The sequence below is a fragment of the Dermochelys coriacea genome, chromosome 14 (genome assembly GCF_009764565.3).
Source record: "Dermochelys coriacea isolate rDerCor1 chromosome 14, rDerCor1.pri.v4, whole genome shotgun sequence".
NCBI classification, from domain to species: Eukaryota; Metazoa; Chordata; order Testudines; family Dermochelyidae; genus Dermochelys; species Dermochelys coriacea.
The window spans coordinates 37,539,417-37,601,899 of record NC_050081.1 but is presented as its reverse complement, the minus strand read 5'-3'; the positions used below and the strand labels follow the sequence as shown (position 1 = coordinate 37,601,899).

The following is a 62,483-nucleotide window of genomic DNA, read 5'->3' as shown; positions in this document are numbered from 1 at the left end:
GCAGATGACAGAACGAGGAGTAATGGTCTCAAGTTGCAATGGGGGAGGTTTAGATTGGATATTAGGAAAAACTTTTTCACTAAGAGGGTGGTGAAACACTGGAATGCGTTACCTAGGGAGGTGGTAGAATCTCCTTCCTTAGAGGTTTTTTAAGGTCAGGCTTGACAAAGCCCTAGCTGGGATGATTTAACTGGGACTTGGTCCTGCTTTGAGCAGGGGGTTGGACTAGATGACCTTCTGGGGTCCCTTCCAACCCTGATATTCTATGATTCTATGATTCTATGATTCATTGACCCCTGCTGGGGATCCGGGCCCATTGATGCCAGTAGAGTTACGGGCGATTTGTACCAGGTGGGGATCGGGTTGAGAGCAGTTTGTGGGGAGGAGACGTTGATAAGAGCTAGCTGATAAGAACATATGAACGGCCATACTGGCTCAGCCCAATGGTCCAGTTACCCCAGTATCCCATCTCTGACAGCGGCCAGTGTCAGATGCTTCAGAGGGAATGATCAGAGCAGGGCAATTTATCGAGTGATCCATCTCCCATCATCCTGTCCCTGCTTCTGGCAGTCAGAGGCTCGGACACCCAGACCATGGGGTTGCATCCTCGACTGTCTTGGCTAATAGCCATTGATGGACCCAGAAGTGAGAGTGGGCCAGTGCGGCACTCCGGTATGAGCCGGCCGCTGGCCCAGCCCCCACATGACCGACTTTTTGCTCCCCCATCAGCAGTACTGTCAGACCCTACCGGCAGAGTGCCGACGGGGGGGAGGGGAGAAAAAGGGGCAGCTGCCCCAAACCCCAGCTTTGGGGGTCCCCCCCGCGGAGCCCAGGAGGCTAGTGAGGGACCTGCTTCCAGCTGGGAGCAGGGGTCGAGCCCCCGCTGCACTGTCTAGCGGCGGTGGGAAGAGGAGCAACCCAGCCCCAGCCTGCTCCACTCCCACAGCTCACAGCCGCTTCCCGGCCCCGGCACTCACCGGCAGTGGCAGGAAGTGGAACGTCGCAGCTGGGAGCCGGCAGAGAGGAGTGGGCTGGAGCTGGGGCTCGCCACTTCCCATCAGCGGTAAGGATGCTGGGCCCGGTGCAGGGTGCACCGGTAAGTCTTGGTGGCTACTTTCACTCCTGGATGGACCTATCCTCCAGACACTGATCTAATTCATTTTGAACCCTGTTACACTTCCGGCCTCCTCCATCTCCCCTGGCAATGAGTTGCACAGGTTGGCTGTGCGTGGTGGGAAGAAATACTCCCTTTTGTTTGAAACCTGCTGCCTATTCACGTCACCAGGTGACCCCTGGTTCTTGTGTTACGTGAAGGGGTAATAATACTTCCTCAGTCACTTCTCCGCACCAGTCATGATCCTATAGACCTCTATTAGCTCCCCCCTCGGTCATCCTTTTTCCCCCCCATCCTGAACAGCCCCAGGGTTTTCACCTTCTGCTCACACGTCAGGTGTTTCACACTCTTCATCAGTTTGATCACATCTGCATTAGCACCCACGGCTGCCAACCACACTGAGAATGCCACAGAGCACCTGCGATGAAGCCAGCTCCCTGAGGGTCAGCCTTTGCTCATGCATGGGAAGCCATTTTCCATCTGCTCACCTTGGAGCCAGCGCTGACTGGCCGGCGTTCTCCAGCTGGTTAACTTTGGGTGCAGCCCACCCTTCCTGTGTAAACAACCACCGGTGGGAGAGAACACCACAGAGGCTTCCTGCCTGGAGTGGGACCCAGTTCATCCATCTGCAGTGGGCTTTGCTCCCTGGCTTGGGGGGCTCGAACACTTGGATCCCCAGAGAGATGTGCCAATGTCGGCAGACCATCCGGCAGCCATGCCCAGAAGCCGGATACCCTGTTCCACCAGTCCCAGGGCTGTCTGTCTCTCCTCTCCCCACCAGCTTCCTGGCAGCCCAGCTCCCCCGGGTGAGACCCCACTGAGGACAACAGCGTGGTGCAAAGGAGTAATGCATCCACTGAGCTAATTAATTAGTTGATAGACGTATGCCAGGGGTTATCTGAATCGCTGCAGTGTGACAAGTTTGATGTGGATTTCCTAGCCTCTGGGGACTGCACTGGGGCAGACGAGGTAGAAAAAGGCTAATGAAGACCCACTCAGTCCAAACTGAGACAGCTGAAGAGAGATGATTTAAAGGAAGAGCCTTGCTCACCTTCAGGCAGAGAGAGCAGATCTGAGGCTGAACTCACTCTCCCAGAGAATTCAGAGTAGCAGCCGTGTTAGTCTGTATTCGCGGTGTGTGTATATAAATCTCTCCTCTGTTTTTTCCACCAAATGCATCCGATGAAGTGAGCTGTAGCTCACGAAAGCTTATGCTCTAATAAATTTGTTAGTCTCTAAGGTGCCACAAGTACTCCTTTTCTTTTTTCACCCAGAGAAGAGATTAAGATTAAGTTTCTGTTGCTTTGTGCTGGCTTTAGGCATGGAGTGCCCCACAACTGCATGGGAGGGTGAATGGAGAAGCCCAGGGACTCACAAGGGGGCACTCTGGTAAGGACATGCTATAACACAAACTGAATTTGGGCCTGGCGTGAGCGAGTGAGACTCTCTATGGCGGGAATGCCAGGGAAGCATGCTCATGATAGGACAGCCTTAAGCTTTTAGCGCTGGGGATGTGGGCGTGAATTAAATTTAAGTCATTTTACATCCCTGTTGGTAGGACTTGCTTTACAGTAGCAGCCAGAGAAGACAGCTTCACCCTCACGTAACTGCATCTGATGAAGTGAGATACAGCTCACGAAAGCTTATGCTCTAATAAATTTGTTAGTCTCTAAGGTGCCACAAGTACTCCTTTTCTTTTTGCGAATACAGACTAACACGGCTGCTACTCTGAAACCTGACTAAAAGTGTGTAATACTGACACTGAGTGGCCAGGAGACATTTGATCGCACTCTGCTAAATAGCCATGAAAGCTCTTTGGCTATAAAGATACTGGCCCAGCAAGGCTAGTCCAATATTCTCTGGAATATTGGACTAGCCTGGCTGGGCCAGTGTCCTATTGCCAAATAAAATAAAGGGGTCAGGGGGCAGACCGAACATAGGAGAGAGGTTTGCTTTGGAGACCCCAGAGAGCTAGAGCCAATACACGCTCCACAGAGTGTTGGAACTTCCTAAGAAGCCAGGAAGGTTCACGGTAGGTTAAAAAATATTCAGACAGCTATGACTTTATTATTGCGTGCATTGCAGTCGCATCGAGTATTCAGCAGAGATCAGTGCTCCCCTGTGCAAAGATAAATGAGACACTCCCTCTATGAAGACAGGTTTCAGAGTAGCAGCCGTGTTAGTCTGTATTCGCAAAAAGAAAAGGAGTACTTGTGGCACCTTAGAGACTAACAAATTTATTAGAGCATAAGCTTTCGTGAGCTCACGGCTGCTACTCTGAAACCTGTCACCCTTAGACAGGGAGTTGGTGGAAGACCCAGGTCTCCCAAGTCCCAGCCCAGAGCTTTAAGTGCAAGGGCATCCCTGGCCTCACATGGGAAGAGGTCACATCCAGGATAGTGCAATGATCGTAGCTGTGCAACACAGACAGGAGGTGCCCGCACCTCGGCCATTCAACGCTATTAAAGTGCTGCCTCTCGGCTGTGTGGGGGCAGCCAGCTCAATTCCCGGGGCTCAGTCGCCACCTCTCCATTCAATGGGATCTCCTCACCAGCCTCTATGTCTTGGGTTCCAGCCTTGTGCAGATGTGAGACACGGGCCAGCACGCAAACGGGTGAGTCTGCTGAGTCCATGATCCCTTCCTCTTCGCAACCACGATGGGTTTCTGGTCCTTCTCTCCCACGTTTCCAGCGGACATAAAGTGCAGCAGCAATAAAAGCAGCAACGAACCCCGGTGATACCCACATGCCACAGCGGCCCCTTGGCTCTGGAAAGAAAACCAAAGATAAGAGTCAGTTTAGACACAGCTGGACTAAGAGAAGACAGGTGTCCCAGTGGTTAGAGCCCTCGCCTAGGACTTGGGAGACCAGGGTTCAATTTCCTGCTCTACCTTTGAGTCCCTCTCTGGGCCTCAATTCCCCCTCTCCAGTGTGGATGATAGCATTGCCCTCTCACAGGGGATGTTGTGAGGCTGAATCCAAGGTGCTGAGATACTAACATGATGGGGTCCAGATAAGTATTTTAGAACACGCCTTACTGGTAACAAGCTGGCCTCTGCCACAAAGATCTGTTTGCACAGCACCTAACACTCTGGGGTCCTGGCTATTAACCCAAGGCAAATAATACATTAGAGTCACTCAGACTAGAGCAAGGGTAAGCCCATGTTGCTACCTCTCATGATGTTTGGTGCTTTCCTTAAAGCCCCAGCTCCTGGAGTCCTGTGATTAGAGGAGACTCCCCACTTTCATTTGGGTCTTCTCAGTGAAGGTTTCTAGCCCTTGTGGCTGTGGGGAGAGTTTGAAAACAAAGCCCCTAGAGGTAGGTGCAAAAGGGGGACAGAGACCGAGCATTGCAATCCCCTGCCACCCCAGAGCATGGCACCCTGGCTCCCTATACAATTCAGGGGGCCCCTAAAATTGGGATTCACAGAAGCCAGCGTGCGAGGCAGGGGGCTGCCTAAGGTAAGCAGTAGGAAATGCCGAGGAGAAGGCTGTTAATAGCTGCCTTCCTCCACTTGCAATTCACAGCCAGGTACCCTCTCCTGGAGTTAGATGCCTAAGCAGGGTCAGTCCATTTTTGAGAAGAAACAAGATGGCAGTGGTTAGAGCATTCGCCCAGGACGTGGGAGACCAAGGTTCAAATCCACGGAGAGAAGCAAAGACTTGAACCCAAGTCTCCCACCTCTCTGGAATGTGTTGTACCCACCGAATGGGGGGTCCCTCAGTCACTCCTGGCGAAGTTGTTCCACTGGGGATAAATAATTAGCTGGAGAGCCCCAAGAAATTCGCAAATACAAGACACCATGGTAAAAAAACAAAAACAACAACAACAAAAACCCCGCAATGGCAGCGCCTGTCTCACGGAGCTGGGTTTGGCTCTCCACTCCTATGTCATGACCTGGCGCATGGGGTTACATCACCACTCAGGTATGGGGGCAGCCGGGCCAAACCAGGCTGGGGGGGTGGGATTGGCCCTATAGAACAGGAGCTGCCGCTGCAGGGTGAGTGCAAGGCAGATTCACTCTCCAAACCTTCCCTTGCCAGCCTGGCCTGGCCAGGCCCAGGGCTTCCCCATCTCCCCCAGGGGACCTGACCCCCCCATACCACCATGTGGATAACACAAAACCTCACACAATTCCCTCCAAATAAAACAATATTATTAAAAAAAATTCACAGGGCTCTAATTATCTGACAGCCCCCGGCTGCGGGTGATCACTGGGATCACACACAAACACCCTGAGTTCTGGGTAAAACTGATCAGGCACTGACCCAGTTCTGCACAATCCCGCTGGGAAGTGCTCCTGTAAAGAGATTCAGGTCATTAATACTTACCCCCCTCCAGAGAGCCATTGGAAAGCAACCCTCGTCTACTTCCCTCTCTAGTCTGATTGGCAGTCCCCTCTCTGACAGTGGGAGTCTCCGATATAGGTGGTGGGAACAAGACAGGACCTGAAGGCAAACAGTAGGGCACAGATTTCAAGGCAAGGAGGCACCATTAGGTCAGCTGATCTGATCTCCTATATAACCCGAGCCAGAGAACCTCACCCGAGATTCCTGCATCCAGCCATATCTGGTGGCTGAGCTAGAGCTTTTTTTTTCTCAAAAAGAAAAGGAGTACTTGTGGCACCTTAGAGACTAACAAATTTATTAGAGCATAAGCTTTCGTGAGCTACAGCTCACTTCATCGGATGCATTTTTTTTTCTGAAAGTCATCCAGTCTTGATTAAAGACGTCACAGTGATGGGAGGCTTGTGATACACAGCATCTTGCAGGAAGCAGTAATGCAATATCTAGACTCTGATCTAGCCCTTCTGCCCATCACCGTAGTATTGTGCACTCATAGTCCCTTTGAAGTATTATCCTCCAACATCCCCCCATGGTGGGGAGCACCGTTATCCCCTGTACAGGGCGGTTTGCTCCTGGGCTGGAAGAGCTTAGGGCTAAGCAGCCCGATCCAGGAGCCATCACATCCAAAGGAAATCCGGAGATTCCAATATAAGGCCAGTGCGAGTGGATGTGGTTGAAGAAAGCTGATGCCTGACAGCACGCTAGGGCAAGGCCAGGAATCAGGAGATGTATAGAGCGGAAATGGATCACATATGTGGTTTGTTTTGGGACAGCTGAATTCTGCGTTTGGGACAAACTCTGTTGCCAGCCTGGGAGAAAAGCGGTTCAACAATTTGGGCTGGACAAAGTGATTGGAACCTGTGTGAGTTCTTAAAGGGACCCTGATGAAGTAGAAACAGAGGCAGACTGGTGGCCACAATACTATATCCCCTGACAGAGGCGCACACACACAGACTTCGTGCCAGATTTGTAAAGGTATTTAGGCGTTGCTGCGCACAGGTCACAACGTCTAATGAGTTAGGAGCCTCACATCTCTTTTCACAAGGGATTAGGCACTTAGGAGAAAAGATCCCATTGATAGACAGAATTTCATCTCCCATGTGCCCAAATGCCTTTTGAAAGAGTTAGGCTCCTATATCAGTTAGGGGCTGCGACACTGTACGTAGCAATGCCTAAGACTTTTACAAATCTGGGGCTAAGTGACTTGGCCAAGGTCACACGGACAGTCTGTGGCCGAGCTAGAATTGACCCAGTGTCTCCCGAGGCCTGAGCTGGAAGACAAGCACAAGGCCCTCCTTCCTCCCTAAACATGGAGAGAAGAAACAGATGCCCAAAGGTTTCAGAGTAGCAGCCGTGTTAGTCTGTATTCGCAAAAGAAAAGGAGTACTTGTGGCACCTTAGAGACTAACAAATTTATTAGAGCATAAGCTTTCGTGAGCTACAGCTCACCAAGCGCTACGATTAACCGCATTTGCTCCAACCCCTCAGACAGAGACAAACACCTACAAGATCTCTATCATGCATTCCTACAACTACAGTACCCACCTGCTGAAGTGAAGAAACAGATTGACAGAGCCAGAAGAGTACCCAGAAGTCACCTACTACAGGACAGGCCCAACAAAGAAAACAACAGAACGCCACTAGCCATCACCTTCAGCCCCCACTAAAACCCCTCCAACGCATCATCAAGGATCTACAACCTATCCTGAAGGACGAGCCATCGCTCTCTCAGATCTGGGAGACAGACCAGTCCTTGCTTACAGACAGCCCCCAATCTGAAGCAAATACTTCCCAGCAACCACATCACCACACAACAGAACCACTAACCCAGGAACCTATCCTTGCAACAAAGCCCGTTGCCTAACTCTGTCCACATATCTATTCAGGGGATACCATCATAGGGCCTAATCACATCAGCCACACCATCAGAGGCTCGTTCACCTGTGCATCTACCAATGTGATATATGCCATCATGTGCCAGCAATGCCCCTCTGCCATGTACATTGGCCAAACTGGACAGTCTCTACGTAAAAGAATGAATGGACACAAATCAGACGTCAAGAATTATAACATTCAAAAACCAGTTGGAGAACACTTCACTCTCTCTGGTCACTCGATCACAGACCTAAGAGTGGCTATACTTCAACAAAAAAGCTTCAAAAACAGACTCCAACGAGAGACTGCTGAATTGGAATTAATTTGCAAACTGGATACAATTAACTTAGGCTGTATAGAGACTGGGAATGGATGAGTCATTACACAAAGTAAAACTATTTCCCCATGGTATTTCTCCCCTCCACCCCACCCCCAACTGTTCCTCTGATATTCTTGTAACTGCTGGAATTAGCCTACCTGCTTGTCACCATGAAAGGTTTTCTCCTTCCCCCCCCTGCTGTTGGTGAGGCTTATCTTAAGTGATCACTCTCCTTACAGTGTGATGATAAACCCATGGTTTCATGTTCTCTGTGTGTGTGTATATAAATCTCTCCTCTGTTTTTCCACCAAATGCATCCGATGAAGTGAGCTGTAGCTCACGAAAGCTTATGCTCTAATAAATTTGTTAGTCTCTAAGGTGCCACAAGATGCCCAAAGGGAGTCAAACAACACTGAGCATGTATTCAGCATTTCTCATCCATAGACGTCCAAGTGCTGTACAGAGGTGGTCAGTATCATCCCCACCATTTTACAGATGGGGAAACATTCCCAAGGCCACCCAGCAAATCAGGGACAGAGTTCTGAATGAAAGCCAGATCTTTGAAGTCCCAATCCAGCCTTACCCACTTGACCCATCTGCCTCCAAGAAAGCAAACCCAACTGTCTACAAGGATCTTAGGGACAGCGAGGCCAGAAGAAGTATGCAGCTCTGAACGACATCCCTGGGAATTATACACCACTTCTGCACGAGACTAAACTGGAGTCCCATTGGCCACAAACCTCAAGGCAAGTCACCTGGGAAACTTACCAGGCACCGTCAGATTGATACGAGCCATGCAGGTTTCATGAAGGTCACTAACGACTTGGTATTCTCCGGCCATCCATTCACTTGCGTTCTTCACAGAAACGAGGAGCCAGTCTGATAGAGTGATCCGTCCCTGGTACGTGCTGTTGTAGTAGTTCCGCTTTCCTTTACTCCTGAACACCAGGATGGGGTCACAAGCAGTGTTGGAGGGGGCAGCCATGATGGTGGTTGGCATCTTACACAAAAGAGATGTATTCTTGGGCAGGTTAATTTCAACACGCCCAGAGGAGCCTTCGGGCACAGACAGGTTATAGCAGGGACAAGCTCCAGATCCTAGAAGGAAAAGGTGTATGAGCGACAAGTGGATTCTACACTGCTCTTATGGAAGACAATGATTTCATCTGGAGAGGAAGCAGGCATGCTGCAGGTCCGGGGGCCAGGAGCAGAGCTAAAGCTGGCTGCGGATGGGGTAGCTCAGGGCGTGGATGGCAGGTCAGGACTATGGGACACTGGCAGAGCTGTGGGAAAGGGCAGCGGAACCTTCCCAAAAGTGGGGGGGGGCCCACGGGGCCCCACCCCCTTTTATCCATGAGGCCCCCACCCCTCGCCAAGCTGGAAGCTGGAGAGCCCAGACCCCTCCACCTGCCTGCAGTGGGCCGCCCCCAAGAGCAGCCTCTGGCCCGTGTATCCACCCCCCAGACCCTCTGCCCAAGGTGGTGGAGGGTCCACGGCTCCCCACAGTTGCCTGCGTGATTGGTACCCCCACCTGTCTCCAGCTGGGGTGTAGGGCCTTGGAGCCACACCCAGCCCTGGTAAGAGCCATGCAGGCACCTGCAGGGAGCCAGATGCTTCACCTGCCCTGGGCGGGGGGTCCAGCGGGCGGGGACTGTTCTCAGGGCCCCCCCACCCCAGGAAGATGGAGGGTCCATGGCTCTTCACAGCTGCCTAGGCTCCGGGGTCAGGCTCCAGCTGCCAGGAGGGCTGGGGGAGGCAGGGCCTCAGGGGGAAGAGGAAGGGCAGGGGTCAGGCCTCCCTGGCTGGGGGGCAGGGGAAAGGCAGCTCTGGGCTGGAATAGGTGTGGACATCAACAGAGCTCCGGTCGGGGTGGGGAAGACCAGGGCTTGAAGGAAGAAGTGGGGACTGAAGGTCAGGACAGAGGAGCATCCACAGAGCAGGAGGGTGGGAAGCCAGGGGCTGGAATAGCAGAGGGAACATGGGTCAGGATTAAGGGGAATTGGCAGAGTTAGGTGGGGTGATCCCAGTGGGGCCTGGGATCGAGGGGCACTGGTGGATGTAGGAGGGAAGTCCAGGGCTAGAAGAAGTATAGGGCACCAGCAGAGCAGTGTATACTGAACCCAGGACTGCAAATTGCAATATTGGGGTACGGGATGGGTGCAATACGCTCCATGGAAAGTGAGACCAACCTTCCCCCACCCCCAGTCAACACTTCAAAGATCCCCAATGCAACTCAACTGGGGGGGGGGGGGGATCTAGATTTAAATGTCCAGATTGGGGGGGGAGAGCAAGAGGTGAGGGTAAATATGGTTAAGAGCCACCTGCACATCTTGCCCCGGCAAACACACACACCCGTCTCCTGCCCTTGGCCAATAAATATCAATCAGTGCCTCAGATCCCTCACACACACACACACACACACACACACACACACTTTAGCTCACGAAAGCTTATGCTCAAATAAATTTGTTAGTCTCCAAGGTGCCACAAGTCCTCCTTTTCTTCCTCCCAAACAGAGGTTGGTGTAAAGTGGCCGTCGCTCTATTGCAGTCAATGAGTCAGATCCCCCGGGGTGAAACCACTACTCTAACCCTTAGATGACGCTCCCCTCTCAAAGCCAAGATTGGAGCCGCCGGTTATTGCTCCCCTGCATGCTGCTGTCTAGGAAATAGCATGTGTAAAACCCGCTGCCAATGTGCCTGTGTCACTCAAGGCAGGACTCCTTAATAACTAGAGACCATCGTGGCCATCTAGTCTGCCCACCTGAATAGCACAGGCCAGAGAACTGCCCCCAAATAATTCCCAGAGCAGATCTGCCCTGCTCACATTTCCCGGCCACTGGGCACAAGGGAGGGACACGAAATTCAGCCTCTTCACCAGCTGTAATAAATAAAAAAACAAGCAGCCGCATGGGGCCCAGCTTTGCCCATTAGAGGGATCAGTCCTGGGTCCTGATCTCTTCTGCTTCTCTCCTTACAGTGGAGGGAGGTGCTTTGGGGTTATTTTAATTTGCAAGCTAGTTTCACATGAGTCAGGGCAGGTAAGGGGGCAAGTAGGAACACAGAACAGTACCTGCAAACCATATCTATTCAAAGCATAACATGAGATAGCAGGAGACCCTGAGCCAAAATGCCCAAGTCAGTTTAGTAGGGCTAATGCAGTTGGGACTGAATGCAGAATTTGGAGCATTGTAGTTAAGGAATAAATTGGGCAGTTAGAAGGCAAGCGGGGTGTCAGATGGCAGGAGAACATAGAGCTGGGAGGAAAAGGATAAAGGACATAGGTGCATTCAGAAAGAGAAGCAAGGTTGTTACAATGCTGTGTGACTGCACTGCTGTGTGTCTGTGCTGCCCTGGACCCCAGTAATCCCTCCCTCCCTCCCTCCCTCTAGTCTAGTCTAGGCTATGTAAATTTTTATACCACAGCCCATGGGATTACTGGTGCTTGCCTAGAGCAGTGATTCTCAACCAGGGGTACATGTATGTACCCTAGAGGTACGCAGAGGTCTTCCAGGGAGCACATCAACTCATCTAGATCTTTGCCTAGTTTTATAACAGGCTACAGAAAAAGCACCAGTGAAGTCAGCACAAACTAGAATTTCAGACAGAGGAACTTTACACTGCTCTATAGACTACACACAGACTGGTAAGTACAATATTTATATTCCAATTGATTTATAATTATATGATAAAAATGAGAAAGGAAGCAAATTTTCAGTAACAGGGGCTGTGACACTTTTGTATTGTTATGTCTGATTTCATAAGCGAGTAATTTTTAAGTGAGGTGAAACTTGGGGGGGATGCCAGACACATTAGCCTCCTGAAAGAGGTAGAGTAGTCTGGGAAGGCTGAGAGCCGCTGGTCCAGAGGCCAGTAAGTATACGTCTACACAGCAAAGGAAAACCCATGGCTGGTCCATGCCAGCTGACTCGGGCTTTCGTGGCTGTTTCATTTTTGTGTAGACTTCTGGGCTCTAGCTCTGGGACCCTCCCACTCAATAGGGTCCCAGAGTCTGAACTCCAGGCTTAGCCCAGATGTCTACATAGCAATGAAACGGCCCTGCAAGCCCAAGTCAGGTGGCACGGGCCAGCCGCAGGTGTCTAGTTGCTGTATAGACATGCCCTGAGTTTCATGCGGGCACTAGGCTGGTTCTGGCACCACATGGCCTGTTTGTCTGAATGTTTATCCCTGTGCTGATCCTATGACCTTCCTGAGTCATCTCCACTGACCATCAGCCCTGTGACTTATCAGGGGAGGGAACAGCCAGTCACAGAAAAATATGAGTCACCCATATGTGACTGTGCAGAATTTGAGCAGTGTTGTTGTGGCCATGTCAGTCCAAGGATATTCACGGTGGGTGAGATATCTTTTACTGGACCAACTTCTGCTGGGGAGAGAAACAAGCTTTCGAGCCTGTCTATTCCAAGCCCTGCTGCTGGGTGAGTTGGGGGGGGGGGGGGGTAAATTGCTTTCCCCTCCCCTGTGCCTCAGTTTCCCCATCTGTGAAATGGCACTAATGATTTTTGTAAAGTGCTAGGTGATCTACTTTATGAAAAGCGCCAGATACAAGCTAGGTATTATTAATTATTATTATTATTATTATTAAAGATTGTGAGGTGTTCAGATAATCTGATAAGGGGAACCCTATGGCTAGAGCCTATTAATCTGGGGGGAAGACCAGAAAAATCTGATGTCCACTGGTGTAAGTAAGGGGAAACTGAGGCCCACACAGGGCCATTTTCCATGCGACAGGCTGCTGCCTACATATATCGTAGGCAGCCCCTTTAACATGCCATGCTGTCTTGGAGCACAGCTCCAAGATTTTTCTGTGGGCCTCCTGTTGGCATGCTGGATCCCTCCCCACACAGAGCCCCCTGCTAGAATTGTGTTCCCCACCTTCTTCACTGGACCCAGCCCACTCAAAAATAGGGTGCAGTGGGCAGGGAGACACTGATCAGAGTGAAGACCAAAGGCAGTGGGAACCCTGCCTACCGCCACCGCTCCTACAGTTGGTCTTCCATATGCACCATGCCATCAAGGGGGACAATGGGTGTTTTTTAAAACCCCGCAGAGGTCTCTGTGTGAGGACGGAAGGGCCAGCTGCTAGCAGCCCAGCAGAGCTCTGTGCTAGATTGTTTTAGGGGTTCCCCCTGGACTCCCTGCTCTTCACAGCAGGGTTCAGGCACCTGCTGTTACAATCCGTCTGTGGCCTTCTGGAGCAGGCTCTCTGCAAACTCAGGCAGACCTCACTGTGTCAGTTAGGGGCATTTTTGGACACCAATCTTTGCAACCCTGAGGAGGAAGCTGGGGGGAGGGGGGAGGAATGCACAAAGAACCTGCCATGATGGTGAGAAGGGGAGAGAGTGATATGAGGGAGGGGGACATGTCGGGGACAGAGAGCTCCTGGCATGGAGGGACACACAGATGGGGGTAGGAATAGGGATGAACAGAGGCCCTGGCAATGGGAGGGGGTGACACAGAGCTGATATCATTGGAGAGAGGATTGTGAGGGTGGCACACAGAGCCTTTGGGCTGGAGGGAGAAAGGGGAACCCTGGTCTAGGGTCATGAGGATCTGGGGGGCACACAGAGCCTTTGGGCTGGGGGGAGAAAGGGGAACCCCCGGTCTAGGGACATGAGGATCTGGGGGGCACACAGAGCCTTTGGGCTGGGGGGAGAAAGGGGAACCCCCGGTCTAGGGGCATGGGGATCTGGGGGGCACATAGAGCCTTTGGGCTGGGGGGACAAAGGGGAACCCCCGGTCTAGGGGCATGAGGATCTGGGGGGCACACAGAGCCTTTGGGCTGGGGGGAGAAAGGGGAACCCCCGGGCTAGGGGCATGGGGATCTGGGGGGCACACAGAGCCTTTGGGCTGGGGGGAGAAAGGGGAACCCCCGGTCTAGGGGCATGGGGATCTGGGGGGCACACAGAGTCTTTGGGCTGGGGGGAGAAAGGGGAACACTGGTCTAGGGACATGAGGATCTGGGGGGCACACAGAGCCTTTGGGCTGGGGGGAGAAAGGGGAACCCTGGTCTAGGGACATAGAGCCTTTGGGCTGGGGGGAGAAAGGGGAACACCTGGTCTAGGGGCATGAGGATCTGGGGGGCACACAGAGCCTTTGGGCTGGGGGGAGAAAGGGGAACCCTGGTCTAGGGACATGAGGATCTGGGGGGCACACAGAGCCTTTGGGCTGGGGGGAGAAAGGGGAACACCCGGTCTAGGGGCATGAGGATCTGGGGGGCACACAGAGCCGTTGGGCTGGGGGGAGAAAGGGGAACCCTGGTCTAGGGACATAGAGCCTTTGGGGGGGGGGGAGAAAGGGAAACCCCTGGTCTAGGGGCATGAGGATCTGGGGGGCACACAGAGCCTTTGGGCTGGAGGGAGAAAGGGGAACCCCTGGTCTAGGGGCATGGGGATCTGGGGGGCACACAGAGCCTTTGGGCTGGGGGGAGGAAGGGGAACCCACGGTCTAGGGGCATGGGGATCTGGGGGGCACACAGAGCCTTCGGGCTGGGGGGAGAAAGGGGAACCCCCGGTCTAGGGGCATGGGGATCTGGGGGGCACACAGAGCCTTTGGGCTGGGGGGAGAAAGGGGAACCCCTGGTCTAGGGGCATGGGGATCTGGGGGGCACACAGAGCCTTTGGGCTGGGGGGAGAAAGGGGAACCCTGGTCTAGGGACATGAGGATCTGGGGGGCACACAGAGCCTTTGGGCTGGGGGGAGAAAGGGGAACCCTGGTCTAGGGACATAGAGCCTTTGGGCTGGGGGGAGAAAGGGGAACCCCTGGTCTAGGGGCATGAGGATCTGGGGGGCACACAGAGCCTTTGGGCTGGGGGGAGAAAGGGGAACCCCTGGTCTAGGGGCATGGGGATCTGGGGGCACACAGAGCCTTTGGGCTGGGGGGAGAAAGGGGAACCCTGGTCTAGGGACATGAGGATCTGGGGGGCACACAGAGCCTTTGGGCTGGGGGGAGAAAGGGGAACACCCGGTCTAGGGGCATGAGGATCTGGGGGGCACACAGAGCCTTTGGGCTGGGGGGAGGAAGGGGAACCCACGGTCTAGGGACATAGAGCCTTTGGGCTGGGGGGAGAAAGGGGAACCCCTGGTCTAGGGGCATGGGGATCTGGGGGGCACACAGAGCCTTTGGGCTGGGGGGAGGAAGGGGAACACCCGGTCTAGGGACATAGAGCCTTTGGGCTGGGGGGAGAAAGGGAAACCCCTGGTCTAGGGGCATGAGGATCTGGGGGGCACACAGAGCCTTTGGGCTGGGGGGAGAAAGGGGAACCCCTGGTCTAGGGGCATGGGGATCTGGGGGGCACACAGAGCCTTTGGGCTGGGGGGAGGAAGGGGAACCCACGGTCTAGGGGCATGGGGATCTGGGGGGCACACAGAGCCTTTGGGCTGGGGGGAGAAAGGGGAACCCCTGGTCTAGGGGCATGGGGATCTGGGGGGCACACAGAGCCTTTGGGCTGGGGGGAGGAAGGGGAACCCCAGTCTAGGGGCATGGGGATCTGGGGGGCACACAGAGCCTTTGGGCTGGGGGAGAAGGGGAACCCCTGGTCTAGGGGCATGGGGATCTGGGGGCACACAGAGCCTTTGGGCTGGGGGAGAAAGGGGACCCTGGTCTAGGGACATAGAGCCTTTGGGCTGGGGGGAGAAAGGGGAACCCCTGGTCTAGGGGCATGAGGATCTGGGGGGCACAAAGAGCCTTTGGGCTGGGGGGAGAAAGGGGAACCCCCGGTCTAGGGGCATGGGGATCTGGGGGGCACGCAGAGCCCCTGGCATGAGGCAGGGAGGGGCAGTTGCAGGTGGGGTCTGTGCAACAGAGGGGGATGCTGGAGGAATGGAGGATTCAAGGGCCTTTGTGGTGGGCAAGGAGCTGGACACAAGCTAAGCGGCTGATCCCCCCGAGGAGCAAATCAAGCCGACGCTGGGGGTGGGTGGGTGCGCGGGGGGGGCTCGGCTAGAAAAGATTCTAGTTTGAGACCAGGGGAGACGCTTCCGGCCTTGGGCGGCAGGGAGTGAACCGGGCTCTGTGCAAAGGAGGGGAAGGGAAGTGGGCGCAGCGGGGGTGTTTACATCGCAGCCGGATCAAGTCTCTGGCTGCTGCCGTTTCGTTTTCGGTTCTATCAACCCCCTGGGCCGCTCCTGCCTCATCCTGTCCTGGGGGTGAGTTTCTTGCATTAGTTTTCTGATGCAACCCCACGGTTTGCTGTCTTGGTGCGCAGCTGCACTGGAGTGAGGGTGTATGGGGGGCGGTGGGGGGGCGAGAAGCTTCCCCTCTGCTGCCTTGGGGGGGACGTCTGCAGCCGTGACTGTCGTGTTTACTTTTGCACGGAGTTGGGACAGTGGATTTGGGGGCCCTTTGCGTGGCGCGGGGCTGGCACGAGTGGGGGGGCGCTGTTACAGGCTGGACCCCACGCTTGTGAGGGTGGAAAACTGCACGTCGCCGCCCAGATGATCGTTTCCCCCTCGGGATGGTCTCCCCGTGGAATAACTTTACTCTGGCACCGGATTAGCTCCGGATTAGCTGCTCCCTGTGTGAACGCTTGGCATTCGCATTGGAGCAGTAGCATCGGAATCAACTTTCAAGGCAAGGCAAGGCCTTCCCCCTTCCTCCTCCCCCAAATGAGCAACTCCTGGGTTCACTTGACTGCTTTCTTCCTTGCCTCTCCTCTGTACTGGCTGCTGGGGACCAGGAGGGGTCGCTCTCCCCTTGCAGTGAGTGTCAGCACCATGCTAGGGGGCGCTGTGCTTCAGGGAGCGGGGCTGGGGGCTCAGTAGGGGGCGCTGTCCCCTGGCAGTCAGCGCTGACCCCAGTGCCCCAGTGCGGCACTAGGGGGCGCTGTGCTACAAGGAGCAGGATGGGGGCTCAGTAGGGGGCGCTGTCCCCTGGCAGTCAGCGCTGACCCCAATGCCCCAGTGCGGCACTAGGGGGCGCTGTGCTACAAGGAGCAGGATGGGGGCTCAGTAGGGGGCGCTGTCCCCTGGCAGTCAGCGCTGACCCCAGTGCCCCAGTGCGGCACTAGGGGGCGCTGTGCTACAAGGAGCAGGATGGGGGCTCAGTAGGGGGCGCTGTCCCCTGGCAGTCAGCGCTGACCCCAATGCCCCAGTGCGGCGCTAGGGGGCGCTGTGCTACAAGGAGCAGGATGGGGGCTCAGTAGGGGGCGCTGTCCCCTGGCAGTCAGCGCTGACCCCAATGCCCCAGTGCGGCACTAGGGGCGCTGTGCTACAAGGAGCAGGATGGGGGCTCAGTAGGGGGCGCTGTCCCCTGGCAGTCAGCGCTGACCCCAGTGCCCCAGTGCGGCACTAGGGGGCGCTGTGCTACAAGGAACAGGATGAGGGCTCAGTAGGGGGCGCTGTCCCCTGGCAGTCAGCACTGACCCCAGTGCACCAGTGCGGCGCTAGGGGGCGCTGTGCTACAAGGAGCAGGATGGGGGCTCAGTAGGGGGCGCTGTCCCCTGGCAGTCAGCGCTGACCCCAGTGCCCCAGTGCGGCGCTAGGGGGCGCTGTGCTACAAGGAGCAGGATGGGGGCTCAGTAGGGGGCGCTGTCCCCTGGCAGTCAGCACTGACCCCAGTGCACCAGTGCAGCGCAAGGGGGGCCCTGTGCTACAAGGAGTGGAGCTGGGGGGCTCAGTAGGGGGCGTTCTCCCGTGGCAGTCAGCGCTGGCCCCAGTGCAGGACTAGGAGGGGCGCTGTGCTACGAGGAGTGGGATGGGGGCTCAGTAGGGGGCGCTCTCCTCCGGCAGTCCGTGCTGACCCCAGTGAAGCGCTAGGGGAGCTCGAGTGAAGGTGCTGCTGAAGGTGCCATCTTTAAGCTGCACCCCTGTAACTCATGTAACCCCATTGAGGTTCAGAGAGCCTGGCCCCTTTTACAACCTTGTCCTGAGGCCGCCGAAGGGCTGGTTGTTCTGGGATGGGGAAAGGGGGAGCGACAGGGTGCGCGTGTGTGGAGCTCCAGACAAGAGAGCTACAAGCGAGCAGGCCCTCACGTAGCAAAGCAGCCGAGAACCTGCCCAAAGCCCGGAAGGGACAGAGCGGCTGACCGGGGACACCCCAGGACAGGAGCCACAAGGAGCGCCGTGCCAGGGAGAAATCGCCCTTGAAGGACAAACCGGAGCTGGACCCAGAATCCCTGCTGCCCAGAGCTGTGTGGGACCATGAGTGCTGAAGCATGTGACCTTGCATTGGGAATAAGGAGGGAGGCTGTTAGCTAGTTAAGTGGGGAGGTGGTTGCTCTGTGCGGCTTTGCAGAGAGCTGCAGAAGAGGGCACCGGAGGCGTTTGTTGGGGTCTGGGGAAAGGTCACTGCCACCGAAGGTGACTGGGAGCACCCAAGACTCACCACTGGACTGGAACCTCGCCCGGATCTCCTGAACTCTCAGTAGACACATTGCTCGGTGCCTGCCCTTTCAGACCGCTGGTACCATGGGCCTGTGGGGCCTTGTGTTGGCTATAACCCTGTTTTTTCTCTATTCATCCCTCTGTAAATAAATATTTCCCTTTCCTGTAGTCATTGGACTGCTCTGGATGTGTGGTGTGTTTGTTCCAGGGGGTGTGAAACAGCTGCCCACGGGGTGGAAAGGAGTTTCCCTGCTGCATTCCTGGAAGCGCCTGTTCTTGGCCGGAGCTGCCTGCACAGTGGACTCCATCTTGGCCACGAGGATGCCATAGTTACACTAAATGGACTTTAAAAATCGATATAGTTATGCTGAGGCAAATACCTAATGTAGATGCCAGGGTCACTGGAAGGGGAGGCCCAGGGGCCATGCCCCCCTCCCCCTTTTTACTGGCTGTAAGCATAGGTGCAGACTCCGTGGGTGCTCTGGGGCTGGGGCACCCATGTGGAAAAATTAGTGGGTGCTCTGCACCCACCAGCAGCCAAGCTCCTCTAACCCCCCACCCCACCTCACTCCTCCCCCCACCCCGAGCGCGCCGCATCCTTGCTCCTCCGCCTACCTCCCAGCACTTCCCGCCGCCAAACAGCTGTTTGGTGGCACTTAGGACGTTCCAGGAGAGAGGAGTGGGGACGTGGCGTGCTCAGGGGAGGGGGAGGAGGCGGGGCAGGCGCGGGGAATTTGGGGAAGGGGTGGAATAGGGGCGGGGCGAGGGTGGTGCGGGGGTGGGGTCGAGCACCCACTGGGGATAGTGGAAGTCGCTGCCTATGGCTGTAAAAGCAAGCAACGGGGGAGGGGCAGAAGAGCGGGCATGTTCTTGGGGAGACGAGATGATGCAGGAGCAAGGCCTCAGGGGAAGGGGTGGGGTGGGGGCGGGGTCTCGGGGGAAGGGGAGGGGTCTCAGTGGGAATGTGCAGCGTGGGGGCAGAATCTTGGGAAAGGGCGGGGCTTCCATGAGAATAGGCGTGTCAGGGCGGGGGCTCAGGGAGAAGGGGTGGTGTGGGGGCGGGGCCACAGTTCCGGAGCCTGTGGCCCCCTCACTTTTAGCACGTTTCTGCTGCTCCTGGCCCTTCAATGGTTTGTCTTCCTTCAATTGGTTTAAATCTACATCTGCATTAGGAATTTACACTAGTATAATTAGAAGATGAGTGTTAAAACTGAGTTAGTTACACGGCCACAACTTTTGTGATACAGACAGGCCCACAGATTAGCAATCAGCACATTCCGCTTGTTAGCAAGCTGCTGGTTGATGCCTGAAAGTTGCCATTATCCGGTGCTCTCGGAAAAGCAAGAAGTCAGGGTTGTGGGGCTGTCGCCAGGAAAGGAATGGCTATGATGTGATTTCTCTGGCTCCAGCCCTGCAAACCTGCTTGCAAGCAGGGGTTTTCCCTGGAGAGTGGACATGCTAGGGATTTTTTTTTTCTAAGCTGTCAAGCCGATTGTCAATAGCCAGACCTGTTACCTTTATAGTCAACTGGACAGTATTGGTTCTAGGCAAAATGTAGTGAGGGTTGCTATTAAGCAGCATCTACTGTATATACATCTCTGGTTGCGTGTGGTTGCTTTTTCTGTGTCACTTTCCTGAAGAGGAGGGGACATTTCAGCTAAATTTCCACATGGGAACTGGGTTCCTGGAAAATCCCCCTTTAGTTGCACTTTGGACAGGGGCAGTTCTCTTCTTTTCTAGTTGTGGTGGGTGAATAAATCCTTGTGTGTAATCTCTGTCTGTCCATTTTACTTTCTAAATCCTTTGGAGTCCGGTGGCGGGGAGGTGGTCCAGGTTTCTAAGAAAATGTGAGGTCGTTCGTTACACTGTTAACGCCTCTGGATGTGCGGGCCGGGCTGGGGAAGGAACTAAGGGTACAGACAAACAGCCAACCCTTGAAAATTGGGGCTGTTTCTGTCTCTTGATTTCAGTTTGGTCCAGTAGCTGCCAAGGGGAGAGAATCCGGCGCTGGGATCTCTGCGGTTGATTGCTGCCTCCAGACTGGACCCAATTGCAGCTAGAGAGGAACTGGTCAGAGCCCAGCGCCCACACCCCAGCGTTCATCGGTCTCGGTGAGAGAGGAGAGGTGACAAAAAGCGTGGATGCCATGGATTCGGAGCAGCCGCTCAATGGAAAACAAGGTAATTAACGCTTGACTGAGTAGGAACAGCCTGGAGGCTACATCTATACTGAGGGTGTCCAGATGCCTGGTTTTCGACTGGAAAATCCAGTTGAGAAGGGGACCTGACAACGTCTGGTCAGATCTACTGACCGGCCAAGCAAAGTCCGGTTACTGCTGGTGGAGGAGGCAGGGAGGTGCCGGGTCATCACCCGTGCCAGGCCCTACTCAGCTGGGGTCGCCTCCTACCTGCATTGGGTGGCTGCAGCTCCCAGACCAGGCTCTGCAGGCGAGTTCCTCCCGAACCAGGAAGGGGGAATATGCAGCAAGCAAGGGGGGAGGAGGGAAAGAGGAGCACATGGGGGCGGGGCCTCAGGGGAAGAGGCGGGACTTTGAGCGAAGAGTTGGGGCGGGGTGCGGCCTCAGGGGGAAGAGGCGGGCTGGGGGGAAGGTCCTGGCACACCTGTTAGAGTGTCTGTTTCTTAAATATTACAAAATTGGCAACCCTACCTATATTGCCTTCTGGCAGTTGGCATCAAGAGTCCCGGGTCACAAGCTCCTACACGCAGGCCCCCTGGTTCATATGCGCAGCTGGTGTTTTCCAAGCACAGACATGAGACGATGGTTGTATGGCGGGAGCGCTCACGTTTTGTTGCCTGGTGTAACCCAGATCTGTTTGGTGTGGTGCAGTGTCCCCCGTCTAGTGGCACCTAGATCAACTAGAGATCAATGAGTCTGCTACAGTCTTAGCTAAGAACCATATGACTTTTAATTCACGCAGTAGAGGCTCATGCACTAAGCTTCAGTGGTCCCAGGTTCGATCCCGCCCGCCGACAGACCGTGTTACACTTGGATAGTGTTCATATGACTGCATGGGTTTGTTCTTTCTCTCTCTGCTTTATGCTAAGGACAACTGAGTCAAGTTTTCCATCGCTGCGCCTGTTTCACTCAGAACCCCACAGTGGGCATTGCCGAGACTATGTGTGCCGGGGGGGGAGGGGAACTGGATTGCTTGTTTATGCAAAAACAGGTTTCTGTAGACATACAGTAAATGCACACCTGCTCCTGTGGCTTCTTCCACCAGGGCCTCTGAAATGCTTCCATCAAGAACATTTTGACATTGGTTAAGCCTTCCGTTCCATGACTGAAGGGATTGCAAAGAAACCGTTAATTTCTGCCCAGAACAGTTTTCATTGAACGGACACAGTCGTTTATTCAAACAGTACAACAGCACCCTCCATCCAGGGGTCTTTGCACCCCCTACAAACAGTCAGAAATAATGCTGACCACCCACATGGTGAGGTAGGGATCGTCCCCACCTTACCAAAAATGGGGAAACTGAGGACCTGGAGAGGTGAGGAGGAAAACTTTTAAAGCTTTCTCACTTTCAAAACAAAGTTTGAAGACTTAGGAGCCTAAATGTCATTGATTCCCCCCCTCCCCCGATGAAATTTAGGCTCCTCCGTATCAAAATGAAGTTGCTTTTTTCAAAGGGGTTTAAATTCCTAGAGCACTTGGAGTCAGTGTTTCAAAGGCAAGTAAGTGATTTGCCAAAGGTGATATGTAGTCTGTGGCGGAGTCGGGCTCAGATTGCTTGACTCTCAGTCCTATTTTTGACTAGTCTAGACTGATAAAGAGTGACCAGTGCAGTCCCAAAACGGTGAGCTGGCTCATCTGCTTTCTGAGGATCCTGTGGCTGTGGGAGAAGGGAAGGAAAATGCTTTTTTTTGCTGAAGTTTTGGTGGCTTAATTATTTTGGCTGGATGGAACTAACTTGAGAAATAGTCAGATGAGGCACCTTAGGAAAGCTAAAAGGAAACAGTGCAGAAGGAAAGTCTTGTGGCTAATGCACAAGACTCGGAGTCATGCATCTGCTGCTGGCTCATTGTGATCCAGGGCAAGCCGCCCCTCTCTCTGCCTCGGTTTCCCCATCGGTGAAGTGGTGGCAATGACACCAGTATGCAAATAAGCTCCGTGATGGCAGAGGGCTGCGAGCATTGGAGGGAAGGAGCTGTGGAAGTGCAAAGTCACTTGGGATTTCTCCAGAGTTTTCCGCTGCCTTCCATGAACCTAGGGTTGCCAACTCTTGACTGAAGCTATTCCCCCCCAACATGATGTAATGTTATTTTTTTTTCAACTATCCTATTAAAATCTCCCTGATTGCTTCAGTAGTCAGCGGGAGATTGATGCTCATTCTAGGAGACTCCAGGCCAATCCTCGAGGGTTGGCAACCCTACGTGAACCTGGTTCTTTGTATTAAACGTGGAAGCACAGACCTTTGTGTGTCAGACTGCGAGGGGCGCCATACCGGGGCACTTTCTCAGCAGCATTAATACTTTACCATCTGTTCTCCACCTGGGAAGCCAGTTGTCCTGGCGATGGGCCAGCTAATGGGATGCTACCCGGCTTCTGGCAACATAAATGCCATCTGGTGCCATGAACGGGTTTTGTTCTCTTTCAGGTGACCTGCCTCACCTCAAACACAGGAAACTAGTTGGGTGGAAAGTCCTGCTGATTGTCGGTGTTGCACTCGCAATCATTGTTATGATTGTTGCTGTTCCCATGATATTTTTGCCCGGTGAGTTGTCGGCCTTCACTGCTGTCATAAATAGAAAGGAAAGAATAACAACCTTTATGTATGCAGTAACATCGAGTCCCTCCTGGCCAGAGGTACAGAATCACTTACCTGTAAGGGGTTAATCATTTCCATTAACCTAATTGGCACCTGACCAGAAGGACCAATGGGGAAAGAAGATACTTTCAAATCTGGGCGGTGTGGGGGGGGTTATGGAGGTTTTTGTTTGTGCTCTTTTGTTGTGTGCCCTCTCGGACAGAGAGAGGGACCAGGGCAGGAAAAAAACATCTCCTAAAAAGATCCTGAAATGATATATCTAAAATCACAGAAATTTTAAGTAATAGCAAGGAAATGCGTTAGAGTATCTTTTGTTTTAGCTTGTGAATTTTCCCTATGATGAGAGGGAGGTTTATTCCTGTTTTGTAACTTTGAAGTTGAGCCTAGAGGGGAATTCTCTGTGTTTTAAATCTTTTTATTACCCTGTAAAATCACCTTCCATCCTGATTTTTACAGAGGTGCTTCTTTATTTATTTATTTTTTTAAAAAATAAATTCTTCTTCTTTTAAGAACCTGATCGGTTTTAGTGTCCTAAAAACCCAAGGGTCTGGTCTGTGCTCACCTTGTTAACCTATTGGTTGGTATATTATTCTCAAGCCTCCGCAGGAAAGGGGGTGAAGGGTCTTGGGGGGGATATTTTGGGGGGGATAGGGCTCCAAGTGGCCCCTCCCTGAAAGTTTGTTTAAATTACTTGGTGATGGCAGCAATACCATCCAAGGACAGGGAAAGGAATTTGTGCCTTGGGGAAGTTTTTTTCCTAAGCTGGTGGAATATAAGCTTAGGGGGTCTTTCATGTTGATCCCCACATCTGTACCCCAGAGTTCAGAGTGGGGAGGGAACCCTGACAACTGCCCATTCCCCAGCCACAGTTTCTCTCCTTGGTGACATGAGGTGGGGAGGCATGTGAGGTCATATGCCCCCCCCTCAAATTTCTGTCGGGGTGTACGGATGAGAGGGACATGCCTGCGAAAGGCACCAGCAGCAAGCGCTCCCACTGAGCCCCACTCAGTGGCACCCAGAGCAGGGAAGTGAGACGGGACTGGCAGCCCAGGGTACGGGGAAGCCGGGTAACTCGCATCCTTCCTCACCAGCCGGCAGCTGCAGTTACCAAGTCTGTTTTGGCTTGAAATTACATGTACGCGATGCTTCCGGCAACCGTCTCTGCTGGTCCCTTTGATTACCCCCCGCAATACTTTCACAGAGAAGCTAGCTTAAAACAGCCCTTCTGGCTGAAAGTGTTTCCCTAGCTCGTGGGGACAGTCCCTCCACGGGAAGGCTTAGGAGACTCCTGGGATCGGATTTTAAAATGCTCCAGGCCAGATGTTCAGGATCCAATGTGCCGAGCCCTTTTGAAAATCCAGCGGCTTCTTTTGGTGTGTCAGTGGGAGCTGAGTGCTTGTGCAGATCTGGCCCTGAAAGCTTCTGAAACATCCAGCAGCTGCGCAGAAGGGCTGCCGGAAGAGGACGCTGGCAACTGTGCTAGACCAGAGGAGTCAGCCCTGAGCAAACAACCAAAGCACCTTTAAACCGACAAATCTGGGCTTGCACCTGGTACATGACCCATTTCAATGTTAATTGATTTGTCGGCATGGAAAGGTGCTACCCACGATACACAAGGTGGCATGTTTGTCAGCTTCCTCCAGCTTCCTCCCTTGAATTTAGAAAAAGCAAAATCTCTTATCACTGTTACTTTCTTAACTTCAGTGAAATCTCCACCCGAATCCAAGCTGCTTCATGTCTCCACCCCAGCCCAGCTAAATGCAAAACGCCCTACTGCCTGCTGCCCGGATGGCTGGGTCGGGTTTCGAGGGAAATGCTATTATTTCTCTGATACCGAGGGGATCTGGGACTCCAGCCAGAGCCTCTGCTCTTCACTCAATGCCTCCCTGGCTGAGATCAACACCCAGAAAGACCTGGTAAGGAAAAACAAAAAGTAAAACTGATATAGGCACCAAGGAGCGTGTTTGGTATGATCTTGTCCCAGGGTTCCTTCTAGTGCTCTTGTGAGGGGAAAAATCAGCTGGAACAAAAGCTCTGGCAGCTGAACCCTCAACTGAGATAGATACAAATATTCATATATTTTAAAAAAATCCAGCCGTCTTAATTAGAACATTAGAATGGCCATACTGGGTCAGACCAATGGTGCATCTAGCCTAGTATCGTGTTTCAGATGGTGGCCCTTACCAGAGCTTCAGGGGTAGGGTTCAGAACAGAGAATTTCTGGAGTGACCCACCTCTGTCTTCCACTTCCAGCTTCTGGCAATTAGAGGTTTAGAGCCTGGGGTTGCGTCCCTGACCAACTTGGCTAATAGCCATTGATGGGACTTCTCTAGTTCTTAATGGTGATTTGCAAAGGGTTTTCAGATAAATCTGGACTTGGGTCCCAATAAATCTTACTCCATCTCTGAGGACACTAGACGGGGAATGCTGTGAGTTACTACTGAGAATTCTTTCTCAGGTGTCTGGCGGGTGGGTCTTGCCCACTTGTTCAGGGTCTAAATAATCATCATCTATTGGGTCAGGCAGGAATTTTCCTTGTGGGTCAGATTGGCAGAGACCCTGCAGGTCTTCTTGCCTTCCTCTGCAGCATGGGACATTTGCATGTTTAAACTAGAGTAAATGATTCTCTGTAACGTGAAGTCTTTAAATTATGATTTGAGGACTTCATTAACTCAGCCAGAGATTATGGGTCTATTACAGGAGTGCCTGGGCGAGGTTCAATGGACTGTGATGTGCCAGAGTTCAGACTAGATAACCATGAGGGTTTCTTCTGGCCTTAAAGTCCGAGTCTTGCAGACAAGTGATACCCGCCCCAGTCCTCCCACCAGATACCCGCACCAGTCCTCCCACCAGATACCTGCCACCGTGCCCAACAGTGTAAACATGTTAGCTGGATGTCGCTATAAAAACATTTAGCAGCAAATTGTTAACTTGAGTTCGACATCACTAGGTTTCAGAGTTAACATGGGTGGAGCTGAAGTGTGTGGTTCATAGCTAATGTTTGAGACTCTCTGTAGATTCAGGGACCATCTACACTAGGAAATGGATTTGTTTCAGGCAACAGGTCCCCTTGAAGCGGTGACTGAAAATAGCTTAACGGTTTCAACAGCATTAGACTATAATGAATAAGGTGCTTTTTTTTTAAAAGAACTTTATTATGCGATATAAAGGCGTCTCTGAGTCTGGATTGGCCTGAAGCGAGTATCGGCGCAGACCTGGCAATGGGTGAATGGCGAACAGTTCAACAATCGTGAGTCCTTTTCTAGCTAGTCACTTTGTTGGGTTCCAATGGGAAAAGGGCTGAATTCAGGCAGATAAAAACATTAGTATTCCCAAAACACTGATTACTTTTCTCCTTTGTGACATTTCCCCAGGTTTGGGGCTCATCCCCCATTGCTGACCTAGCAGATCAGTGGGCTGCATGCCTTTTCCCAGGCTCCAACTCTCTAAGCGCGAGTAGGTGGAAATAAAAGACCCAGGTATTTTCTGAAAAGTTCAGTGGGGATTTAAGCCCAGATTTTAAAGGTAGTTCAGCATTGCCCAGCATTGCGAAGCCGAAATAACTTAGGAACATGAGTCACTTTCAGAAGTGATTTAGGCTCAGAGGCGGATTAAGGTTTTATGGGGCCCTGGGCCAGATCAAGTGGAGGCCCCTCCCCATCCCTTCCACCTGCAGTCCCGCCCGGCCCTGCCAGCGCTCTTGCTGGGGAAATGAGGTCAGGGTGGGGGGGCTTGCTTCGCTCCACCCGCCTGGCGCTCCAGCTAGGGAGTGGGGGGAAGCCCCCACACCCTGACCCTGCTCCCCAGCAGGAACGTTGGGCAGGGCACAGGGGTACCCCAATTTGCAGGGACCCCTAGGCAAGGGCCTCATTGGCCCAGTGGCTAATCTGCCACTGTATAGGCTCCTAAGTCACTTGGGCCTCGCAGTGCTGAGCAGAGGAGCAGAGCCTAAATAACTTTCTGGAGCTTAGCCCTTCCTCCTCCTCCCTAGCAAAAAACAGTAGGAAGAGAGTCTCCAGTGCCCATGCTGAGTTAATGCCAGTGGCTGCTGATAAGGAATCTGGCAGGACAATCCCTGAGGTCGTAGCTATGCTGCAGAAATAACCACGCTTGTGACCCAGCTACGTTAAAAGGTGTCTTGCATTGCCAGTGTGGACAAAAGATAGTTTCTTAACCCTACTGGAGATGAACGTTTTAGTCTCTTCCTCCCCACCCCTCTTGCCAGGAAGAGTTCGAGTGGAATGAGTGATGCAGGAAGGGGGCGATCCTGAGGGGTTTCACTGGATGGGCCCGTCCGACGGGGCACGTGCCTGGCCCCTGCCCAACTCTAATCACCAGGGCGTCTCTGTCGCAGGTTTATGGTAAGAGGAGAAGGCGACTGCGCGTACCTGAGTGATGACTTTGCCACTTCGTCGTGGTGCTCCACGAAGCGCTACTGGATCTGCAGCAAACCGAACAGGATGCGAAAAGAGGACTCGATGCCAGGGGACTGAAGGGCGAAGCCTGGGGAAACGCCTCCGGCCCAGCTGCCTGACACTCCAAAAATCACTCAGAAGATCCTTGATAGAGCTTGACAGTTTATTTTTTTTAATATGCCTCTCTTCTAATTTTCTCTGTGTTGTGGCCCCTGTATAACCTTCCTGGTTGTGTATTAAGACCTGGTCTACACTTAAAGCTTAAAACTCACTCCTGAATGCTGTAGTTAGGCCAACGTAAACCCCAGTGTAGACGCAGCTAAGTTGCCCTCGCTACAGTCACTTGGGAAGGCAGAGTTCTTACAGTGATGGAAAACCCTCTTCTCCCGTGGTAAGAGGTGTCTATGCTCAGGGGCTATGCCAGCGTAGTCTGCCGTCATGTCCCCATATTGTAGATACGGATAAAACCCCTTTCCAGCTTCCACTGCTGCTGTCTGTCGGGTATGTCTACACTGCAATGAGAGTACATGGGGGTTACACTAGCCACCCAAGTCTTTACCCAGGGCTCCAGCCTGCACGGCTGCGGCATCATTGCTCCAGTGCTACCTAGATTAAAATTAGCTTGTTTACATCTACATTAATTGCAGCCAAACCCTGTGCTTGCAATGTAGACGTACCCGCAGCTCTGCTGTGCCAGCTGGGCGGGGAGGCAGCACAATTGAAACAATCTTAAATAGCAACAGGGTAAGAAAATCCACAGCAAGCAGAGATGTGAAACGCAACGTCCTCCCAAGGGAAGAAAGCTGCAGCAAGACACAAGCAGCCAGGCTGTGAGTTTTGTTCGGCGGTTGCAGAACCAGGCTCCATTCGCTCATGCTGTCTCCCGACACTGAGCAACAAAGTTGTAAGTTAAGGCTAATTGGGACCAGGATCTGAACTCACCAAAGGGCCCTTTGTTGATACTCATTCAGAGCTGCCTCCTGCATAGGGTCGACTGGGGTGTGTTGTCTCCCAGATCAAAATGTAGTTGCTACATCTTTGATGGAGAGTCTTTGTTGTGGAACCAAGAAGATAATTAAGGAGGGCCAGAAATGAGAGGCAGGTTCAAATGGAGATTGAAATGTCTGTATGTTTGAGAGTGTTAGGGCCTTGCTGGGCTTATTGAGACTGTAAAGGGAAGGCCAGGCATGCGTGCCAGAAGTCGATAACTAGCTAGGTGAGCTAGCAGAACAGGTATAGAGGCACCTGTGAAGAGGCTGTGGAGATGCCTATGAGCGGCGTTTGCCCTTGTGAGAAGGCAGCCAGTTGTGTACTCTGTAGTAGCAATGCATCACCATTGCATTCCAGCGACAAGAATTTGCATACAAACTCATAGGCAGAGCAGACACCTTTTATTTTAATTGAGGCCTCTTTACGAGTTCCAGGCCGAGAAGCTGAGGTATGTAGAACCCTTGCGCTTGCGCTTGACTCTCACCAGGATCAAGTTTTTAGTCAGTGAGCAAAACAAACCTCAAAATCCGATTCAGGGTAAGCAGCTGGGTTTCCTGACTTTGCTAAAGAAACTTTGAACTTTCTAGTGTAGACTTAGCCTAAGCGCTGCCGCGGGAGCACTCCCGCAGCAGTGCTTTGATGTGCGAGTGTGGTCGCGCGCCGGTAGAGAGCTCTCCCAGCGCTCCTGGTAATCCACCTCCACGAGGGAAATAGCTTTGAGCGCTGGAAGCACGGCTCCCGGCACTCTGAGCCTGTCCACACTGGCGCTTTAAAGCCCTCAAACTTGCTGCATTCGGGGGGGAGGGGGGGGTTCACACCCCTGAGCCAGCAAGTTAGAGCGCTTTATTTTGCTAGCGTAGACATGGCCTTAGATAAGTACAAAGGTCAACGTGGTCAAACCCTAAGATGTAGAGTCTTTAGATGCTGCAAGGTTCATTTTTAAATGTTGCTTAAGAGTTTAATTCCCCTTGGACTCCTTTGCAAGCCAAGTTACAAGTACTTTTGTGGAGGACAAGATGTATATTTTCCCCTAGTTTGGGTATTTTCTAGCTGCATCATCTGTTCAAACTATGGGAGGCTGAATTTAAATAATTGAAATGTGGAAAGTCTCACAACTAATGAAAATTAATCGGGTGATGCCATGGAGTGTTCACCTATTTAGCGATTTGCTGTTCACTCCTTTTGTTTTATAAAGTTTGATACGACTTTGTCAGTCCTATAAGCTAACTGTAGAAAAAAAAGCACCTTATTTTTCCTTCTGTTGTAATTTGCTCATAGTCATTGCTCATAAAGTTTAAGGCTAGAAGGTACGTCTTGTTTTGTTTAATCTGTCTCCCCTCCTTCTCACTTAGAGACAACTGAATATTTTCTAATGAAAAGTTTGTCAGAAAATAGGTTTTAGTTGAACATTAATGGATGAAACTTCATTTTCAGTGAGTTCATATTTTAGGTTTTCTGAAGTTTTTTTTCCTTTTAATTTATTATCAAAACCATTTCAGGGGGAAGCCCAACTTTTCCAGAACTTTGTAAATGTCTTGAACTGTGGAGTTTTTTTTCATTCTTCTCTCCACTTTCTGGCTACCTTCCAACCTTTGCCAGGCGGAAACCAGTAAGAGAATTTCTGAAAGTAATACTTTGTGTTCAATTGACATTTCAAAGTGAAAGAGTTCCTTAAAAAAACTAAGGAGTACTTGTGGCACCTTAGAGACTAACAAATTTATTTGAGCATAAGATTTCGTGAGCTACAGTGCATCCGATGAAGTGAGCTGTAGCTCACGAAAGCTTATGCTCAAATAAATTTGTTAGTCTCTAAGGTGCCACAAGTCCTCCTTTTCTTTTTGCGAATACAGACTGACACGGCTGCTACTCTGAAACGTTAAAAACTACCCCCTTCACAGACCCATACAAACCCTTTCTCACTCACTGTCTCCAAAGTGGAAGAAATTGGGAATGAATAAAAACATGTAAGTGGGGAAAGAAGTTTTGCACTTAAATTGTTCCATTAGGATGTTTTAAAATGTTTGAAAGGGGATTTTTTTTTTCCAGTGAAAACTTTTGTAAGGCAAAATGCTGCTTTTCCAACTAGCTCTACTCTTTATTGTTGTTGGTCTCCTTTTATGTATTGGTTTATTATTATTTGTGGATTTGAGCCTAGCTGGGTGGCTCTTCCAGGTGATCCCAGTATGGAAATCCCACTGCAAGCATTAAAATAAGGGGGAAGCTAATATACTAATCAGCGATACAAACTCAGTACAGGGTTTATTGTACAGATTTAATGTGCCTAGCTCTATGACTACTTGCACTTGTAATTAAAATAATTATTCAACACTCAGATGCCTGTGTGCAAGAAGATCTATCCTCTGTCATACTTTCACATCTGCGCCTGCGAAGTGCAGCTCTGCAAGGATTCCATTCGTACTTGTGTTTGCATGCACAGAAGTTCATTCTGTGCGTGCACATGCCCCATGGGGGGCATTGTTTCTCTTGTGTATTTCTAAAGCGTCCCAGCACTGACAGAGTGGAGGGTGGCATTTTTGCAGGCCTTCCACCTTTGAGAACTTTACCCAAAGCCCGAACCTTAGTCCTGTGTTTCCCTTAATCAAATAGGGGATCCGTTAATGCCATTTATATCAGGACAGCTTTCCTCTGGCAAATACACTTAACATCATCAATGCACATTTCACTATGAATTTGATTCTCCTTCCACATCCGACATCCAGAGCATGGGGTTGCATCCCTGACCATCCTGGCTAATAGCCATGGATGGACCTATCTTCCATGAACTTATCTAGTTCTTTTGAACTCAGTTATACTTTTGGCCTTCACAACATCCTTTGGCAAGGAGTTCCACTGGTTGACTGTTTGCTGTGTGAAAAAATACTTCATTTTGTTGGTTTAAAATCTGCTGCCTATTAATTTCATTGGGAGAGCTCTGGTTCTTATGTGAAAGGGTAAATAACGCTTCTTCATTGACTTTCTCCACACTGCTTATGATCTTCCAGACTTCCATCATCTCCCATCTTAGTTGTCTCTTTTCCAGCCCCAAGTTTTTTACCCTCTGCTCATATGGCAGCTGTTTCACACCCTTCATCAGATTGATCATATCTGCATTAACACCCACTGCTGCCCGCCACACTGAGAATGTCACAGGGCAACTGAGATAAAGCCAGCTTCCTGTGGGTCAGCCTTTGCTGATGTGTGTGAAGCCTGTTTTCCATCTGCTCACCTTCGAGCCAGAGCTGATTGGCCAGTGTTCTCTGGCTGCTTAACTCTGGGTGCAGCCCACCCTTCCTGTGTAAAGAACAGCTGGTGGGGGAAAGACAGTGCTGCAGTTTTCTGCCTGGATGTAGGCCCCAGCTCAGTCTGTCTGCAATGGGGTTTGCTCCCTTGCTTGGGAGACTCCAACAATGGGATCCACAGAGAGATGTGCTGATGTCGGCTGATCATCTGGCAGCCATGCACAGAAGCTAGATACCCTGATCCACCAGTCCCAGGGCTTTCTGTCTCCTCTCTCCACCAGCTTCCTGGCAGCCCAGCTTCCCCAGATGTGGGTATAATAGAAACACACGACTGATCTGGGACCATCCCCATCCCCAGTGTGACCCTACTGAGGTTGGCAGCGTGGTGCAAAGGATTAAAGCATCAACGGAGCTAATTAATTGATCGATAGATTTACGCCAGAGGTTATTTGAATCCCAGCAATGTGACAAGTGTGATCCTGATTTCCTAGCCTCTGGGGATTGCACTGGGTCACAAGAGGTAGGAAAAGGGCTAATGAAGGCCCAGTCAGCCCAAAGGGAAACAGCTGGAGGGAGACACTTAAAAGGAAGAGCCCTGCTCACCTGCAGGCAGAGAGAGCAGATCTGAAGATGAACTCGATCTCCCAGAGAAGAGGTTAAATTTCTGTTGCTTCATGCTGGCTTTGGGCGTGGAGTGCCCCAGAAAGGGGAGAAGTTCAGTAAGTGGCCCAGCTAGAGAGCGAGGTCTCTGCAACCCAGATAGTGGTGGAGGATGCGGGGGGGGAGAAGCCCAGCTGGGCTGCTGAGGCTGAGGGGCTCACAAGGGGGTACTCTAGTAAGGACATGCTCCAACACAAACTGCATTTGGTCCTGGCATGAGCGCGTGAGACTCCCCATAGCGGGAATGGCAGCGGGGCATGCTCGTGCTCGGGCAGCCCTGGGCTTCTAATGCTGGGGATGGAGGGTGTGAACTGAGTTTAAGTCACTGTACACCCCGCTGTTAGGACTTGCTTTCCAATAGCAGCCAGAGAAGACTCACAGACTAAAAGCGTGTAATATTGACACTTAGTGGCCAGGAGACATTTGCTCTCCCTCTGCTAAATGGTGATGAAAGATATTGGGCGTTAGGGCACTAGCCCAGCAAGGCTAGTCCAATATTCTGCCCTCGGGGAGAGGGGTGGGTGGGAAGGGAGGCGGGGGTTGCTGAGCGAACCTAGGGGAGAGGTTTGCATTTGAGACCGCAGAGAGTTAAAGCCAATGCTCACTCCACAGCGAGTTGGAGCTTCTGAAGAAACCAGGAAGGTTCACCATGGGTTAAAAAAAATTCAGACAGCTGTGATTTATTATTACATGTGTTGCAGTCGCACCAAGTCTTCAGCAGAGATCAGTGCACCCCCGGTGCAAAGAAAAATGAGACACACTCTCTTGGCTTCATAGCTTACAACCTACAGAGATCAGAGGGTAGCCGTGTTAGTCTGGATCTGTAAAAGCAGCAAAGAGTCCTGTGGCACCTTATAGACTAACAGACATATTGGAGCATAAGCATGCATGCATCCGAGGAAGTGGGTATTCACCCACGAAAGTTTTGCTCCAATACGTCTGTTAGTCCATAAGGTGCCACAGGACTCTTTGCCAATCTACATAGAAACTTTCACAGACAAGAGGGACAGGGGAAAGAGGCATAGAGATAAATACAATAATAACCACTTTAAAACAAAATCACATTTACGTATGATTAAGGCTACAATTCTGGCATGGGTATTTTTAATAAAAGTCACAGACAGGATGCAGGCAATAAATGATGGATGTCCAAACCCTACTACCTGGGGTTGAATTACTGGAATGTTCAAGAAGTCGTGGAGGGCTCATAAAAAAAATAAATATCACAGCATCTGTGACCTCCATCGCAGACTCGTAGCCTTACTTATGATGGCAAATATTACAAGGGAACATACAGGTCCAGTCAGGGCCCCATAGTGATGGGGGACATGCATACACAGTCTCTGCCCCAAGGTGCTTATAATCTACACAGAGGAGTATCTCGTTTTAAAGATGGGGAATCCAACCCGAATGGCTGGATCTAGGTGCCTGGTTATAGGACCGGCTACCACAGATTTGGGAGAAGGAAGAGAAGAGGGACAATTGCAATAGGCTGGATTGTAAACCAAACCCAGACGGATCCCCCCACACGCAGGATGGAAGAGTAAGAGATGTTAAGAGTAACAAGAAGGGTTTCTTCAGGTATGTTAGCAACAAGAAGAAAGTCAAGGAAAGTGTGGGCCCCTTACTGAATGGGGGAGGCAACCTAGTGACAGAGGATGTGGAAAAAGCTAATGTACTCAATGCTTTTTTTGCCTCTGTCTTCACGAACAAGGTCAGCTCCCAGACTGCTACACTGGGCGGCACAGCATGGGGAGCAGGTGACCAGCCCTCTGTGGAGAAAGAAGTGCTTCGGGACTGTTTAGAAAAGCTGGATGAGCACAAGTCCATGGGGCCGGATGCGCTGCATCCGAGAGTGCTAAAGGAGTTGGCGGATGTGATTGCAGAACCATTGACCATTATCTTTGAAAACTCCTGGCGATCAGGGGAAGTCCCAGACCACTGGAAAAAGGCTAATGTAGTGCCCAGTTTTAAAAAAGGGAAGAAGGACGATCCTGGGAACTAAGGCCAGTCAGCCTCACCTCAGTCCCTGGAAAAAACATGGAGCTGGTCCTCAAGGAATCAATTCTGAAGCACTTAGAGGAGAGGAAAGTGATCAGGAACAGTCAGTATGGATTCACCAAAGGGCAAGTCATGCCTGACTAATCTAATTGCCTTCTATGACGAGATAACTGGCTCTGTGGATGAGGGGAAAGCAGCAGATGTGTTGTTCCTTGATTTTAGCAAAGCTTTTGATACCATCTCCCACAGTATTCTTGCCAGCAAGTTAAAGAAGTATGGGCTGGATGAATGGACTATAGGGTGGATAGAAAGTTGGCTAGGTTGTCGGGCTCAAAGGGTAGTGATCAATGGCTCCATGTCTAGTTGGCAGCCAGTATCAAGTGGAGTGCCCGAAGGGTCAGTCCTCGGGCTGGTTTTGTTCAATATCTTCATAAATGATCTGGAGGATGGTGGGGATTGCACCCTCAGCAAGTTTGCAGATGACACTAAACTGGGAAGAGAGGTAGATACGCTGGAGGATAGGGATAGGATACAGAGGGACCTAGACAAATTAGAGGATTGGGCCAAAAAAAATCTGATGAGGTTAAACAAGGACAAGTGCAGAGTCCTGCACTTAGGACAGAAGAATCCCATGCACCGCTACAGACTAGGGACCGAATGGCTAGGCAGCAGTTCTGCAGAAAAGGACCTAGGGGTTACAGTGGATGAGAAGCTGGATATGAGTCAACAATGTGCCATTATTGCCAAGAAGGCCAATGGCATTTTGGGATGTATAAGTAGGGGCATTGCCAGCAGCTCAAGGGACGTGATCGTTCCCTTCTATTCCACATTGGTGAGGCCTCATCTGGAGTACTGTGTCCAATTTTGGGCCCCATACTACAAGAAGGATGTGGAAAAATTGGAATACGTCCAGCGGAGGGCAATAAAAATGATTAGGGGACTGGAACACATGACTTATGGGAAGAGGCTGAGGAAACTGGGATTATTTAGTCTGCAGAAGAGAAGAATGAGGGGGGATTTGATAGCTGCTTTCAACTACCTGAAAGGGGGCTCCAAAGAGGCTGGATCTAGACTGTTCTCAGTGGTAGCAGATGACAGAACAAGGAGTAATGGTCTCAAGATGTAGTGGGGGAGATTTAGGTTGGATTTTAGGAAAAACTTTTTCACTAGGAGGGTGGTGAAGCACTGGAATGCGTTACCTAGGGAGGTGTTGGAATCTCCTTCCTTAGAAGTTTTTAAGGTCAGGCTTGACAAAGTCCTGGCTGGGATGATTTAGCTGAGGATTGGTCCTGCTTTGAGCAGGGGGTTGGACTAGATACCTCCTGAGGTCCATTCCGACACTGATATTCTATGAAGAGAACCAGGCTTTGGAGACCAGGAGGCTGTTCAGAGGGACACTGGACTAGCTTGAAATAGAGACAAATCATTAGAGCCCTGAGCGGATACAAACATTTGGATCCGCATCATAATTAACTTATCTGACCCACAATACGCCTTGTATAGGTATCCGCACCAGCGCCCAATCTCCCTGTCAAAGACTTGCACGGATAGAAAAATCCAGATCCACAGCTGATCCTCAAAGATAGTAAACAACCCTGCCACATCTGGGATATCCAGCGGATTGTCCCTGGATTTGCAGGGCTGGACAGATCATCACACACTAGCTTCTCTAAAACCCCCCTCTCCAAAAGTGGCCAAGGACAGGTGAAACTGACACACGTGCTCAAAGGAAAAGGCAAAATGAGTCAGAGAAACCATGTTGGCGGGGGCGGGAGGGATAGAGAGCAGCTACCTTTCAGTTTTCTCATTTTCAGGGTGATTTGCAGCTGTATGAGCTCGCAGCCGTGTAAACACCAGGCCACATAAGTAACTTTGCTCACTTGGGTCCCGATCTTCTGATCAGCTGTGCAGAGCTGGGCTCCCAGCAGACACCAATGTCCCTAAAAGCGATCTGGCTGCCCTCTGGGGGTAGTTCCACACCACAGGGGCTTCCTGAATCCAACCCACGCTGGGGCAGCGTTTTTCAGACCAAGATGGTTTTCCAGGTCATCTGTGTCTCCCCCTCCTGCCCTAGCCCACCTCACGCACAGAGCCAGGGACAGAACCCAGGAGTCCTGATTCCCAGTACCCCCTGCAGCTCCAAAAGCAGAAGTTTTCTTCTAGTTCCAGTCCTCACTAAGAAGCTGCTTTGCTGGCCAGCAAGGAAGCACCCGTGCAAGCTGGTGGAACTGAATAAGAAATCCTGTGTTTAGAGATCGCCTTTCACTGAGGCTTAGAGGCCAAGGAAACGCCTGGGGGATGTATTATCAAAGACAGCAGCACCTGCACCCCCTAGGAGCTCTGAGACTCATTCCCCCACCTCGCCCCCCAACCCTGCACTGTTTTTGCGTCTCCTCCTGAACACAGACCAGCCATTCTGTAGGGCAAGGCCCTCTCAAGGCACTGCTACAAAGGAAGTTCACAACTTATCTGCTTGAAGACCCCCCCCCCCTTTCTGTGCAGCATCCCCTGCAGATCAGCCATCTCCCCCTCTCTGAGCACGAGGAGTGCTCTGAACTCCCCATATTCCAAGCCAGGCAACACAAGCCCCTAGAGAGGGCTTTAGATGACCAAAAGCCCGTGATTTAGTCTAGAAAACGAGTGGTGATTGGCTGTCATTAGTATACCATCCCCTGACTGGACACAGGGTAGGGCCATTGTATTGAGTAGCAGAGAACAGCGTGTAGCAAACTAACAGGTTTCAGAGTAGCAGCCGTGTTAGTCTGTATCTGCAAAAAGAAAAGGAGGACTTGTGGCACCTTAGAGACTAACAAATTTATTTGAGCATAAGCTTTCGTGAGCTACAGCTCACTTCATCGGATGCATTCGGTGGAAACTAACAGTGCTCAGCATAACGCGCAGGAAACCACAGGTCTGGGAGAGGCCCAGCTGGTCTCTTATGTATTTAGACAGCTGCTGTGTATTCCCTCCCAAACCTTGGGATTAAAAAAGCAGTAGCTCTGTTGGAGTCAATGGGCCAGATCCCCGGATGAAACCACTACTCTAACCATTAGACCACACTCCCTGCTCAAAGCCAAGGATGGACCCGCCAGCCAGTAACTGCTCCTCTGCGTGCTGCTGTCTAGGAAATAGTTTGTGTAACCCACTGCCAATGGGTGTGTGTCAATCAAGGCAGGTCTCCATAATAACTAGACTGTTTGTGGCCATCTAAGTTTGCCTGCCTGAATGACGCAGGTCAGAGAACCGCACCCTCCAATAATTCCTAGAGCAGATCTGCCCTGGGCACATTTCCAGGCCACTGGGCATGAGAGAGGGGCCTGGAATTTCCCTTTTCCCCAGCTGTAATAAATAAAAAACAAGCATCCCCACGGTGCCCAATTCCACCCACTTGAGGGAGGAGCATAGCCCTGGTTTTGCTTGATCTCTTCTGCTTCTTGAGGAGCGGAGCATGGGCTGCTGCATCTGGTTTCTCTCCTGACAGCGGAGGTGCTTTCAGGTTATTGCTGTGTCTATCCATACTGCCCTGGGACCCCAATAATCCCTCCCTCTAGTCTAGTCTGTAAATTCTTGTACCACAGCCCATGGGATTACCGGTGCTTGCCTAGAGCAGTGGTTTTCAATCAGGGGTACATGTATGTACCCCCGGGGGTACGCAGAGGTCTTCTGGGGGGTACGTCAGCTCACCTAGGTATTTGCCTAGCTTTACAACAGGCTACATAAAAAGCACAAGTGAAGTCACCACAAACTAAAATTTCAGACAGGCAATGTCTTTTTTTTACTGCACTATGTACTACATACTGAAATATAAGTACAATGTTTCTATTCCAATCAATTTATTTTATAATTCTATGGTAAAAATGAGAAAGTCAGCAATTTTTCAGTAATACTGGGCTGTGACACTTTAGTATTTTTGTGTCTGATTTTATAAGCAAGTAATTTTTAACTGAAGTGAAACTTGGGGGTATGGAAGACAGATCAGACTCCTGAAAGGGGTTCAGTCGTCTGGGAAAATTGAGAGCCACTGCCCTAGAGGACAGTGAGGGTACGTCTACACAGCAAAGAAAACCCTGTGGCTGGCTCCTGCCAGCTGACTTGGGCTCGCATGGCTTGGGCTGTGCAGCTGTTTCATTGCTGTGTAGACTTCTGGGCTCTGGCTCTGGGACCCTCCCACCTGTTTTCAGGGGCTTCCCCAGATGTCTACACAGCAATGATGCAGCCCTGAAAGCCTGAATCAGGTGGCACAGGCCAGCCACAGGTGTCTAGTTGCTGTGTAGACATGCCCTGAGTTTCATGCAGGCACAAGGCTGGGTCTGGCACCACATGGCCTGGCCGACTATCTCAGTATTTATCCTGTGCTCATCCTACGGCCTTCCTCAGTCATTCCCCACTGAGTCAGAATCACCCAGGGAACAGCCAGTCACAGGGAAACATGAATCACCCATATGTGACTGTGCAGAATTTGAGCAGTGTTGTTGTAGCTGTGTCAGTCGCAGGCTATACAAGGTGGGTGAGGTGATATCTTTTACTGGATCAACTTCTGCTGGGGAGAGAGATGAGCTTTTGAGCTACACAGAGCTCTTCTTCAGGGCTGGAAAAGATTCTCCCAGCCTCACAGCAAAATGCAGTACTCCAAGATCGCTGTGACACCGGGAGCATCTTACCCAGGCCTGACAGAGATCTCCGTGTGCCTCGAAAGCTTGTAAAACAGGAAGATGTAACACACAAACCATTGTGCTTGTGCCTGCATCCCAGTGCCTCAACCAGACAGCTTAAGGGACTAGCCCAGTTCTCCATCTGTAAAACAAGGATAAATGGTCCTGCCTTACCGCCCAGAGGGGTATAGTGAGGCAAAGCAGTGTGGGCGAGGCACGAGATTAGGACGTCGAAGAGCTGAGTTCTATTCCAAGCTCTGCTGCAGGGTGAGCGTGGGTAAATTGCTTTCCCCCGTGCCTCGGTTTCCCCCTCTGTGAAATGGCACTAATGATTCTGCCCTCCTTTGTAATGTGCTAGGAGAGCTATTTTATGAAAAGCGCCAGGTACAAGCTAGTTATTATTATTATTAATAGTATTAAAGATTGTGAGGTGTTCAGATACTCCAATAAGGGGAACCCTATAGATAGTGCCCTACTGATCTGAGGGGGAAACCAGAAAAACCTGATTTCTACTGGTGTTAAGTCGGAGGAAACTGAGGCCCACAGAGGGCCCTTTTCGGTGCGAGAGGCTGCACCTATATATATCACAGGCAGACACTTATCATGCCGCGCTCTCTCACTTGGAGTACAGCTCGACCTACATCAGTGATGAACTGTGCCTCCTCTAATGGTTTTTCTATGGGCCCCTGTTGGCATGGTGGGTCATTCCCCATCAGAGCCCCCTGCTGGAGTTGTGTTCCCCACCTTCTGCACTGGACCCAGCCTGCTCAAAAACAGGGTGCAGTGGGCAGGGAGACCCTGATCAGAGTGAAGACCAGGGGCAGTGGGAACCCTGCCCATCCCCACCCCTCCTACAATTGGTCTTCCACGTGCATCACGCCATCAAGGGGGAGGAGGGGTGTTTTTTTAAACCCCTGTAGAGGGCTCTGTATGAGGACAGGGGGACCAGCTGCTAGCATCCCAGAAGAGCCCTGTGCTGGATTGTTTTCAGGGGCTTCCCCAAAACATCCTGCTCCTAACAGCGGTGCTCAGTCACTTGCTGTTATGAGCCGTCAGTGGTCTTCTGGAGCAGGCTCTCTGCAAACTCAGGCAGACCTCACTGAGTCAGCTGGGGGCCTTTTTGGAAGCTGGTTTTTGAAACCATGAGGGGCAAGCTGGGGGGGATGCACAAAGAACCTGCCCTGTAAGGGAAGGAGGAATGGAGTCCACCCAGGGCACCTGCCGTGACAGTGAGAATGGGAGAGAGTGGTATGGAGGAGGGGGACATGGGAGATACACAGAGCCCCTGGCATGGAGGGGCACACAGATGGGGGTAGGAATGGGGGTGAACAGAGACCCTGGCAATGGGAGGGGGGGTGACACAGATCTGCTATCATTGGAGTGGGGGTCAAGGGATCCCTGCAATACAGCAAAACAAGGAGGAGTCTTTGTGGCACCTTAGAGACTAACACATTTATTTGGACAAAAGCTTTTGTGGGCTAGAACCCACTTCTAGCCCACGAAAGCTTATGTCCAAATACACTTGTTAGTCTCTAAGGTGCCACAAGGACTCCTCGTTGTTTTTGCTGATACAGACTAACACGGTTACCCCTCCGAAACCTGCAATACAGGGGGATAGTGAGGGTGGCACACTACGCCCCTGGGCTGGGGGGAGAATGGGAGACCATGGTCTATGGGGCACGGAGGATCTGGGGGGCACACAGAGCCCCTGGCATGAGGGAGGGGGCAGTTGCGGGTGGCGGGGGGTCCTGGGCAATAGAGAGGGATGCTGGGAGCCCTCTGCGGCGGGGAGTTGTTGACATCGCAGGATAAAGGGGTTGCGGTTTTTTTACAGTTCCTGGCTCCGCTGCAGCTGGTGATTTGTTTGCATCGCTGCTCCTTTCCCACCAGAGCCGCTGAGTTTGTTGCAGTAGGTTCCTGGGGTGGGGGGGACACCCAGTTTTGCTGCATTGTGATTAGTGGGACTGCTTTTGACAGGGGTTAGAAAGGGGCAAATGGTTAGAGGAGGGGGATGGCCAGGGTTTGAGCAGGGGGCAGAAATTGACTGGTCAGGGGGGGTCAAGCCGCTGGAGGCAGGGTTAGGATAGGGGCTGACAGGCAAAATCAGGTATGGGGAGGAGCTGGAGTTAAGCCCAGGGTTGAGGTGCTGGCAGAGGGTAAGAAAGGGCACAGGCAGGGGCAGAGAGGGTAGCAGTTACCCCAGTGGGCTGAGACACCCATGTTTGCAAAAAAAAATATAGGGGGGAGGAGCAGAGGGGCTTTTTTATTTCCCCTCCTACTTGCTGAGTTTCCCAGGGCTGGGCTTTTAAAGACACAGGCATAAGAATGACGAGTCGCTGCAGCTACTCTTTGATGATTCAGTGAAATGGGGCCTTCCCTATACTCCCCCCCCCCAGAGGCTGTACTCCCCCCCCCGGGGCTGTACACACACACACACCCCGAATTTCCCCGATACGCCCTCAGTGGTCAACGAGTTACAACCCTGTTGCCAATTTTGTCATTGGTTGGAAATTTGAGTTGAAATTGAAACATGAATCCACGCTTTCAAAAGCATATCCAAGGTGTGATCAAATGTTTGTACCTGGAAACGTATAACAGGCTGGAAAAGTCTGAACAAAGACCAGCTTCTTCACATTGTGCTTTTGCCAATGCTGGCACATTCGTTTCGGCAATGTTGGCCAACCATATCATTTAACATTCTGGTCTGTAAGCAAGGTCTGAAGGAGCTCTCCCCTGACAGCTAGTGATGAGCCGGGGTGGGGGAAAGGCTTCAGGACCAGACTGTATTTCATAGAATATCAGGGTTGGAAGGGACCTCAGGAGATCATCTAGTCCAACCCCCTGCATTGTATTTAAAAAGCTATACATTGAATGTCTTCATTATACTCTTTTTCAGCAAGAGTCCAAAAGGACTGAACGTCTTGGAAAACATAGAAGATACATTGGGACAGAAGTTCAAAGTAGTCCAACGTGGGAAAATCCACTGGCTTTCTCAAGAGCGATCCTTGGCTGTTGTTTTAAAATGACTGCAATCATTATTATTGGCTTTGGAAAGTATCTACAGAGGTGAGACGGATCTAAGTAGCGAGGCTGGTGGACTACTTTTGCTACTAAGTTCAGAGAAGACAATCTCCATTCTCTCTTGTAAATCTACTGTTGAAACCACTTGGGTCATTAAACAATGCCATCCAGGTATCTGCTACAACAGTAGTAGATCTCTGTCCAGGAAACTACACTTGGATCAATCAGAGAGCTATCCATTGAAAACATACTGGAAGAAGCAAAGACTTCCATTCAGAAATTGACCAATTAGGGTACTTATATTAACTCCTTAAATGAAGAAGACAAGAAGTGTTTGTTAAGACAGCTGAAAAAGCAAAGTACGCTGACTTGATTCTTACATCTCTACAACAACAACTTTTGGATTCCATCAACCTCTACGTAGCTTTTACAGATGCCTGTCTTATAAAACACTGATAATTGAGTGGAGTGAGGTGCTACCAGCAATGGGGCTGCCATGTGATCAGGACAGAAGAGAGAATTTGAACACAGAGTGGAATATCATACGATGAACAAATGTAGATTTGATTTCAACTTCTTCTATATTATCACTAATGGTTTGACCCAATTTTTGTGCTCTGTTTCCTGGGATGAAAAAAGTAGGAATTCATCTCTTTCTACTCAAAGTGACAACAGCTACAGTTCTTTTTCCTCATTGACTAGAATTTTGTGTTCTGAAGGAAGTGGCCTTCTGCCTGATCATGAGCATATCATGAAGGACTGGAAGTAACTGACACCAAAAATGAATGCACTGCATTTGAGAAGTTCATTAGCAGAGTTGTGCAAAATTACAACAAGAAACCAAGAAGGATGTAGATATAGTGCTTCATAGTAGGCTTGTATAGCCAACTTTAATTTGTGTGATGATTTAAAAACATGAGTTAAATCTAATAAAATGATCCTTTACTATGGTGCCATACAGCCCACCTTTGCCCTAACAGTCTCACCCCTCATGGGTCTTCTGCCCTCCCCTTGTATTTTTGAGCAATCCCCCCAGTCTCAATTTCTGTGGGAAAACACTGCAGTGAAATATTTTTTCTGTGCGGTACTGGCTTATATCCCATTCTGTCAGCTGCAGGATTCAGCATCAATTATCCTCCTAATGTAAATAGCAGGGTAGGGTTGTTTGTTTTGGCAGGCTGCTTCGCTGACTCATTTGTTTGTGGGAGAAGCCTGCACCTCGAAAGAACTATTCACCTCACCGAAAACACCACATCAGCTTTTCAATAGAAAAGCCTCCCCACTAAGGTTTGTCTGAGTTTGAGATCCTCAGTAGCAACAGTTATAATCAGCCTATGTCATGTTTTGTAGAGATCATGAGCATTTCATCAGCTGCAGGCTCAGTTATGGCTCTAAAGCTTGAGCAATGGTGTGGAGAAGGAGAAGGTAGTACATCTCCAAGCAATGGTGGTAGGAGCAGTGTTTGTGCTGGTGGAAGCCAGGGGAAGCCCTGGGCTACCAGGAGCACTGGGGAGTGAGGGTTGCCCTCACCAGTTCAGAATAGGTGTTGTAGCATACACTCCACACAGGGCCTGGCTCCTCTGGGGTGCTTAGTATAGCTGGCAGTGCCTTCTGCCCCTACCCATTTGCCATCAGGGTATTTAGGCAGCAAGAACATTATGGCTTCCACATGCATGGGAGTGTTTGGGGGAGGGAAAGGACTTTTTGGCCCTCTTCTCACCTCCACCTCCACTAATGCCTCTGTGTGAGGGCAGCCATATTTTGACTCTCTAATAAATAGAGAGAAACTGCTTCTGCCAGGAAAAATGTCAGATGAGCATAGATGGCCCTCAGTAAGGGAAATCGGGAATCCAAAATACTTCTCTCTCCTTTCTATCCAACCCCAGAGAATAACATATAGCTGCATGGAGACAAACCCTGACTCATCTTTACCCTACAGACTTCAAAATGTATCTCTGAACAAGCCCTTTCGCCTCCAATGAGACATTACCCCAGGAGCTGGCTGGAATCTATGCTCCCTTTGATGAGAAACCTTTCTCAGTCAAGGCAACAGGACAAGTGCATTGCTGCCTGGCCCTGCCTGCTGAGTCGATGAACACTAATGGTCAGCGATTGCACCAGCCTAGAAGTATATTGAAGGTGAACCCTCACGAAATTTCAGAGTAGCAGCCGTGTTAGTCTGTATTCGCAAAAAGAAAAGGAGTACTTGTGGCACCTTAGAGACTAACAAATTTATGAAATTAAGCATTTAAATTCTCCTCCACATGTCCTGCATCCCACTACAATAAATCCAGGCAGTGTCGTTTGGAAGCTGAACACTTTATGCTTCCATCCCACACAACTGTCGAGTTTGAGCAAATGAGGACAAGTCAGCACATAAGAACAACCCCATGTATCAGTAACTGCTAACGGTAACACTTCACTATCTCTCCCTGCTGCAGGTAGCACATTCCTACAGAGAGCAGTTTCACAGAGCTTATGGTGTAAGAAACCGCTATCTGTAGGAACTAGCTACATCCGCTAGCAGCTTCTAGCAACGTAGGACCTGCCACTGCTACAGGTAGCACATTCCTACAGGGAGCAGTTTCCTACACTACAGCCGTATGGGGCGGGGGAGTGGGCCAATGTTCCAGCCATTATATGATCCTACTACACTTGTTAGGGTGGAAAACTGCTTGACCCCGCCCAGATGATTGTTTCCCTCGAGGAATTGTCTCCATGTGGAATAATTTACTCTGGAATGACTGCTCTGGATTAGCTGCTCCGTGTGTGAACGCTTGGCCTTCACATTTGAGAATCAACTTTCTAGGGGAAGGCAAGCCCTTCCTCCCCAACCCCACCAAGCGTGTGCAACTCCTGGGCTCACTTAACTGCTTTCTTCCTGCCTCCCCGCTGTACAGGCAGCTGTGGAGGGGGCACTCTCCCGTGCAGTCAGGGCCAGCATGGTGCTAGGGGGTGCTCTCCTCTGGCAGTCCGTGCTGGCCCCAAATGCACTAATGCGGCACTAGGGGGTGCTGTGCTGCAGGGAGCGGTGGTAGGGGGCTCAGCAGGGGGCGCTCTGCCATGGCACTAGCTGGGTGCTCTACCAGTCAGTCAGTGCTGGCTCGGTGCTCCAGTGCGGCATTAGGGGGTCTGTGGTGTGTTTACTCCCAGGGGCTGGTGGAACAGTACCCCTGGGGTGGAAGGGACTTTCCCGGCTGTGTTCCGGTGCATGCCTTTTCTTGGCCAGAGCTGCCTGCAGAGCAGACTTCATCGTGGCCGCAAAGACACCACAGCTACATTAAATTGACTTTAAAATTGAGCTAGTTACACCTGAGACAACTACCCTCACGTTGATGACGTGGGGGCCAGGGAGCCACCCCCTCCCGCCACTTTTAAGAGCTAAACCAACCCACTTTTTACTGGCCATAAGGGGCACAGAGGAGTGAACGGGGGGTGGGATCTTGGGGGGAAGGGTCAGGGCCTCGTGGGAAGGGGCGGTGCAAGGGTGGGGCTGTGGGAGAAGGGGTGGGGCCTTGTGGGAATGGGCAGTATGAGGGTGGGGGCTCAGGGAGAAGGGGCAGTGTGGGTGCGGAGCCTTTCACAGGGGGCAGGGCCACTATTCAGATACCTGTGGAGGGGGCATTTTAAGGTGCTTCCACTGCTCCTGGTAGAGGCCCTAAAATGGTTGTCTCCCTTCAATGGGTTTAGGTTGAATTTCAGATTAAACTAGTGGAAGAGCATTCTACATTAGGGATTTCCGCTAGTATGATTAGGAGATCAATGTAAAATGGATTTAGTTAGGCTGCTACAACTTTTCTAATATAGACAGGCCCACAGATTAGCAATACAGCACATTCAGTCTTATTAGGAAGCCCCCGTTGACTGCTGAGAGTTTGCCATTATCGACGCTGGCTGAGGAGCGGAAGTCAGGGTTTCAGTGTTGCAGACAGGAAAGGAATCGGTTAGGACGTGATTTTCCCTGCCGCCAGCCCCGCAAACCTGCCTGCCCCAGGGGCTTCCTGGGGAATGGAAGTTCTGGGAGTCTGTGGGGTGCAGGTTATTTTATTTTATTTTTTTAAAAGCTGCCAATAAGGCAAGCCTGTTGCCAATAGCCAGGACCGGTTAACTTTATAGTCAACTGGGCGGTATCAGTTCCAGACAAAATGTTTCTATTAACTGCAAGTTGCTGTGAGGGTAGTTATTAAGCAGCATCTACTGTAAATGGAGTCTCTGGCTGCATGTGATTTCTTTTTCTGTCACTTTCCTGAAGAGGAGAGGGGTATTCCAGCTAACTTCCCACATGGGAACTGGCTTCCTTGAAATCTCCCCCCTCCCTCTTTAGCTGCACTTGGACGGGGGCAGTTCTTTTCTGTAGTGGGTGAATAAATCCCTGTGTATAATTTCTGTCTATCCATCTTTAGTTTCTAAATCCTTTTGGAGTCCACTGGCAGGGAGGTGGTCCAGGTTTCTGAGGAAACGTGAGGTCGTTCGTTACACTGTTAACGCCTCTGGATGTGCGGGCAGGGCTGGGAAGGAAATAGGGGTACAGACAACCAGCCAACCCTTTGAAAATCGGGACTGTTTCTGTCTCTTGATTTCAGTTCGGTCCAGTCGCTGCCAAGGGAGAGGATCCAGTGCTGGGATCTCTGCGGTTGATGGTGCCTCCAAATTGGACCCAATTGCAGCTAGAGAGGAACTGATCAGAGGCCCGCGCCCACACCCCAGAATTCATCTGTCTCGGTGAGAGAGAAGAGGTGACAAAAAGCGTGGATCCCATGGATTCAGAGCAACCGCTCAATGGAAGACAAGATAACTGATGCTTGACTGAGTAGGAACAGCCTGGAGGCTACATCTATACTGAGGGTGTCCAGGTGCCGGTTTTCGACCGGAAAGTCCATTCGAAAAGGGGACCTAACAGTGTCTGGTTAGACCTAAAGAAAAGCAAATGGGGGTGGGGCCTCAGGGGGAAAGAGGCGGGCAGGGTGGGGCTTTGGAGGAAGAGGAGGGGCGGGGGAGGTTCCAGCACTCCTTACAAAACGGACACTTCAGCAGTATTACAAGTTGGCCACCCTACCTATACTGCCGTCTGCCGGTTGGCATCAAGAGTCCCGGGTCACAAGCTCCTACACGCAGGCCCTCTGGTTGTATGCGCAGCTGGTGTTTCCAAGCACAGACATGAGATGATGGTTGTTATGGCGGGAGCGCTCGCACTTAGACCACTTGGAGATTAACGAGTTCTGCTTCGGCCTTAGCTAAGAGGCAGGTGGCTTTAGCTCATGCAGTAGAGGCTCATGGTCAGTGGTCCCAGGTTCGATCCCACTGGCCGACTGACCGTGTTACACTTGGATCGTGGTCATATAACTGACTGGGTTCGTTCTTTTCTCTCTGCTTTATGCTAAGGACAAGTGAGTCAAGTTTGCCATCACTGCACCTGTTTCACCCAGAATCCCGCAGTGGGCATTGCCGAGACCAGCTGTGTGCCCGGGGGCGGGGAGGGGAAATGGATTGCTTGTTTATGCAAACACAGGTTTCTATAGACAAACAGTAAATGCACACCTGCTCCTGTGGCTTCATCCGCTGGGCCATCTGGAATATTTTGACGTTGGTCGAGCATTACGTTCCATGATTGAAGGGATTTCAAAGAAACCATTAACTTCTGCCCAAACCAGTTTTTGTTGAACAGACACTGTCATTTATTCAAACAGTGCAACGGCCCTCTCCATCCAGGGGTCTGCACATCCCTTACAAACAGCCAGAAATAATCCTGACCACCCACGCTGACCACCCACGCTGAGGGTCCTACGGGGTCCTATGGGTGTAGGAAAAGGGAAGGAAAATTATCTTTATTTTGCTGATCTTTTGGTGCCTTAGTTCCATCCAGCCAAAATAACAAACTTTAGAAATAGTCAGATGAGGAGCCTAGGGAAGCTAAAAGGAAACGGGGCAGAAGGAAAGGCTTGTGGCTAACGCATGGACTCAGTCATGAGCTCATGGTATGTATTCATGCCTCCGCCTCTGACTCACTGTGATTCAGGGCAAGCCACCTCTCTCGCTGCCTCAGTTTCCCCATCTGTGAAATGGTGACGACGATACTGCCTAGTGGGTGTGCAAATAATGTCTGTGATGGCAGAGGGCTGCAAGCTTTGGAGGGGAAGGGGCTGTGGAAGCGCAAAGTCAGTGACCCCTTGGGATTCGCCAGAGTTTTCCTGCTGCCGTATGTAAACCTGGTTCCTTGGATTAAATGTGGAAGTAGAGACTGCGAGGGGCTCCATACCGGGAGCACGTCCTCCGCTCTCCAGCAGCATCGATCCGTTACCGTCTGTTCTCCACCTGGGAAGCCAGTTGTCCTGGCGATGGGCTGGCGAATGGCAACATAATGCTGATGGTGCTGAATCCATCTGGTGCCACCGCCTGAGGGCGACCTACGGGACGTGAACGGGGTTGGTTCTCTTTCAGGTGATCTGCCTAGCAGCAAATTCCAGACACCTGTTGGGCGGAAAGCCCTGCTAACCGTCGGCGTGGTGGTCCTACTCCTGATTGTTGCTGTTGCCGTGATACTTTTGCACGGTGAGTTGTCGGCCTTCGCTGCCCCATGTTGGAGGGAGGCAGTGGGGGCGGGATGGGGTGATGGGAGAGGTGGGGAACCAGGGGAGACAATGGGGGGCCAGGGGCAATGTGGAGGGGGGCAGGGGTGATGGGGAGGGGTGTGGGGGAGGCAGTGGGGACCAGGGACGATTAGGGGATCAGGGAGGCAGTGGGGGGGACAGGGGTGATTGATCGGCGGAGGCAGTGGGGGGCCAGGGGCGATGGGGAGGTGTAGGAAGCCGGGGGAGGCAGTGGGGGCCAAGGGGCGATGTGGAAATGTAGGAAGCCGGGGGAGGCAGTGGTGAGCCAGGTGAAATGAGGAGGGATGGGAGACTGGGGGAGGCAGTGAGGGACTGGGGTGATTGGGGGATCGGAGGAGGCACTGGGGGTCCAGTAGTGATGGGAGGATGAGGAGACGGGGGAGACAGTGGGGGCCAGGCACCAAAATACAAGTTTGCCCATTGTGCCATTTTCCCTAAGGCCAACCTTGGCAGGGCTGGCCTAAAGGGTGGGCGACATGGGTGACTGCCCAGGGTGGTGTAGTCAGGGGGCACCTTGGTCAAGAGGGAGTTGCTGGAGGGTGCCTGGGACAGTCACCAGGAAGGTGACCGTGGCTGTGGTAGCAAGCGGGGGGGGGGTTCTCTGCCATTGGCCCCTCCCCCCCCATCAGTAGTTCCAGTCGCCTCTATTTGGCTTCAATAGTCAGGTCAGAATTACACATGTGGGTTGCTTCCACCCCACTGCCTCTGCTGGTCCCTTTTGTTGCCCCCTCTAATATTATGACAGCACTGGCCCTTTAACAGAGATGCTAGCTTAAAACAGTCTGTCAGGGTCCCCCCCCCGCACTCTGAACTCTGGGGTACAGATGTGGGGACCCGCATGAAAGACCCCCAAAGCTTATCTTCTACCAGCTTAGGTTAAAATTTTTTTCCCCCAAGGTACAGATTCCTTTCCTTGTCCTTGGATGGTATTGCTGCCACCACCAAGTGATTTACACAAAAATTCAGGAAAGGGTCACTTGGAAGCCCTATCCCCCCAAAATATCTTCCCCAAGCCCCTTCACCCCCTTTCCTGGTGAGGCTTGAGAATAACATAACAACCAGTTGCCTTAGCAATGTGAGCACAGGTAAGACCCTTTGTCATCAGGACACTGAAATCAAACAGGTTCTTAAAAGAAGAACTTTTATTATAAAGAAAAAAGTAAAAGCATCACACCTGCAAAATCAGGGTGGAAGGTAATTTTTACAGCGTAATAAAAAGATTTTAAAACACAGAGGCTTCCCCCCGGGCTCAGCTTCACAGTTACAAAAACAGGAATGAAACTACCTCTGTAGCACAGGGAAATTCACAAGCCAAAATGAGAGATAACCTAACGCATTTCCTTGCCCTACTCACAGTTTCTGTGATTTTAGATGGATTATTCCAGGTATATTTTTTCAGGAGATATTGTACCTGCTTGGCTTCTCTCTCTCCGTCCGGAGAGGGAACAACGCACAGAACGACAAAACAAATCCTTTCCCTCCCCCCATTCCCCTGCCCAGATTTGAAAGTATTTTCTTTCCTCATTGGTCCTTCTGGTCAGATTCCAACAAGGTTATTTGAACTGCTTAACCCTTTACAGGTAAGACAATCCAGTATAGCTGCCAAGGAGGGATTTGATACTACTGAATGGGCTGGCTTACATAAAAGTTGCTACCGTTCCCCCTGTTTTCATGACACTGCCCTTCTGGCTGAAAGTGTTTTCCCAGCTCGTGGGGACAGTCCCTCCATGGGAAAGCTGAGGAGACTCATGGAATCGGATTTTAAAGTGCTCCGGGCCAGATGTTCAGGACCCAACGTACCGAGCCCTTTTTGAAAATCCAGCAGTTTATTTTGCTGTCCCAGTGGGAAGCTGAGAGCTTTTGGAAATCTGGCCCTGAAAGCTTCTGAAATGCCTGGCAGCTGCGCAGAAGGGCTGCACAAAGAGGAAGGCTGGAAACAGTATGTTAGACCAGAGGATAAATCAGCCCCAAGCAAACAACAAAAACACCTTTTTAAACAGGCAGATCTGGGCTTGCACCTAGTATGTGACCCATCTCTGTGTCAGTTGATTCATTGGCACAGAATGGTGCTACCAATGAAAAACGTTTATCCGCTTTCTATAGATTCCTCCCTTGAATTTAGAGAAAGAAAAGGGACACATCTCTTATCGCTGCTATTCTTTTAACTTCAGTGAAATCTCCTCTGGAATCCGAGCTGCCTCATGTCTCCACCCCAGTCCATCTAAATGTAAAATTCCCTGCTCCCTGCTTCCTGGATGGCTGGGTTGGGTACAGAGGGAAATGCTACTATTTCTCTGAGGCCGAGGGGACCTGGGACTCCAGTTAGAGCTTCTGCTCTTCACTCAATGCCTCCCTGGCTGGGATTGACACCCAGAAAGACCTGGTAAGGAAAACCAAAAAATAAAACAGGTATAGGCACCAAACGGCATGTTGGCATGATCTTGTCCCAGGGCCTTGGGCCAGAGGAGGCCATGGTCTGAGCATGCCCAGCCTCCCCAAATGCAGGCGTCATGCACTGCCCATGTCCTCATGGTCCCATAAGTTAATGAAGGGAAGGTTGGTGCCCAGATCTCACCCAGCAGTTCAGAGGGTGGGAAGGAACTTTGGAAACAGAACAGGTGCAGAAAAGGATGGAAGAAGGGTGGGAGGAAAGAGACTATAAAGTTTCTTTTTAAGCAGTTGTTTCCACAGTCCATGGTATGGTGGCACAGCTATTTATCTGCCTTACCAGAGGAGACTCAAGGAGCTTGGCCTGTTTAACCTAACCAAACAAAGGCTGAGGGGAGATAGGATTTCTCTCTCTAAATACATCAGAGGGATAAATACCAGGGAGGGAGAGGAGTTATGTATCCGTGTGGACACAAAAACAAATGAATATAAACTGGCCATCAACAAGTTTAGGCCTGAAGCTGGATGAAGGTTTCTAACCATCAGAGGAGTGAAGTTCTGGAACAGCCTCCCAAGGGAAGCAGTGGGGCCAAAAAACCTAACTGGCTTCAAGACTGAGCTTGATAAGTTGATGGAGGGGATGGTATGATGGGACTGCCTACAATGGCATGTGGCCCATCTGCGACTGCCCGTAGCAAATATCTCCAACGTTTGGAGTAGACACTGGATGGGGAAGGCTGAGTTACTACAGAGAATTCTTTCCCAGTGTCTGGCTGGTGGGTCTTGCCCACACGCTCAGGGTCTAACTGGTCACCATGTTTGGGATCGGGAAGGAATTTTTCCCCAGGTCAGATTGGCAGAGACACTGTAGGGAAGTTCACCTTGCTCTGCAGCATGGGGTATGGGTCACTTGTAGCTTTAAGCTAGAGTAAATTGTGGATTCTCTGTAACTTGAAGTCTTTATATCATGATTTGAGGTCTTCAGTGACTCAGCCAGTGGTTAGGGATCTGTTACAGGAGTGGGTGGGTGAGGTTCTGTGATGTGCTGGAGGTCTAGAAGATCATGATGGTCCCTTCTGGCCTTAAAGACTATGAGTCTTGCAGACAAACGATATCTGCCCCACTCCCCTATCAGATATCCTCACCAGTACCCCACCAGATACCTGCCACTGTGCCCAACAGCAGTGAGTAAGCATATTAGCTGAATGTTGCTATTAAAACAATTAGCAGCAAAATAGTTAACATTGAGTTGGACACCATTAGGTTTCAGAGTTAACACAAGTGGAGCTGAACTATGCAGTTTATAGCTAATGTATAAGGCTCTCTGCAGATTCAGGGACCATCTACACTAGGAAAGCGATTTGTTTTAGGCAGCAGGTCTCCTTGAAGCAGTGAGTGAAAATAGCTTAATCATTTCAACAGCATTACAGACTATAATGAATAATATTTTTTGTTCTTTTTTTTTTAAAGAAGTTCATTATGCGATATAAAGGCGTCTCTGAGTTCTGGATTGGCCTGAAGCGAGTATCGGCGCAGACCTGGCAATGGGTGAATGGCGAACAGTTCAACAATCCGTGAGTCCTGTTCTAGCTAGTCACTTTGTTGGGTTCCAAATGGGAAAAAGGCTGAATTCGGGCAGATTAAAAAAATTTGTCATTTCCAAAATAATGTTGATTTACTTTTCTCCTTTGTGACATTTCCCCCCAGTCTTTGGGGTTCATCCCCATTGCTAACCTAGCAGATCAGCGGACTGCATGCCTCTCCCCTCTAATGGGCAGCTTAGGTGGAAATGAGAGACCCATGATATTTCCTGAAAAGTTCAGTAAGGATTTAAGACCAGATTTTAAAGGTACTTAAGCATTACTCAGCATTTCAAAGCCTAAATAACTTAGGAACATAAGTCTCAGTTTCAAAAGGCACCTAAGTTACTTAGGCCTTGCACTGCTGAGCAAAGGAGCAGTGCCTAAATACCTTTCACAATCTGGACCTTAGCCCTTCCACCTCCTCCCTAGAGAAAAAAAAAAGTAGGAAGAGAGTCTCCAGTGCCCATGCTGAGTCAATGCCAAGTGCAGAATGGCTGCTGGTGAAGAATCTGGCAGGACAATCACTGAGGTTGCAGCTGGGCTGCAGAAATAACCATGCTTGTAACCTGACTATGTTAAAAGAGTTAGGTGTCTTGCATTGCCAGTGTGGACAGAAGACTGTTCCTTAACCCTGCTGGAGATCAACCTGTTAGTCTCTTCCTCCCCACCCCTCTTGCCAGGAAGAGTTTGAGTGGAATTATTGGTGCAGGAGGCGGGCGATCCTGAGGGGTTTCACTGGATGGGCCCGTCTGTCAGGGCCCATACCTGGTCTCTGCCCGACTGTAATCACCAGGGCATCTCTGTCACAGGTTTATGGTAAGAGGAGAAGGCAACTGCGCGTACCTGAGTGACAGCTTTGCCACTTCGTCGTGGTGCTCCATGAAGCGCTACTGGCTCTGCAGCAAACCCGACAGGATGCAAAGGGAGGACGTGATGCCAGGAGACTGAAGGGTGAAGGCTGGGAAAACACCTTAAGGCCCAGCTGCCTGACTCTCCAAACATCGCTCCAATAAGATCCTCAATTGAACTGGACAGATTCTTTTTTTTTTTTTTTTTTGGTAAATAATCCTTTTTTCTAACTTGCTCTTTATTGTGGCCCCTGTATAGCCCTCTTAGTCCTGGTTGTGTAACTAAGACCTGGTCTACACTTAAAACTTAAAACTCACTCCTGAATGCTGTAGCTAGGCCGACATAACCCCCAGTGTAGACGCAGCTAAGTTGACCTAGCTATCGTCACTGGGAAGGCAGTGTTCCTGCAGTGATGGGAAACCCCTTCCCTCACTGTAGGATGTGTCTGCTCTGGGGTTATGCCAACGTAGTCTGCTGCCGTGTCCCCATACAGTAGACATGGATTAAAACCCCTTCCCGGCTCCCCTTGCTGTTGTCTGTCAGGGTGCGTCTACACTGTAATAGGGGTATGTGATAAAAGCAATGAAGGTGCAGCAGCACTGGGCTAGTCGCCCAGGTCTTTACCCAGGGTTCCAGCCTGTGCTCCTGTGGCATCATTGCACCAATACTAGCTAGATTAAAATTAGCATGTGTATGTTGTATGTCTACATTAATGGCCACCAAACCCTATGATTGCAATGTGGACGTACCCGCAGCTCTGCTGTGCTGGCTGAGGAGGAAGGCAGCACTGCTTGAACACAATCTTAAACAGTAACAGGCTAAGAAAATCCACAGCAAGCAGGGATGGGAAGCAGCTGCACACAACATCCTCCCTAAGGAAGAAGCTGCGACAAGACACAAGCAGCCAGGTTGTGAGTTTTCTTCAACTGTTGCAGAACCAGGCTCTGTTCGCTCCCGCTGTCTCCCAACACCGAGCAACAAAGTTGTGAGTTAAGGCTAAATGGGACCGGGATCTGAACTCCCTAATGGGCCCTTTGTTGAGGCTTCTAGTGATGCCTCCTGCATAGGGTCGACTGTGTTGTGTTGTCTCCCAGATCAAAATGTGGTAGCTGCATCTTTGACGGAGAGTCTCCGTTGTGGAGCAAAGAAGATAATTAAGGAGGGCCAGAAATGAGGCGCAGGTTCAAATGGAAATCGAAATGTCTGTATGTTTTAGAGTGTTAAGGCCTTGCTGGGCTTATTGAGACAGGAAAGGGAAGGCCAGGCATGCTTGCATGCCAGAAGAAGTTGATAACTAGGTAGGTGTGCTAGCAGAAAAGTGACAGAGGTGCCAGTCCCCTGTGAGGAAGCTGGGGAGCTGCCCAGGAGAGGTGTTTACTTTGTGAGAAGGCATTGGGTCTGTACTAGCAATAAGGAATTGTGGGTCGCTGTCACCATTGCATCCCACCCACAGGAATTTGCTTACAAACTCATAGGCAGAGCGGATGCCTTTTAATCTAACAGAGTTATCTTTCAAGGTGAGTTTGAGGAAGAGAAACTGAGGTATGTAGGTTTCAGAGTAGCAGCCGTGTTAGTCTGTATTCGCAAAAAGAAAAGGAGGACTTGTGGCACCTTAGAGACTAAAAAATTTATTAGAGCATAAGCTTTCGTGAGCTACAGCTCACTTCATCGGATGCACCAAATGCATCCGATGAAGTGAGCTGTAGCTCACGAAAGCTTATGCTCTAATAAATTTGTTAGTCTCTAAGGTGCCACAAGTACTCCTTTTCTTTTTGAGGTATGTTGAATCCTTCCGATTGCACTTGACTTTCCCCGTGATCAAGTTTTTAATCAGTGAGCAAAACAAACTGCAAAATCTAATTCAGGGTAAGCAGGTGGGTTTCCTGACTTTGCTAAAGAAACTTAGATAAGGGCAAAGATCAATGTGTGCATAAAACTCTAAGACTTAAGAGTCTTTAGATGCTTTAAGGTTCATTTGCAAATGTTGCCCTAAGGGTTTAATTCCCCTTGGACTCACTTGCCAGCCAAGTTACAAGTACTTTTGTGGAGGACAAGATGTGTATTTTCCCCGAGTTTGAGGGGAGGTTGGGTATTTTCTAGCTACATCATCTGTTCAAATCATGGCGGCAGAATCTAAATAATTGAAATGTATAAAGCCTCACAACTAATGAAAAATTAATTGTGTGATGCTATGGAGTGTTCACTGTTCCCCTCTTTAATGATTTGCTGTTTACTTCTTTTGTTTTATAAAGTTTGCTATGACTTTGTCAGTCCTATAAGCGAACAGTGTAAAAAAACAAACAAACAAAAGCCCTTGTATTTTTTTCCTTCTGTTGTAATTTGCTCATAGTCATGGAGTTTAAGGCTAGAAGGAACCTCTTGTTTTATTCAGTCTCTCTTCCCTCCTTCTAACTTAGAGACAACTGAAATTTTTCTAATGAAAAGTTTGTCAGAAAACAGAATTTAGTTGAACATTAACTTTTTTTTTCAGAAACTTCATTTTCAGTGACTTCATATTTTAGTTTTCTGAAGGGGTTTTTTTGTTTGTTTTTTTTCCCCAACACAATTTCAGGGGGGAAGCCCCAGTGGTCTTCAGAATTTTGTTAATGTTTTGAAATTGTGCTGGTTTTTTTGTTTCTTCTCTTCACTTTCTGGCTGCCTTCCAACTTTTGCCACATGGAAAACAGTAGGAGCGTTTCTGAAAGTAATACTTTCACTTTTAAACATTAATTTAACACAAAGTATTCCTTAAACGACCCTCCTACAAACTCTTTCTCACTCACGGTCTCCAAAGTGGAAGAAACGGGGAACGAATAAAAACATGTAAGCGGGGAAAGAAGTTTTGCACTTAAATTGTTCCATTAGGATGTTTAAAAATGTTGGAAAGGATTTTTTTTTCCCCTGTGGAAACTTTTGCAGGACAAACTGCTGCTTTTCCAGCTACTTTCTGGTCTCTTATTGTTTTGTTTTTATTTTTTCCTCTGGCCTAGTACCATCTGATGAGCTGGAATAGACATTGCAATGTCTAGTTTGCAGCATGGCACCTTAATCTTCTGCTATGTAGCTAGAGTGGAGACCAGCGCTGGGAGAAAGGTGAGTCAGAAGCAAATTGTATTTGAGATTAGTTGGGTGACTCTTCCACACTATCCCCGTGGGAAACACCCATTGCAAAGATTAAAATGGAGTGGGGGAGCTAATATACTAATCAGTGGTACAGACTCAACACAGGGGTTCTTGTATAGATTTAATGTATCTAACTCTGTAATTACTTGCACTTGTAATTAAAATAATTAATCAACACTCTGAAGCCTGTGTTCATGAAGATCTGTCCTCTTACAGCCATGGCCTGCGAAGTGCAGCTCTGTGTGTGCTCCATGCGTACGTACGTTTCCATGCAGACAAGTTCATTCTGTGCTTACACGTGGCCCTTGGGGGTAGCTCTTTCTCTTGTAAAAAGAAAAGGAGTACTTGTGGCACCTTAGAGACCAACAAATCTATTAGACCATAAGTTTTCGTGAGGTACAGCTCACTTCATCGGATGCATTTGGTGGAAAAAACAGACGAGAGATTGATATACATACACAGAGACAGGGCACAGATTCTCTGTGTGTGTATATCAATCTCCCCTCTGTTTTTTCCACCAAATGCATCCGATGAAGTGAGCTGTAGCTCACGAAAGCTTATGCTCTAATAGATTTGTTGGTCTCTAAGGTGCCACAAGTACTCCTTTTCTTTTTGTGAATACAGACTAACACGGCTGCTACTCTGAAATCTTTCTCTTGTGTATTTCTAAAGCGTCCCAGCACTGACAGAGTGGAGGGTGGCATTTTCCCGGGCCCAGCGACGGCCCTCCACCTTTGAGAACTTTACCCAAAGCCCGAACCTTAGTCCTGTGTGTCCCTTAATCAAATAGGGCCTCCGTTAATGCCATTTATATCAGGACAGCTTCTCTCTGGCAAATCCATTTAAAGGTACCTCTGCAGATTTCACCACGAATCTGATTCTCTTTCCACACCCCACAGCTGTTTCCAGTGTCAGGGGCCGATAGTGAGATCCTGCAGAAAACCAAAGAAAGTCACCAGGGGCATCTAGATCTATCCCCTCGCTCCTAGGACTTGCTTGTTGTTTAGTAGCACTTGATTTACACACACACCCCCGCCGCCCCTGCTCCCTGCAGGGTTCAGATACCTCAGAGCGTGTAAGGAGCTGGTAGGTAGAATGAGCGAGAAACAAACCACCTGTGATGGGGGTTAGTCGTGTTGCTTCATGCACGGCAAGAACAAGTGTGGGGGGAAAAGGTGACTGCAAGTGTAACCCAGGTCTGCTGGGGGTTGTGCCCTGTCCCCGTGTAGTGGCCTAGAGGTTAATGAATCTACTATAGCCTCACTTTTAGTTCATGCAGCAGAGCAGGGCTAGTCAATTATTTGTTTGCCAAGGTCCAAATTGCTCGGTCAAAGTCTAGCCAAGGGCCGGACTCCAGAGAAACATTTTTTCATGCCACAATAATAAGTAAATGAAAAGATTTAGCAGTCCGTTCAAAAGCATCTGGAGGTCCAGATTTGCCCCGCAGTCCGCCTATAGCCTACCTCTGCAGCAGATTCTCATGCGCTAAGCTTCAGAGGTCCCAGGTTCGATCCCGCCCGCCAACGACCAGGCTCTGTCGCCGTTACACAAGAGCCTCATCAGAACAGAATCTCGGTGGATGGGGAGCTCTGTTACAAAACTGCCACGAGGGTGGGAGAGGGCGGCCATGGCTACTGAATTACTTACCCACCCACTCTGCTGGGCTTTGGTGAAACACACACACCCAGAGTGAATGAGAATAGACTCTGCCCATCTCTCCTCCACAACTTTGTTCCCTCTAGCTGTCATGGGCTCCCCGAGTCCGCTAGATTAATTATAAACCATGTACTCTGCTTCTGTATAGAGTCTCCCATCAGCCAAACTGTGCCTCGCTTGACAGAGCCTCAAACTTTCTCTGCCTTTTTTTTAATTTGGTAGGTGGCAAGAACTTTTCACTCTTTAAGCAGGGAGCGTGAGGGAGAATTACTATCACTGTAGTGCCTAGGGGCAGGATCCCATGGTACGAGGCACTATACGTTAGTTACTAGGTGTATTACAGTAGCACCTGTGAACATAGGAGCCAACTTCTCCTGGCACTGGTGGGTGCTCGCGCCCCCCTGCCCTGGCCCTGCCCTCCTCCTGCCCCCGCCCTTCCTCAAAGTCCCCACCCCAACTCCACCCCCTTCCTGCCCCTATTGGACTCCTTCCCCAAATCCCCGCCTCTTCCCCTGAGCACGCCACGTTCTCGCTCCTCTCCCTCCCCCAGCTTGTTATGGCACAAAACAGCTGTTTCGCGGCAGCAAGCACTGGGAGGAGAAGCGTGGACAGCGTGCTCAGGGGAGGAGGCGGAGGTGAGCTGAGATGGAGGGTAGGGGTGGGGATCCAGGCTGCCGGTGGGTGCAGAGTACCCACCAATTTTTCCCTGAGGGTGCTCCAACCCCGGAGCACCCATGGAGTCGGTGCCTATACCTATGAGCTCCAGTCTGGGAGCAGGACCTGGGTGTGCTAGAAGCTGTACAAACACAGAACAAAAAGACAGCCCTTCCCCAGAGAGTTTCCAACCTAAGTATAAGAACAGATGGAGACAGACCAGGGACTACAAGGGAACAATGAGATGAAGGTCAATAGATGACATTGCAGGTTGCATGCACACCTATCGCATTGGAGTAAGACTGCCGTTCCAGCTGGAAATGTTGCGATTGCTCCTTTTTTTGTGGCTCACTTTGAAAATACAGCCCTTAACATGTGAAGCCAAGGATGAAAGTGACCTTCTAGTGCCAGCCCAGCGGAGGTTTGCATTTGGCCCCACGAACAGCCAGAATGATCAAGTTACAAGGTGATTCTAGACTTAAATTCAAAACAGGAAATACTCACCCTGTTTGATTTAACAGGGAACCATCCACCCATGTCCAGTTTCCCTTGGAGGTTGTCAGGTACAGTCCAATCCAAATAGGGTATTTCCCCTCTGTGAGGTTATTTATGAATGCCTGTAAAGTGTAGGCCAGGTATACCGATAAATGTAACTGCCCGTAATTCGAAAGAATTTAGGCTCCTTCAGTTGGTTTTGAAATAAATAGATATAAGGAGCCAAAATTACCTTCAAGGATCTAGCCCTAAGTTTTGAAGTTCTGTACCCAAAAGAAAGCACAGTATCGGACACGCAGGACCCTAGATATTGTAGCTCTGCAGCTATCTATCTATCTATCTATCTATAGTAATGAGTGAATAGACACAGTTGTGGCACTGAATTTTAGCTTTCAAACTCTTCCAACTACATCCCTGTGGCGTTTGGAGCAGAACTTTTTTAAACAGTACATGCACAAAGGGATTTGCACCTTTGTATACACCTTTGTGGATGTGGTCCTTCATTTATGCTCAGGATTATCAGAAAATGGTCAGCGGGATTTCACTATTTTCAAGTGCTCCGTATGGCATCTTAAGCCCAACGCTGGTTTCCCGTGGCGGTTGTTTTTACACTCAATCCTCCACACTTATCTTTTGGAATGGAATGATTCTAGGGTTTCCTGTGGGTGTTTCCATCCTCCGGAGAACTCTTCTCCCACCAGGGGGAAGCAGCTTGGCCTTTGCGAGTCTAACCTTACCAGCCTCGGGCTGGTTGAGCTGCCAAGGTGACTCTAGAATAACCGATTACCATAATGTGAGTGACTCAAGTGAAGTGATAGCCTACCTGGTCCAGGGATTAGGACACTTGCTGTGACTCAGGATGCCTGGGTTCTGTTCCCTGCTCTCCCACAGACTCACTGAGTGATCTTGGGGCAAGTCCCTCAGTGCCTCCGTTTCCCCAGATGTACAATTGGGAAACTGAGACACAAAGGGAATTGCCCATCTGTCTATCGGGCCCCATCTCACGGGGTGTTGAGATTAAAGCGTGGGAGGTGGTCAGATACTACAGAAGTGGAGGGGGAGAGAGGAGAAAGAAAGCACTTTGTTTTGATAGGTCAGGCTCGACATCTCTCCAGCTGAAGTTCCCATGCCCTACTATTGACTTTACCATCTCATGCTGGTCCTGGATCACGAGCATTCGAGAGCTCTTCACCGAGCAGTCGTCACAACTCTCATTCCAGTTTTTGCTGTCTTTAGAAAACCAGTAGCACTTGTCCCCATGCAGCAGCCAGTTCAGGGGACAGAGTCTACACCCGGGAGCCTCTGGAAGGGGAAATGTAAAGAGCTGGATTTACTGGGACTAAAGACTCAGCAAAACTGTGCAAATGGTTTTGGAGCCTCCCGGCTAAATATGGCAACCAGGGACTTTTCTCTCTTGTAGAATTTCATCTGCTGAGAGAAAAGCCAGAATTGGAATAGCTGGGGGGTTGCAGGTCCAGATAGAGGGCACCAGCAGAGCTGTGGGAGGGGGGCACCCCAGGGCTGGGCTTGCAGGGGCTGTGAGTTAGGAGTGAGAGGCGCTGGCGGAGCTGTGCAGTGAGGAGAGCCCAGGGCAGGGACAGCAGGAGGCTGTGGGTCGGGACTGAGGGGCACCAGCAGATCTTGGTGGGGGGAAAAGGGTGACAGGGACCCAGATGTGAATTAAGGTTTCCTGGGGCCCTGGACCAGAGCAAGTGGGGAGGCCCTGGTGCTGGAACTGTGGCCCTGCTCCACCCCTTCCGTCTGCGGTCCCGTCCCCATCCTGCCCCTTCTGCCTGCAGCCCCTCCCACAGCCCCACCCCTTCCTCCACATCCCTGCCCCCATCCCACCCCGGCCTCACCTTGTTCCTCCCACTCCCTGGGGCCCCACCCCATTCTGTCCTGCCCCCCGCCCCGCTTGCTCCTTTCTGCCCCTTCCCCCCACTGCGGGGCTGCAACCAGAGAAGCTCTGTACCCCAACTCCTCCAGCCCCAGGGCCACGGTGGGGGTGGGGGGGTGGATTTTTCTGTGGCCCCCAAATTGGCTGGAGCCCCTAGACATGGGTCCCCTGGGCCCGTGCGGTAATCCACCACTGCAGGGCTCCCACCCCAACACCTACCAGCTGTGTGAATGCCCCCCATCAGAATCCTTTGCTCAGTAAACCCTGCTCAGAACAGTGGGTCAAATGCCCCCAAGCTGCCTTCTCCTGGAGTTCGGGGAGGAGAAACAGTCTCTCAGCCTTCCCTCCCCCATTCTCAGCTGCCTTGGCATCTCAACCGCTACAGGAACTGGGGGGAGAGGAGAGGAACCACACCCACCCTGACCTACCCTGCTTCTCTAACCAGTTCCCTTTCCTCTTCCCCCCTCCCGGCAGAAATAAGGGGAAGCTGGCAGCCTGCGTGGGAGGGTCTGCTGGCCTTAGAGATGATTGTGATCGTGTAGCCTCATCTCCTGTGCAAGGCAGGCTGGAGACCTTCCCCAGCCCAATAACATCTGCTGGAGCTGGAGCACGGGGTGGGGCTATTCATTTTTCAGATGAAGTTCAGATGTGCAGATCTGCAGTGAAGGAGCCCGGAATGGCCCAGATCAGCCGCACCGGCATTCAGGGGAGCTCGCCTGCAGAAACCTTGATGTTGTGGGACCATGCGAGGCTGCTGTCGGCTTGACCCAACCCCCCGGATCTGCGAGCAGCACCCGTGATTTGGGTCGCAGGGAGCTCTTCTGCGGACAGAGCCGGGCGGGCGGAGGGGAGTTGTTTTTACCTGCTGAGCTACTCCGGGGGGAGTCACACAGATGCTGTCTTAGGTGAGACACCAAGCTAGAGTTGCAGTCTGTACCATGTCCATTTCTCCCGGTGACCCTGTCGCTCTCGGGGGTCACGGAGGCTGCTCCGGTTTCTGCTTTATGACAGGGGCCCTGAAAAACTTTATAGCAGCATCGGTGTGAATGATTTAGGGTTGGAATGGTGAGAACACGGGGTTGTAATAGACCAGGGATCTCAAACGCAAATCACCACGAGGGCCACATGAGGACTAGTACATTGGCCCGAGGGCCGCATCGCTGAAACCCTTTCATACAACGATACAGTAGTATAGTCAAAAATGAAAAAAATGAAGAGTAATATAGTATGCTATCAAGTCAATGTATGAACTTTTTAAAAACTGTAATGTGAAGAGGGGTTTTAATAAAATATAAACACTTCTAACTATTCCTTATGTGGTCAGTAACACTGATGATGATCTCTACACTAACAGTCTATCAACATAGCGGCAATGGCAGGAACTTTTTAAAGTAACTATTCATACAAAATACGTTGCCACTTTTAACCAACATTCTTCCCAACTACTCACAGCAAAGAATCATACA

The 62,483-nt window shown here is 50.7% G+C and overlaps 3 protein-coding genes across 4 annotated transcripts in view; 1 reads left to right on the top strand and 2 right to left on the bottom strand.

The window, feature by feature from the left end:
* Nucleotides 1-3,401: 3,401 nt before the first annotated feature.
* On the bottom strand, nt 3,402-36,687 carry LOC122456618. Its single transcript, XM_043497117.1, has 5 exons — nt 36,573-36,687; nt 16,335-16,340; nt 8,423-8,752; nt 5,446-5,562; nt 3,402-3,881 (listed from the first exon to the last, which is right to left on the bottom strand). Exons 3-5 carry the CDS (start codon nt 8,652-8,654, stop codon nt 3,577-3,579), a joined length of 654 nt encoding a protein of 217 aa, XP_043353052.1. The 5' UTR covers nt 8,655-8,752; nt 16,335-16,340; nt 36,573-36,687; the 3' UTR covers nt 3,402-3,576.
* Nucleotides 11,936-27,473, top strand: LOC119842548 (C-type lectin domain family 2 member B-like). Its single transcript, XM_038370839.2, is given in 7 exon segments — nt 11,936-12,092; nt 19,967-20,176; nt 22,616-22,732; nt 24,491-24,702; nt 25,935-25,965; nt 25,968-26,040; nt 27,141-27,473. Coding segments are annotated over 6 exon segments (606 nt in total). The 5' UTR covers nt 11,936-12,092; nt 19,967-20,142; the 3' UTR covers nt 27,280-27,473.
* A 20,243-nt stretch (nt 36,688-56,930) lies between the features above and the next one.
* Nucleotides 56,931-62,483, bottom strand: part of LOC119842545 (killer cell lectin-like receptor subfamily F member 1) — an 11,343-nt gene continuing 5,790 nt past the window's right edge. Inside the window, exons 3-6 of one of the 2 annotated variants that reach the window (XM_038370833.2) lie at nt 61,880-62,041; nt 60,268-60,422; nt 59,130-59,242; nt 56,931-57,247 (exon numbers count right to left, since the gene is read on the bottom strand). In XM_038370833.2, the coding sequence (XP_038226761.1) occupies nt 57,124-57,247; nt 59,130-59,242; nt 60,268-60,422; nt 61,880-62,041 (554 nt within the window). In that variant the 3' untranslated portion in view covers nt 56,931-57,123. The remainder of the gene's footprint in view (nt 57,248-59,129; nt 59,243-60,267; nt 60,423-61,879; nt 62,042-62,483) is intronic. The other variant, XM_043497092.1, reaches the window with a different exon arrangement.

Bases quoted from the DNA above. Each gene is read 5' to 3' on its own strand.
- LOC122456618 (XM_043497117.1), bottom strand. From the start codon at position 8,654: ATGCCAACCACCATCATGGCTGCCCCCTCCAACACTGCTTGTGACCCC. The intron at 5,563-8,422 runs GTAAGTTTCCCA...GTTTGCCTTCAG, and splicing joins TATCAATCTGACGGTGCCTG to GTCCTGTCTTGTTCCCACCA. The intron at 3,882-5,445 runs GTAAGTATTAAT...TTTTCTTTCCAG, and splicing joins CAATGGCTCTCTGGAGGGGG to AGCCAAGGGGCCGCTGTGGC.